Source organism: Oncorhynchus keta, chromosome 36 (assembly GCF_023373465.1).
Source record: "Oncorhynchus keta strain PuntledgeMale-10-30-2019 chromosome 36, Oket_V2, whole genome shotgun sequence".
NCBI classification, from domain to species: Eukaryota; Metazoa; Chordata; class Actinopteri; order Salmoniformes; family Salmonidae; genus Oncorhynchus; species Oncorhynchus keta.
This window is the reverse complement of record NC_068456.1, coordinates 26,560,488-26,632,576: the sequence shown is the minus strand read 5'-3', so window position 1 is coordinate 26,632,576 and position 72,089 is coordinate 26,560,488. Positions and strand designations below refer to the sequence as shown.

At 43.5% G+C, this 72,089-nt stretch overlaps 1 long non-coding RNA gene across 8 annotated transcripts; it reads right to left on the bottom strand.

The window, feature by feature from the left end:
- Positions 1–53,282: 53,282 nt before the first annotated feature.
- LOC127916540 (uncharacterized) lies at positions 53,283–55,745 on the bottom strand. 8 transcript variants are annotated; one of them, XR_008095249.1, is made up of 4 exons: positions 54,687–55,745; positions 54,450–54,499; positions 54,053–54,152; positions 53,283–53,729 (listed from the first exon to the last, which is right to left on the bottom strand). It is a non-coding gene; the product is annotated as an uncharacterized LOC127916540 (long non-coding RNA). The 8 variants fall into 8 exon arrangements; XR_008095245.1 differs by having other exon boundaries at positions 54,737–55,745; XR_008095246.1 differs by lacking the exons at positions 54,053–54,152; positions 54,450–54,499 and adding an exon at positions 54,537–54,586 and having other exon boundaries at positions 53,283–53,829.
- Positions 55,746–72,089: the final 16,344 nt, after the last annotated feature.

Sequence of the window (72,089 nt, the reverse complement as noted above, 5' to 3'; positions counted from 1 at the left end):
TGATTTATGACTGTGGGCGGAGGGCCGTTGAGATATATATTCACAGCTTCTGTGATTGTAGTAATGAAGCCATAAAGGGCACAGCATGAAACTAAGCAGGTTTCCGGACTGCATCAAGCAAATGACATTATCACCCAGCGCTATCTGAATGTAACTAATCCCCTAGAAGATAGAAATCAAGAAATCAACATCGTCAACGGTCACACGTCATATCCATGAGCGCTAAAGCACCCCGTTCTGACAAGCTGATCTTAGAATGCAGATCTCCCAACTGAGAACTGTAATGCAGACCATTTCACCCTCTAAACAGACTAAGCCGAGAATCCATGCAGGAAACCCTCCTCCACATGCATGCAGACACACTTCCTTCAAATGTGATTTCCTCTCCTCATTGATTCACAAATGTAAAGTGCTCTCTCATCTAGGTAATATGTGAAAGTGGGGTGGCATCATCAAAGCTTTCCACATACGCCACTCAAAAAAACTCCCAACTCACTTGACCTGACACCTCGTGCTTTAGAAGGCCTAATTGAGGTTACTGGCATCCGCTTTGGGATCTACACTATATCCTCGATATGCGGCTGTTTCACTTCACAGATAATTACGCCCATAATAATAATGCACATTTTCCTGTTTCTGACTAATAATATTATATGAAAATCAGAGCCGGTTCTAGCCTTTTGGGGGTCCTAAGCAAAACATTTTAGTGGGCCCCCTCTTGACAGCAAAGATTACATTTAAAGTTTTTAAGTTAATTTCCTGCAATTCTACACATTTTGATGAAATTTTAAATACATTTGTTTTGCAGTTCTACACATTATGCAATGGGGTGTAGAGAAAATGTGTACATTTTAAAGCATAATTCAGGCATTAAAGCCCTGAATTATGCCATGTTATTGATATCTGAGTGAGAGTGACTAACAAAATCAATGGGGGCCCCCTAGAGGTTAGGGCCCCTGGGATATCTATGGTATTCTGCCATGATAGCTGGCTAGACTAATTTACCAATCAAAAAAGTGTAAGCTGACATGGCTAATTGAGTGACTGTCAGTGATGACATAACAAGAGAAAAATTGCTGATGTCTTTTTCTCTTCATTCTTCCATATCAATGAGGACCAAGGTTGTGTTGTTGGGCTTTGATTCCATGATATCATCTAGATCAAATCAAATTTGATTTGTCACATGCACTGAATACAACAGATACAACCTGAATACAACCTTACTGTGTAATGCTTACTTACTTACAAGTCCTTAACCAACAATGCAGTTCAAGAAAGTATCAAATCAAAAGTTACATAATAAAATAACAATGAGGCTATAAACAGGGGTTACTGGTACCGAGTCAATGTGCGGGGGTACAGGTTAGTCGAGGTCATTTGTACATGTAGGGAGGGGTAAAGTGACTATGCATAGATAATAAGCAGCAAGTATCAGCAGTGTAAAAACAAATAGGGGGGTGGTAAATGTAAATAGTCCGTGTGGCCATTTGATTAATTGTTTAGCAGTCTTATGGTTTGGGGGTAGAAGCTGTTAAGGAGCTTTTTGGACCTAGACTTGGCGCTCCGGTACTGCTTGCCGTGCAGTAGCAGAGAGAACAGTATATGACTTGGGTGACTGGAGTCTTTGACATGTTTTTGGGCCTTCCTCTGACACCACCTCGTATATCCTGCCATCCAGGACCTATAGGAGCTTGGCACCAGTAATGTACAGGGCCATACGCACTACCCTCAGTAGCACCTTACCGTCTGATGTCGAGCAGTTGCCATACCAGGCGGTGAAGCAACCGGTCAGGATGCTCTTGGTGGTGCAGCTGTAGAACTTTTTGAAGATCTGGGGACCCATGCCAAATCTTTTCAGTCTCTTGAGGGGGAATATGTGTGGTCGTGCCCTCTTCACGACCGTCTTGGTGTATTTGGACGATAATAGTTTGTTGGTGATGTGGACACCAAGGAACTTGAAACTCTCGAACCGCTCCACTATAGCCCCGTCGATGTGAATAGGGGCTTTTGGGGGACCTCCTTTTCCTGTAGTCCGCAATCAGGTCTTTTGTCTTGCTCACATTGAGGGAGAGGTTGTTGTCCTGGTACGACACTGCCAGGTCTCTGACCTCCTTCCAATAGGATGTCTCATCGTTGTCGGTGATCAGGCCTACCACTGTTGTGTCGTCAGCAAACTTAATGATGGTGTTGGATTCGTGTTTGGCCATGCAGTCGTGGGTGAACAGGGAGTACAGGAGGGCACTAAGCACACACCCCTGAGAGGCCCCAGTGTTGAGGATCAGCGTGGCAGACGTGTTGTTGCCTACCCTTATCACCTGGGGGTGGCCCATCAGGAAGTCCAGGATCCTGTTGCAGAGGGAGGTGTTTAGTCACAGGGTCCTCAGTGATGAGCTTTGTTGGCACTGTGGTGTTGAACGCTGAGCTGTAGTCTAGGTTTTCCGGGATGATGGTGTTGATGTGAGCCATGACCAGCCTTTCAAAGCACTTCATGGCTACCGACGTGTTGGTAGTAATTTCGGCAGGTTACCTTCACTTTCTTGGGCACAGGGACTATGGTGGTCTGCTTGAAACATTTAGGTATTACATGGTCAGGAAGGTTGAAAATATCAGTGAAGACACTTGCCAGTTGGTCCGCGCATACTGAGTACATGTCCTGGTAATCTTTCTGGCCCTGCGGCCTTGTGAATGTTGACCTGTTTAAAGGTCTTGCTCACATCGGATATGGAGAGCGTGAACACAGTCATCCGGAACAGCTGGTGCTCTCATGCATGATTCAGTGTTGCTTGCCTCGAAGCGAGCATAAAAGGCATTTAGCTCATCTGGTAGGCTCACGTCACTGGGCAGCTCGCGACTGGGTTTCCCTTTGTAGTCCGTAATAGTTTGCAAGCCCTGCCACATCTGACGAGCGTCAGAGCAGGTGTAGTAGGATTCAATCTTCTTCCCATATTGATGCTTTGCCTGTTTGATGGTTCATCTGAGGGCATAGCGGGATTTCTTGTCAGCGCCCGGATTAGTGTCCCGCTCCTTGAAAGCGGCAGCTCTAGCCTTTCACTCGGTGCGGATGTTGCCTGTAATCCATGGCTTCTGGTTGGGATATGTATGTACGGTCACTATGGGGACATCGTCGTCGATGCACTTATTAATGAAGCCAGTGACTGAGTTGGTATGCTCCTCAATTTTTATTTGTATTTTATTTTTTATTTTTATTTCACCTTTATTTAACCAGGTAGGCTAGTTGAGAACAAGTTCTCATTTGCAACTGCGACCTGGCCAAGATAAAGCATAGCAGTGTGAACAGACAACACAGAGTTACACATGGAGTAAACAATTAAGAAGTCAATAACACAGTAGAAAAAAAGGGGAGTCTATATACAATGTGTGCAAAAGGCATGAGGAGGTAGGCAAATAATTACAATATTGCAGATTAACACTGGAGTGATAAATGATCATGATTGGTGTGCAAAAGAGCAGAAAAGTAAATAAATAAAAACTGTGGGGATGAGGTAGGTGAAAATGGGTGGGCTATTTACCAATAGGTTATGTACAGCTGCAGCGATCGGTTAGCTGCTCAGATAGCTGATGTTTGAAGTTGGTGAGGGAGATAAAAGTCTCCAACTTCATCGATTTTTGCAATTCGTTCCAGTCACAGGCAGCAGAGTACTGGAACGAAAGGCGGCCGAATGAGGTGTTGGCTTTAGGGATGATCAGTGAGATACACCTGCTGGAGCGCGTGCTACGGATGGGTGTAGCCATCGTGACCAGTGAACTGAGATAAGGCAAAGCTTTACCTAGCATGGCCTTGTAGATGACCTGGAGCCAGTGGGTCTGGCGACGAATATGTAGCGAGGGCCAGCCGACTAGAGCATACAAGTCGCAGTGGTGGGTGGTATAAGGTGCTTTAGTGACAAAACGGATGGCACTGTGATAAACTGCATCCAGTTTGCTGAGTAGAGTGTTGGAAGCGATTTTGTAGATGACATCGCCGAAGTCGAGGATCGGTAGGATAGTCAGTTTTACTAGGGTAAGCTTGGCAGCGTGAGTGAAGGAGGCTTTGTTGCGGAATAGAAAGCCGACTCTTGATTTGATTTTCGATTGGAGATGTTTGATATGGGTCTGGAAGGAGAGTTTGCAGTCTAGCCAGACACCTAGCTACTTATAGGTGTCCACATATTCAAGGTCGGAACCATCCAGTGTGGTGATGCTAGTCGGGCATGCGGGTGCAGGCAGCGATCGGTTGAAAAGCATGCATTTGGTTTTACTAGCGTTTAAGAGCAGTTGGAGGCCACGGAAGGAGTGTTGTATGGCATTGAAGCTCGTTTGTAGGTTAGATAGCACAGTGTCCAATGACGGGCCGAAAGTATATAGAATGGTGTCGTCTGCGTAGAGGTGGATCAGGGAATCGCCCGCAGCAAGACCAACATCATTGATATATACAGAGAAAAGAGTCGGCCCGAGAATTGAACCCTGTGGCACCCCCATAGAGACTGCCAGAGGACCGGACAGCATGCCCTCCGATTTAACACACTGAACTCTGTCTGCAAAGTAATTGGTGAACCAGGCAAGGCAGTCATCCGAAAAACCGAGGCTACTGAGTCTGCCGATAAGAATCTGGTGATTGACAGAGTCGAAAGCCTTGGCAAGGTCGATGAAGACGGCTGCACAGTACTGTCTTTTATCGATGGCGGTTATGATGTTGTTTAGTACCTTGAGTGTGGCTGAGGTGCACCCGTAACCGGCTCGGAAACCAGATTGCATAGCGGAGAAGGTACGGTGGGATTCGAGATGGTCAGTGACCTGTTTGTTGACTTGGCTTTCGAAGACCTTAGATAGGCAGGGCAGAATGGATATAGGTCTGTAACAGTTTGGGTCCAGGGTGTCTCCCCCTTTGAAGAGGGGGATGACTGCAGCAGCTTTCCAATCCTTGGGGATCTCAGACGATATGAAAGAGAGGTTGAACAGGCTGGTAATAGGGGTTGCGACAATGGCGGCGGAAAGTTCCAGAAATAGAGGGTCCAGATTGTCAAGCCCAGCTGATTTATACGGGTCCAGGTTTTGCAGCTCTTTCAGAACATCTGTTATCTGGATTTGGGTAAAGGAGAACCTGGAGAGGCTTGGGCGAGGAGCTGCGGGGGGGCCGGAGCTGTTGGCCGAGGTAGGAGTAGCCAGGCGGAAGGCATGGCCAGCCGTTGAGAAATGCTTGTTGAAGTTTTCGATAATCATGGATTTGTCGGTGGTGACCGTGTTCCCTAGGCTCAGTGCAGTGGGCAGCTGGGAGGAGGTGCTCTTGTTCTCCATGGACTTCACAGTGTCCCAGAACTTTTTGGAGTTAGAGCTACAGGATGCAAACTTCTGCCTGAAGAAGCTGGCCTTAGCTTTCCCGACTGACTGCGTGTATTGGTTCCTGACTTCCCTGAACAGTTGCATATCGCGGGGACTGTTCGATGCTATTGCAGTCCGCCACAGGATGTTTTTCTGCTGGTCGAGGGCAGTCAGGTCTGGAGTGAACCAAGGGCTGTATCTGTTCTTAGTTCTGCATTTTGTGAACGGAGCATGCTTATCTAAAATGGTGAGGAAGTTACTCTTAAAGAATGACCAGGTATCCTCAACTGACGGGATGAGGTCAATGTCCTTCCAGGATACCCGGGCCAGGTCGATTAGAAAGGCCTGCTCACAGAAGTGTTTTAGGGAGCGTTTGACAGTGATGAGGGGTGGTCGTTTGACTGCGGCACCGTAGCGGATACAGGCAATGAGGCAGTGGTCGCTGAGATCCTGGTTGAAGACAGCGGAGGTGTATTTGGAGGGCCAGTTGGTCAGGATGACGTCTATGAGTGTGCCCTTGCTTACAGAGTTAGGGTTGTACCTGGTGGGTTCCTTGATGATTTGTGTGAGATTGAGGGCATCGAGCTTAGATTGTAGGACTGCCGGGGTGTTAAGCATATCCCAGTTTAGGTCACCTAACAGAACAAACTCTGAAGCTAGATGGGGGGCAATCAATTCACAAATGTTGTCCAGGGCACAGCTGGGAGCTGAGGGGGGTCGGTAGCAGGCGGCAACAGTGAGAGACTTATTTCTGGAGAGAGTAATTTTCAGAATTAGTAGTTCGAACTGTTTGGGTATGGACCTGGAAAGTATGACATTACTTTGCAGGCTATCTCTGCAGTAGACTGCAACTCCTCCCCCTTTGGCAGTTCTATCTTGACGGAGAATGTTATAGTTGGGTATGGAAATCTCTGAATTTTTGGTGGCCTTCCTGAGCCAGGATTCAGACATGGCAAGGACATCAGGGTTAGCAGAGTGTGCTAAAGCAGTGAGTAAAACAAACTTAGGGAGGAGGCTTCTGATGTTGACATGCATGAAACCAAGGCTTTTTCGATCACAGAAGTCAACAAATGAGGGTGCCTGGGGACATGCAGGGCCTGGGTTTACCTCCACATCACCCGCAGAACAGAGAAGGAGTAGTATGAGGGTGCGGCTAAAGGCTATCAAAACTGGTCGCCTAGAGCGTTGGGGACAGAGAATAAGAGGAGCAGGTTTCTGGGCATGGTAGAATATATTCAGGGCATAATGCGCAGACAGGGGTATGGTGGGGTGCGGGTACGGCAGAGGTAAGCCCAGGCACTGGGTAATGATGAGAGAGGTTTTATCTCTGGAGATGCTGGTTGTAATGGGTGAGGTCACCGCACATGTGGGAGGTGGGACAAAGGAGGTATCAGGGGTATGAGGAGTGGGACTAGGGGCTCCATTGTGAACTAAAACAATGATAACTAACCTGAGCAACAGTATACAGGGCATATTGACATTTGAGAGAGACATACAGCGAGGCATACAGTAATCACAGGTGTTGAATTTGGAAAGCTAGCTAAAACAGTGGGTGAGACAACAGCTAATCAGCTAGCATAACAACAGCAGGTAAAATGGCATTGACAAGGCAACGGGGCCGACAGATAAAACAAACAAGCAGAATGGAGTACCGTGATTAATGGACAGTCCAGCGTGCATCAGCTATGTAGCCAAGTGATCAGAGTCCAGGGGCAGCGGTGGATGGGGCAGGGGGGCTGGACTGGCGAGTGTTATCCAGGTTTTAAAAAACTAACAATGACTAAATAGCTTGTAGCTAGTTAGCTGGTTAGCTTCTGGAGGTTCTTGAGTGTGTTCTAAAAATTAAAAATAATAGCGATTCCGTATCACATTGGGTGAGGCAGGTATAAACAAATTTTAAAAATCGGGAAGAGATAGAAAGTACATATGGGCCACTGCGATGCAGACGGTTAGCAGGCCTGTGCTAACAAGCTAACAGATTAGCAGGCCGGGGTAAACAAGGTAGTAGTTAGCGGACCAGGGCTAAACAAGCTAGCAGTTAGCATGCCGAATTAGCAAGCAAGGAGATAGCGAGGGCTAGAGAGTTAGCCTTTGGAGGACGTCGCGATGGGGTGAGTCTGTTTATTCCTCTTCATGCAGTGACATCGATAGACCGGTCGTGGATCCGGGTATAGAAGCCCAGGAGTATGCTAGGAACACAGGAGCTCTGGCCGGGCTAGCTTCAAGCTACGTGGGTGGAAACGCTAGCCAGGAGTAATCAACCAGGATTGCGGTTTAGCTCGATAGCTAGTTGTGAAGATCCAGCTGAAAAAAATGTTCCGTTTGCGGAGGGAATCCGGGGATAAAGAGATAAATATGCTATTGGATGAATCCTGGAACATTTTCCAGTCTGTGCTAGCAAAACATTCCTGTAGTGTAGCATCCGTGTCATCTGAGCACTTTCGTACTGAGTGAGTCACTGGTACTGAGTGAGTCACTGGTACTTCCTGCTTTAGTTTTCGCTTATAAGAAGGAATCAGAAGAATAGAATTATGGTCAGGTTTGCCAAATCAAATCAAATTTATTTATATAGCCCTTCTTAGATCAGCTGATATCTCAAAGTGCTGTACAGAAACCCAGCCTAAAACCCCAAACAGCAAGCAATGCAGGTGTAGAAGCACGGTGGCTAGAAAAACCTCCATAGGAAGGCCAAAACCTAGAATGAAACCTAGAGAGGAACCAGGCTATGAGGGGTGGTCAGTCCTCTTCTGGCTGTGCCGGGTGGAGATTATAACAGAACATGGCCAAGATGTTCATAGATGACCAGCAGGGTCAAATAATAATAATCACAGTGGTTGTCGAGGGTGCAACAGGTCAGCACCTCAGGAGTAAATGTCAGTTGGCTTTTAATAGCCGATCATTCAGAGTATCTCTACCGCTCCTGCTGTCTCTAGATAGTTGAAAACAGCAGGTCCGGGACCAGTAGCACATCCGGTGAACAAGTCAGGGTTCCATAGCCGCAGGCAGAACAGTTGAAACTGGGGCAGCAGCACGGCCAGGTGGACTGGGAACAGCAAAGAGTCATCATGCCAGGTAGTCCTGAGGCATGGTCCTTGGGCTCAGGTCCTCCGAGAGAGAGAGAAAGAAAGAGGAATTAGAGCGAGCATACTTAAATTCACACAGGACACCGGATAAGACAAGAGAAGTACTCCAGATATAACAGACTGACCCTAGCCACCTGACACATAAACTACTGCAGCATAAATACTGGAGGCTGAGAAAGGAGGGGTCAGGAGACCCTGTGGCCCCATCCGATGATATCCCCAGACAGGGCCAAACAGGCAGGATATAACCCCACCCACTTTGCCAAAGCACAGCCCCCACACCACTAGAGGGATATCTTCAACCACCAACTTACCATCCTGAGACAAGGCCGAGTATAGCCCACAAAGATCTCCGCCATGGCACAACCCAAGGTGGGCGCCAACCCAGACAGGAAGACCACGTCAGTGACTCAACCCACTCAAGTGACACACCCCTCCTAGGGACAGCATGGAAGCGCACCAGTAAGCCAGTGACTCAGCCCCAATTAGCAAAATGGAGAGCTTTGTATGCATCTGTGTGTTGAGTAAAGGTGGTATAGAGTTTTTTTTCCTTCTGGTTGCACATGTGACATGCTGGTAGTAACGAGGTAAAACAGATTTAAGTTTGCCTGCATTAAAGTCACCGGCCACTAGGAGCGCCGCTTCTGGATGAGCATTTTCTTGTTTGCTTGTAGCCTTATACAGCTCATTGAGTGCGGTCGTAGTGCCAGCATCGGTTTGGGATGGTAAATAGACGACTATGGAAAATATAGATGAAAACTCTCTTGGTAGATTGCGTGGTCTACAGCTTATCATGAGGTATTCTACCTCAGGTGAGCAATACCTCGAGACTTCCTTAATAATATCGCCCACCAGCTGTTTTTGACAAATGGACACACAACCCCACCCCTCGTCTTACCAGACGTAGCTGTTATGTCTTGCCGATGCACGGAAAACCACGCCAAATGTATATTATCCATGTCGTTGTTCAGTCACAACTCGTTGAAACATAAAATATTACATTTTTTATGTCCTGTTGGTAGGACAGTCTTGAACTGAGATCATCCAGTTTATTTTCCAGTGATTGCACGTTGGCCAATAGAACGGATGGTAGAGGCGGGTTACCCACTCGCTAACGAATTCTATCAAGCACCCTGATCTCCGCCCGTGTATTTCTGTCTTGTCTTCACGCCTGGTCACGGAGAAGCAGTATATCCTTCGCGTTGGACTCATTAAAGAAAAAATGAGTAATGATGTTATGATATCCAGAAGCCCTTTTGGGTCATAAGAGACGGTAGCAGCAACATTATGTATAAAATAAGTTAAAAACAATGCGAAAAAAACACATAAAATAGCACAATTGGTTAGGACCCCCATAAAACGGCAGCCATCCCCTCAAGCGCCATTATTAAATCTGGAGCAGAGCACCAATCATCTGCACCACATTCATTCCTTTCTACTACCAAGTTGAATGAGTTCCATGTACAGTTGAAGTCGGAAGTTTACATACACTTAAATTGGAGTCAGTATAACTCTTTTTTCAACCACTCCACAAATTTCTTGTTAACAAACTATAGTTTTGGCAAGTCGGTTAGGACATCTACTTTGTGCATGACACAAGTAATTTTTTCAACAATTGTTTACAGACAGATTATTTCACTTATAATTCACTGTATCACAATTCCAGTGGGTCAGAAGTTTACATAAAAATTCCAGAAAATGATGTCATGGCTTTAGAAGCTTCTGATAGGCTAATTGACATCATTTGAGTCAATTTGAGGTGTACCTGTGAATGTATTTCAAGGCCTACCTTCAAAATCATTGCCTCTTTGCTTGACATCATGGGAAAATCAAAAGAAATCAGCCAAGACCTCAGAAACAACATTTGTAGACCTCCACAAGTCTGGTTCATCCTTGGGAGCAATTTCCAAACGCCTGAATGTACCACGTTCATCTGTACAAGCAATAGTACGCAAGTATAATATTGAAGCAACATCTAATGACATCAGTCAGGAAGTTAAAGCTTGGTCGCAAATGGGTCTTCCAAATGGACAGTAAGCCCAAGCTTACTTCCAAAATTGTGGCAAAATAGCTTAAGGACAACAAAGTCAAGGTATTGGAGTGGCCATCACAAAGCCCTGACCTCAATCCCATGGAAGATTTGTGGGCAGAACTGAAAAAGCTTGTGCGAGCAAGGAGGCCTACAAACCTGACTCAGTTACACCAGCTCTGTCAGGAGGAATGGACCACATTCACCCAACTTATTGTGGGAAGCTTGTGGAAGGCTACCCAAAATGTTTGACCCAAGTTAAACAATTTAAAGGCAATGCTACCAAATACTAATTGAGTGTATGTAAACTTCTGATCCACTGGGAATGTGATGAAAGAAGTAAAAGCTGAAATAAATCATTCTCTCTACTAATATTCTGACATTTCACATACTTAAAATAAAGTGGTGATCCTAACTGACCTAAAACAGGGAATCTTTACCAGGATTAAATGTCAGGAATTGTGAAAAACTGAGATTAAATGTAGTTGGCTAAGGTGTATGTAAACTTCAAAGGTTCGACTGTATATCTTGTATCAAAGAGATTTACTGTTTTCTTTCCTGATCAGACAAATTCATAGTAACACATATTCTTCATTAAATTCCTCATTAGATGTATTTGTGATTAAAATATCTCATGCCGTTTTATTTGAGAATATTGAACTTTTATGTAGGAAAGTCGGGTTATTTGTGTAATATTGACCACAACATGCTGCATGGGAGTTGCCATTGCCTGGGCTGATGCTAAAAATTCTACTTCCTGATTCTCTCCAGAACGCTGTAGCAGGAACCAAGTATGAACAAAATAATAAACAGAGCAGCAATATACAACAGCCATGTGATTTATAAGAGCCATATTTATCAAGTTGATATAACCTATTCAACTATAACCAGCCAACACATTACTTTATCGATTCATTCACGTCAGACTTCGAGACGACACACACACACACACACACACACACACACACACACACACACACACACACACACACACACACACACACACACACACACACACACACACACACACACACACACACACACACACACACACACACACACACACACACACACCTCCTTTCTCCCTACTCTCCAATGGATTCCAATAGAGACTTCTCAGAGGAAATAAGAGCAGTGAAGATGGGGGCATTTTTCAACTCATCCACAGGCTGTAAGCGATGACGCTGCGATGTGTCACACATTGATCTGAGTCTGAGCACCGTATGAGGGAGCAGAGGGTATTAAACAGACTAATGGGGCTGACTGGGAGACAAATATGGCCAGACACACAGCTATACATACAGTCCCAGGAAATACCAAGCTACACATCCCTTTTACAGCTCTAATGTATTTAAGTGTTAACTGTGAAATTGAAGCTAAAATGACCTACTTCCTGTTGTGGTTGGTGGTGCATGTTTGTGTGTGGAGAGACAATACAGTAGCCACATAATATGAGGTCATAACATGCTAAGCTAGCAGGTGGTAATGCGTTACAATAAAGCAATTACCTATTTGGAGGAACATGTTGACTGCATGAGGAAGAGTTTAGTTGTGGGAAGGATGTGATGTCTTCCATGCAGTGGTGTAAAGTATTTCAAAGTACTACTTAAGTAGTTTTTTGGGGTATCTGTACTTTACTATTTATGTTTTTGATTGCTTTACTTCTACTTCTACATATGTTATGAAAATATTGTACTTTTTAATCCTTACATTTTTCTTGACACCCAAAAGTACTCGTTACATTTCGATTGCTTTGCAGGAAAATAGTCCAATTAACACATCAACCAAACATCCCTGATCACCCTTGCTGCCTCTGATCTGGTGGACTCACTAAACACACATGCTTCGTTTGTAAATGATGTCTGTGTCACGAATATTACCGAAGGTGACTCCCCTTCTTGTTCGGGTGGCGCTCGGCGGTCGTCTTCGCCGGTCTACTAGCTATCGGCGATCCGTTGTTCTGTGTTCCTTTAGTTTTGTCTAATTGGTATCACCTGTTTCTTGTTTGGTTGTTTGGGTAGGGTTATATATAGTTTGTTCAGCCCGCTTCTGTTTCGTGCTTGTTCGTCTGTTTTGTTGTTTGAGTGTATTTTTGTTTGTATTTGCGTTTCACGCTGTCTGTTTATATTTCTGATCATTTGTTTTCCTACTTTTGTTCATGTTATGTTTCTGGGACATTAAAGCGTGTTTTTTCCCACATCTTTAGCTCTCTGCGCCTGACTCCACACCTTCTCACTCATTTATCGTAACAGTCTGAATGTTGGAAGGTGCCAGTTGCTTTCCGTAAATTAAAAATACAAGACCTTTGGTGCCATCTGGTTTGCTTAATATAAGGAATTTTAATTGATTTGTACTTTTACTTTTGATACTTAAGTATATTTTAAACCAAATACTTTAAACTTTTACTCAAGTCGATTTTACTGGATGACTTACTTTTACTTGAGTCATTTTCTATTAAGGTATCTTTACTTTTACTCAAGTATAACAGTACTTTTTCCACCAGTGCTTCCATGTAATGTAATAGAGTTTCTGTCATATATAAAAAGGAACTAAATGTAAATGCAATATTTTCCAGACAGAATAGAGAAACTTTTATCGCGATACACATACTTGAGGAGATTGCATTTGGCCCCAGTAGATAGATGAAAGACAAAAGTTACTGGTGAATGTATAAATAATTACATCGAGCCTCACTGAGTAACAGCTAGCAGGGTGGTTGGTGTTTTGGAGATGTACACATTGTGATAGTTAAATCACTATAGTTCAGATAAAGATAACGCTTGGGACTATCAAACATTGAGCGAATATTGACTTTGTTCTTATTATTGTTATTTGTAAAACGGCCAGCTTCAGTCAGCTGTTTCTAGCCATCCCTTCTGGTTAGTTCTAGTCGGGCAGCTTCAGTTAGCTGATTCAAGCCATCCCTTCTGGTTAGTTCTAGTCGGGCAGCTTCAGTCAGCTGATTCTAGCCATCCCTTCTGGTTAGTTCTAGTCGGGCAGCTTCAGTCAGCTGATTCTAGCCATCCCTTCTGGTTAGTTCTAGTCGGGCAGCTTCAGTCAGCTGTTTCTAGCCATCCCTTCTGGTTAGTTCTAGTCGGGCAGCTTCAGTTAGCTGATTCAAGCCATCCCTTCTGGTTAGTTCTAGTCGGGCAGCTTCAGTCAGCTGATTCTAGCCATCCCTTCTGGTTAGTTCTAGTCGGGCAGCTTCAGGCAGCTGATTCTAGCCATCCCTTCTGGTTAGTTCTAGTCGGGCAGCTTCAGTCAGCTGATTCTAGCCATCCCTTCTGGTTAGTTCTAGTCGGGCAGCTTCAGGCAGCTGATTCTAGCCATCCCTTCTGGTTAGTTCTAGTCGGGCAGCTTCAGTCAGCTGATTCTAGCCATCCCTTCTGGTTAGTTCTAGTCGGGCAGCTTCAGTCAGCTGATTCTAGCCATCCCTTCTGGTTAGTTCCAGTAGGGCAGCTTCAGTCAGCTGATTCTAGCCATCCCTTCTGGTTAGTTCTAGTCGGGTAGCTTCAGTCAGCTGATTCTAGCCATCCCTTCTGGTTAGTTCTAGTCGGGCAGCTTAGTCTCCCTTTCAGAAGACCCCCACTTTTGTTAGTGTCTTATTGGTAAGGTCACACCAAATACTTATCACCACATCTCGTTCCGCCTATCAGTGGCCTTGATTCCCGGGACTTCAGTGTCAGTTAGTCTATGACCCCAGCACACTGTGTGGCCAGAAACGTGCTTTCCCCATCCTGATGAGTACTTCCACAGTTTACCCTCCTGCTGAAGTTTCCTCCTGTGGACTGAATCCCTGGATGTCTGATATTTAATTGTGCGTGCATCCATTAAACTCCCCTTAGCCTGGACATCCGCCTCATCCTTGTTCTGACTGGACATTGTGTAGTAGTTTCTACCGGTCTTAAGCCAGCACCTAAGGTTTCTTATTACATTCATGGTTCTTCGATTCATTACAACCCTACCCCTATTTTACAGTTATTATTATTGTTGTTATTGCTATTATTTTTATAAAATGTTTCTTCTTCCTCCAGCTCCTGTGGCACATCTGGATGTCACAGGCCACATTGTGGGTTTACTGTCACAGCTCAGTGGGCAAACACCTGTCCCCCCCGAAGCCTCCACAGATCTGACAGTGAGATGTCTGTCGCCCCCATGGCACTGGCTCATCTGGTGATCACCGGGCTCTAGTAATTCCTGCACACGAAGAGCCCAAAGCAATGGATCTCAGAATGTGAGTTGACCAAAGGTCTCTCTCTCTGTCTCTTTCTCTTTCTCTCTCTCTCTCTCCCTTTCTTTCTTTTTCTCAGTGGAAACTATCTGTTCTAAGGAAGTGCAGCTCCACCCATGTCAATGTACCATGACCTCCCACAGAAGTAGTGTTGTTATCCATCCCTCTGTAGTGTACAACCCTTCAGTTAGTCAGCCAGCCAGCCCTTCACACCAGATGCTCTCCACTGTCTGGCTGTGAGCTGTTATTGTCCGTGGCTGTGGACACAGTAAACATTTGATGAAGTGAGACCGGACCAGAGTAAGGCATTTAGACTAACAGGTCCAGAGCGACTCGGCACAGCGGGAGATGTCATCACTGTCGTCATCTTAGGTAAGTTGCTGTAATGACCTGTAGTTGCTATGGTAACTAGAATGTTTTTGCAAAGCTGTTTTATAAGATAAGAATACATAAACCAATGATTTGATTGGAATGATTTTTAACATTTATTTTACCAGGCAAATCAGTTAAAGAACAAATTCTTATTTTCAATGACGTCCTAGGAACAGCAGGTTAACTGCCTGTTCAGGGGCAGAACGACAGATTTGTCTAGCCATCCCTTCTGGTTAGTTCTAGTCGGCTCGGGGGTTTGAACTTGCAACCTTCCGGTTACTAGTCCAACGCTCTAACCACTAGGCTACCCTGCCGCCCCAAACATTGTATGTGTATAGTTCCATGTTGCTACAGCAATGAATTGAAAATCCACCTAAATGCATGGTATAGGTGGAAGGTTATGTCAGTGTGGCCATTTTTGTGTTATGGGTTGTAGTTAGTGTTTGATGAAGGCCAATCTGGTGGCAGGGCTCTGAGGTGAACTCAACGGCTCCCCCTATGGACAACAGCATGTAGATCAGTGTGTATCTCTTGCAGCCGAGACACAGTGACACATGACTTCAATTAAATGGAGTTGGATTGAATGTAGTATATAGTATCATAAACTATTACACACACACACACACACACACACACACACACACACACACACACACACACACACACACACACACACACACACACACACACACACACACACACACACACACACACACACACACACACACACACACACACACACACACACTGTCATTAACGTTGAAGACAAGTGAAGAGGTCATGTGAGATATATTACAACAATCGCATTTTGACCGATGAGATAATGTGTGTGATGTTATGACTTGGACATTTGCTGTGACATGAACGTGAGACGTGAACATGAAAAGATATCCAGTATTTAACAGGTATCACATTTCCATCAGGCTAGGGGGAACTTCTTTCAGTCAAATAGAAGTGTGTGTCGACACGCTGACGCTGAAGAACAGAAGCTGAAGACAGGATTCAGGAATAACTCTCATTGACAGGGTTTCCCCAACTCGGTCCTGCCCCTCCACAATGTGGAGTGACATTGATTTCCATCCACCGCTGCTGCTTCCAGTAGACTGATTCTCTGCCTCCATTGTACAAAATTCCCTAAATGGATCATTCATAATCAGTCTCGATAAAGTAGCCATGAGTGAACTGTACTGTACAGTGTAGTGGAGGGATTGAATGTTAAATGCCTTGCTTTCAGCACCAAGTGTAAATGGCCTCTCTGAATGTATTTTTCACCCCAGCATATACCATGTTCAGTACAAGTACACACATGGTGATTTATGGGCCTCTTTCAGCTAAATAATTTACAGTGATATGGGTCTCTGGGCTTTTAATGGTTGTTGTATGGGACTGCATGCTTTTAAAATGTTCCACAGGCCTAGGGTGGAGATACATAGCAGCTAGGGCCTCTGGACTGATTAATAAACTGCTCAATATTTCACAACAAACCCAGTCCATGAAAGAGTACACATGCCAGTACAGAAGAGCCCTGAGAGAGAGAACATGTGTGTGTGTGTGTGTGTGTGTGTGTGCGCGCGCATCCATCTTAAATGTGTGTGTCTGCACGTGTGTACACTTTCATTCGTGCAGATCTCCAAAGGTAACCAGCTTCACCTTAAGTGGCGTGTGCGGAAAAAATATATATGTTTTAATATTTGATGCATGATTTACCTTCAGTGTTCACGAGGAAAACCCATTCAAAATATAAAAGGAGCTGTTTTCACCAAATGTTTGTTTTTGTCAGTCTAAATGCCAGTTCAAAGAGAAACACGGTCCGTACTCGGCACTCCACTCTGTGGTCAGTAAACATGCAGCTATTATATTATATATTTACCAAGACCTTTAAACTTCATTTCACAGATACCACCAATCAAAAGGCATTGTTGTGCTGTGAGATATTATTCTGGGCTAATATTTAACATCTCTGGCCGGCCGTCAGATATAGAATACAGCCTTTAGAACAGTAGGTATCAGATATACTGCCGATTAATCAAAGCACTGTTGACTGTGTGGAACACCTGTTGATATGACCAGAGACGATAAGAAATGTCCCACTCATTCATCTGATGAATGCAACTCCACTTACCACATCTTATTCTCATCCCACGGTTGATTGCATTGAGTTCTATGACTGAATGTCATTAGTTATCATGGTATTTGTTCTCTGTAGACAGCTGAAAGCAGTAAGGGTTGCTTCTGCGTGCTTAGCCCAGTTCTCTTATCAAAGAGGTTCAATCAAACGCTTCGACAGGTTGAGTGCCTGCATGCTTTTAGCCAGATTGTTGGGGACGATAAATAATATTTCCTTGTTCTCGTTACCTTCACGGGATAATAGATGTGACAGCTGAAAGCGAACGTGGGGTTGACAAGGAAGTTCGATGGCAGGATGCAAAATGGGCTTTGGAATCTGTGAACTTCAAAGCTGTAATCGTTAATTCTAGCCCTGTGCTCTGTCATAGCTATAGAACCTCATGGTAAAGTGCTGTACTGCCAGTGTGTTGTCAACGTGAGGCTTTCACATTTAGATTTGTTACATTTGAGGAAAGAGGCAGTATCACACACCACAATGACGCTGATAGGGTATTGCACTTCTTTTCAGGCATTTCTTCAACTTCCTAGATGGGTTAGCTAACAATGTCACGAAAACAATGTGCACGCTTCAATAGGGCAGAAGTCTGTGAGTTGCTGTGATTCTGGGTGGCCAGACAGCTAGCAACAATGACACGAAGCTGCCATGTGGGGAATCTTAAGTGAATCCTTTCAGCTAGTTTCATCTTGTTCTTGATACCATGTCTTGTTTTGAGGTGTTTTGACTGATTTCATGTCATTGCTAATATGGTTAAAATTCGCTAGCTAGATAGCCAACAACTGTAAGGATGTATTTCAGAGACAACAAGTGCTCATTGTGCAAATGTATTTATGTGTTCAATAAACATTGGCGACTAAATATAGTTTACATGTTGCTAACAATCTAACTCCGTCTGTTTTGCACTATAGTTGCGCACAAATTGGTTTTGTGGCTGAACAACTAACCAGTCTCTAGACAAGTTAGTAAGTCACCATCCAAATGTTATTGAGACTTTCATGGCCTTCACCACTAAGCTAACCCCTTCTGTTTTGCCCTATAGTTGCTGAACAACCAGCCTGTCTATGGACACTTACAATTCAACACCAATGCCTAATTCTGGGCATGTCTTTTTGAAGAGCTATCCGTTGTAACATTGATAGCAGTGACTACCAGGCAGGATACAGGCCAGTTTAAGTGGGGTCTCTTGATCAAAGGAGAAATCCGGAGGTCTTTGGCTTCCCTGATAGATATATGAACAATGATCAGTGTCTCATGGTGTTATGTCCATCATCATCCTAATATTGAGCAGCAATATAAGGTATATGGTTGTGACGCAAAGCCATTGCAGTGCATCTCTGTCTCTCATGTGAGCAGAATAATAATACAAATAGGAGGTCCAGATGAAAGCACATCATGTGACCAATAATCTCATTTGTTTTCTGCCTCGCAGTCGGTCTCCCTGACACGTCCTCTGGTTTTGTGTTCCCGTACTTTATACATTTTACATGCGAAACCTGTTCACACATTCTACTCTTCTCACACCACTAGCATGTGCCTGTCATATAACATAATAATATAATAATAATAACATACCCATCTTGTTTAAATAAGCACACAGTGGAAGGTTCTCTGACACACCAGTCATTTGTCTTTGCTTCGATTAAGTTGGAGAGATCTGTTTTTGTGTGTCATGTTTTTTAAAATATCCATGTTCACAACCACTCCTTGTTCTTCACATATCAACTCTTGTCTAAACACATATTTCTTCACAGTTCTCTTATTCTATGTGGTGTGTTGATCATGATAACTCCAACAGTGGTCGAACCTAACTACTATAGATCCAATTTCCATACATTGGAAGCTTTTCGCTGTTGAATTAGTCTCTTCGGAGGAAAGCCTGGTTTCTCTCCACAGCAGTGTGCAGTTTGCATATCACATGCTTAGCGGTGGTTCCCGGGGCTATATTTATGGAGGCTAACTGTATCCCCTTTCATTGAAACTCAAGCCAATGAGGAGATTTTTTTTCTTCTCATAAGAGACTGCCATTTACAAGCAGTCTTAATGGGGTGCTGGACCAGGGACCACTAACAGACAACTTGTTAATAACACACATCTACTACAAACCAGTTTGTCTTTATATGACACAAACCACCACACACTACTGGGCTAGAACAGGAGTTTCTGATAGCTACAGGGGTTACCTGCTGTATGCCTGGAAAGGTCAAATAAAAATACTTAACCCTATGGGTAATATACTTAGAGCTGGTGTGAGGTAGAGAGGAGGAAAATGATGAACAGGTAAAGCCTTGTATGCTTGATATTTTAGACAGTTGTTGGCAGTGGGTTCTATCCCTGTATATTGTATCCTGTATGAAACTCAGTCTATAGCCTACCTACAGTAAGAAGGGTGCACCTAATCAGCCAAACTAGTTCAGACCTTAGTCATGACTTACAGGGCTCCTATATCTATATATACCTATTACCTACTGTACACATGAAACATACCACTAAACTCAAACTTGAAATTTCAACCAACATCTTTGGAGTTGAAGCCATTGGCTTGAAACCATCCAAATAAATCTTTCTTCATTGTTTACCTAATGTCAAACATCCTACATGGTAAGAATTGACCTTCAGTCTGCATAGTTATGGTTCTGCTTGTATGAAGTGACAGAGCCAGTTGATGTATGACCTAAATCAAGTGCAAATCTAAGTGGGACAAAACACTGCTGCTATTATCTCTCCTTTGTAATATGTAAAACCCTCTGCTTTAATCTGAAGCCAATCTCATGTGTCCTCTGTCACCGGGCATGTCACCATAAAACACAGCCTCTGACAGCTAAATTACACCTCCCATGATAACCTTTCCCTGCCCTCTTATTAGAGGTGGCAGCCAACGGCTGTAGTACATGGTTAATGGTATGCAAACCAATGTAACGGGATCGACTGTCCACCATGTGAGTATGTCTGAAAATAAGATATCACAGAGAGGATTGACATTTCACTTTTTCTGTTGTTTCATCTCAGGTTCATTCACATACGGTATGTTGTCAAAAAACAAATATTGTAGTGCCACTGATTTCACTAATTTGTCAGTGTGTGTGTGTAAAACACTCCTTCACGTTATAAACACGTTCCTTCATACGTTACGAACACATTATATCATTTATTTTATTTTTGTTTATTTATTTTTATTTAACTTGGCAAGCCAGTTAAGAACAAATTCTTATTTACAATGACGGCCTACTCCGGCCAAACCCGGACAACGCTGGGCCAATTGTTTTACCACCCTATGGGACTCCAAATCACAGCCGGATGTGATACAGCCTGGATTTGAACCAGGGACAGTAGTGATACCTCTTGCACTGAGATGCAGTGCCTTAGACCGCAGCACCACTCTGGAGCCGATATGTTACGAACGCCTCACTCTATACATTACAAACACGTGACATCATACATTACGAACAAATGACTTCATACGTTACAAACACGCTACTTTGTACGTTACAAACACGCTACTTCGTACGTTACAAACACGCTACTTCGTACGTTACAAACACGTTACTTCATACGTTACAAACACGTTACTTCATATGTTACAAACACGTTACTTCATATGTTACAAACACGTTACTTCATATGTTACAAACACATTACTTCATACGTTACAAACACGCTACTTCTTATGTTACAAACACGCTACTTCGTATGTTACAAACACGCTACTTCGTACGTTACAACCACGCTACTTCGTATGTTACAAACACGCTACTTCATACGTTACAAACACGTTACTCTGTACGTTACAAACATGTTACTTCATACATTACAAACACGTTACTCTGTACGTTACAAACACGTTACTCCGTACGTTACAAACACGTTACTTCATACGTTACAAACATGTAACTTCGTATGTTACAAACATGTTACTCCGTACGTTACAAACATGTTACTTCATACGTTACAAACATGTTACTCTGTACGTTACAAACATGTTACTCCGTACGTTACAAACATGTTACTCCGTACGTTACAAACATGTTACTCTGTACGTTACAAACATGTTACTTCATAAGTTACAAACGCGTTACTCTGTACGTTACAAACACGTTACTCTGTACGTTACAAACACGTTACTTTGTACGTTACAAACATGTTACTCTGTACGTTACAAACATGTTACTTCGTACGTTACGAACGCGTTACTCCGTACGTTACAAATGCGTTACTCCGTACGTTACAAATGCGTTACTCCGTACGTTACGAATGCGTTACTCCTTACGTTACGAAACGCATTACGAATGCGTTACTCTGTACGTTACGAAATTCTTTACTCCATATGTTACGAACGCGTTAGAAACGCGTTTCTCCTTACGTTACGAACGCGTTACTCTGTAAGTTACGAAACGCGTTACTCCGTACGTTACGAACGCGTTACTCTGTACGTTACAAACACGTTACTTCATACGTTACAAACATGTTACTCTGTACGTTCCAAACATGTTACTCCGTACGTTACAAACACGTTACTTCATACGTTACAAACACGTTACTTCATACGTTACAAACACGTTACTCTGTACGTTACAAACACGTTTACTTCATACGTTACAAACATGTTACTCTGTACGTTACAAACACGTTACTTCATACGTTACAAACATGTTACTTCATACGTTACAAACATGTTACTTCATACGTTACAAACATGTTACTCTGTACGTTACAAACATGTTACTTCATACGTTACAAACACGTTACTTCATACGTTACAAACATGTTACTCTGTACGTTACAAACATGTTACTTCATACGTTACAAACACGTTACTTCATACGTTACAAACATGTTACTTCATACGTTACAAACATGTTACTCTGTACGTTACAAACACGTTACTCTGTACGTTACAAACATGTTACTTTATACGTTACAAACACGTTACTCTGTACGTTACAAACACGTTACTTCATACATTACAAACACGTTACTCTGTACGTTACAAACACGTTTACTTCATACGTTACAAACATGTTACTCTGTACGTTACAAACATGTTACTCCGTACGTTACAAATATGTTACTCTGTACGTTACAAACATGTTACTTCATAAGTTACAAACATGTTACTCTGTTACTTACTCGTACGTTACAAAACGTTACTCTGTACGTTACAAACACGTTACTCTGTACGTTACAAACACGTTACTTTGTACGTTACAAACATGTTACTCTGTACGTTACAAACATGTTACTTCATACGTTACAAATATGTTATACATTACAAACATGTTACTTCACGCTTACAAACACGTTACTTCATACGTTACAAACATCCGTACGTTACAAACATGTTACTCGTTACAAACATGTTACCTGTACGTTACAAACATGTTACGTTACAAACACATTACCGTATGTTACTTCAATTACAAACACATTACTCTGCGTTACTCCGTTACGTTACGTTAACGTTACAAACACGTTACTTCATACATTACAAACACGTTACTCTGTACGTTACAAACACGTTTACTTCATACGTTACAAACATGTTACTCTGTACGTTACAAACATGTTACTCCGTACGTTACAAACATGTTACTCTGTACGTTACAAACATGTTACTTCATAAGTTACAAACGCGTTACTCTGTACGTTACAAAAACGTTACTCTGTACGTTACAAACACGTTACTCTGTACGTTACAAACACGTTACTTCGTACGTTACAAACATGTTACTCTGTACGTTACAAACATGTTACTTCGTACGCTACGAACGCGTTTCTCCTTACGTTACGAACGCGTTACTCTGTAAGTTACGAAACGCGTTACTCCGTACGTTACGAACGCGTTACTCTGTACGTTACAAACACGTTACTTCATACGTTACAAACATGTTACTCTGTACGTTACAAACATGTTACTCCGTACGTTACAAACACGTTACTTCATACGTTACAAACACGTTACTTCATACGTTACAAACATGTTACTCCGTACGTTACAAACATGTTACTTCATACGTTACAAACATGTTACTCTGTACGTTACTCCGTACGTACAAACATGTTACTCCGTTACGTTACAAACATGTTACTCCGTCATACGTTACAAACATGTTACTCTGTTACGTTACAAACATGTTACTTCATAAGTTACAAACATGTTACTCTGTACGTTACAAACATGTTACTCTGTACGTTACAAACACGTTACTTTGTTACAAACACGTTACGTTACAAACATGTTACTCTGTACGTTACAAACATGTTACTTCGTTACGTTACTTTGAACGCGTTAACATCTCCGTACGTGTTACAAATGCGTTATTCCGTACGTTACAAATGCGTTACTCCGTACGTTACGAATGCGTTACTCCTTACGTTACGAAACGCATTACGAATGCGTTACTCTGTACGTTACGAAATTCTTTACTCCATATGTTACGAACGCGTTAGAAACGCGTTTCTCCTTACGTTACGAACGCGTTACTCTGTAAGTTACGAAACGCGTTACTCCGTACGTTACGAACGCGTTACTCTGTACGTTACAAACACGTTACTTCATACGTTACAAACATGTTACTCTGTACGTTCCAAACATGTTACTCCGTACGTTACAAACACGTTACTTCATACGTTACAAACACGTTACTTCATACGTTACAAACACGTTACTCTGTACGTTACAAACACGTTTACTTCATACGTTACAAACATGTTACTCTGTACGTTACAAACACGTTACTTCATACGTTACAAACATGTTACTTCATACGTTACAAACATGTTACTTCATACGTTACAAACATGTTACTCTGTACGTTACAAACATGTTACTTCATACGTTACAAACACGTTACTTCATACGTTACAAACATGTTACTCTGTACGTTACAAACATGTTACTTCATACGTTACAAACACGTTACTTCATACGTTACAAACATGTTACTTCATACGTTACAAACATGTTACTCTGTACGTTACAAACACGTTACTCTGTACGTTACAAGCATGTTACTTTATACGTTACAAACACGTTACTCTGTACGTTACAAACACGTTACTCTGTACGTTACAAACACGTTACTCCGTACGTTACAAACACGTTACTTCATATGTTACTTCGTATGTTACAAACATGTTACTTCATACGTTACAAACATGTTACTTCGTATGTTACAAACATGTTACTTCATACGTTACAAACATGTTACTCTGTACGTTACAAACACGTTACTCCGTACGTTACAAACATGTTACTTACGTTATACTTCGTATGTTACAAACATGTTACTTCATACGTTACAAACATGTTACTTCGTATGTTACAAACACGTTACTCTGTACGCTACAAACACGTTACTTCGTACATTACGAATGCGTTACTCCGTACGTTACAAACATGTTACTTCATACGTTACAAACATGTTACTCTGTACGTTACAAACACGTTACTCTGTATGTTACAAACACGTTACTCTGTATGTTACAAACATGTTACTTCATACGTTACAAACACGTTACTCTGTACGTTACAAACACGTTACTCTGTACGTTACAAACACGTTACTCTGTACGTTACAAACACGTTACTCTGTACGTTACAAACATGTTACTCTGTACGTTACGAACGCGTTACTCCGTACGTTACAAACATGTTACTCTGTACGTTACGAACGCGTTACTCTGTACATTACAAACATGTTACTCTGTACGTTACGGACGTGTTACTCCGTACGTTACAAATGTGTTGCTCCGTACGTTACGAATGCGTTACTCCGTACGTTACGAATGTGTTACTCCTTACTTTACGAACGCGTTACGAATGCGTTACTCTGTACGTTACGAAATTCTTTACTCCATATGTTACGAACGCGTTAGAAAAGCGTTTCTCCTTACGTTAAGAACGCGTTACTCTGTAAGTTACGAAACTCTTTACTCCGTATGTTACGAATGCGTTACTCCTTACGTTACGAACGCGTTACTCTGTAAGTTACGAAACGCTTTACTCCGTACGTGTTCCTTGTAAGACCTTTAGCTCCACAAAGCCCTGTGAGGCTGTCTGCAGGCTGAAACAACATGTGGCTGTAACACAGAGTGGAGTCTCTCCTCTCATGTGATTGCCTTCTGTTTCATAAAAGGGATTAAAAGGATTTATTGAAAATCAGATCTCAGGTTATGGGCCCTGGTTGACAGTGACAGAAAAATCTAGAATTTACTGTCTGCTTTTACAGCCGGATTTCAGGATTAAGTGTTGCGGGACATGACGGCAAGTTAGCAGTTATAAACCTGTCCCCCATATAAATTACCTAATCAGGAGATCCCAGCGGTTTTATAAATTGAAGCACTCATTCGTCTTCAAGGGCCTATGTGTGCATATAAACCCACAACGACCAGCATATACCTCACAGTGGAAAGGGGTCTCGTCGTTGTTTACAGAGTAAGAGGGAAATGGGTGACTTTTTGCATGCTCAATCAACTGTGAAATGTCCATTTAATCATCGGTAGAAACTCCCTTGGTTTATTTGTGCGGCTGTGAGGATTTACAGTACCCAACATCTCCTGTATTAATCATGACTTCATCACTCACGCCCACAGACTGACAGGCTGCATAAACCACCTCACTGTATTGTAGTACTGCCTTGTGGATGGAGGGTGTGCGTGCGTGCGTGCTACTGCAGTAGCTAGGGAAAAATCAGAACTTTTATTCACTCACCCCTCACTCTGTCCAGTAGGAATATTGAGTTATAGTGACACAGATTTAATTCTACTGCTCTGAGGGCTTGATGGGTTGTGAAATAGACTTTCGTCTAAAGGGAGGAGACAAAAAAAAGTCACTTACATGGACCTTTGCCTTTAAAAAACTCTAAGATTGATCCTATTTTTAAAAGGAAACAAAGACCAGAATAAACATTAAACGTACAAATGCCACAACAAAGATTCCATTCAATTGAATCATCAAATAATTTATAAATAATTTATAAATCCCTTTTTACATCAGCAGACTGAACTGTTCTGTAAATGACCAGAGCTTGTGTGAGAGGGTATACTGTATCCTCAAATAAATCAATGTCAAAATAGTGTGACAAAAAGGAAATGATTTGACTCCTGACTTTTGCAAACTTTTCACGCACGAATATCCCAGCTGTCCCACAACAACAACATTTCTGCGTGGTATGCACCTTGCAGATATGGTACTGAGTGGTATGCACCTTGCAGATATGGTACAGAGTGGTATGCACCTTGCAGATATGGTACTGAGTGGTATGCACCTTGCAGATATGGTACTGAGTGGTATGCACCTTGCAGATATGGTACAGAGTGGTATGCACCTTGCAGATATGGTACTGAGTGGTATGCACCTTGCAGATATGGTACAGAGTGGTACGCACCTTGCATATATGGTACTGAGTGGTATACACCTTGCAGATATGGCACTGGGTGGTATGCACCTTGCAGATATGGTACTGAGTGGTATGCACCTTGCAGATATGGTACTGAGTGGTATACACCTTGCAGATATGGTACTGAGTGGTATGCACCTTGCAGATATGGTACTGAGTGGTATGCACCTTGCATATATGGTACTGAGTGGTATGCACCTTGCATATATGGTACTGAGTGGTATGCACCTTGCAGATATGGTACTGAGTGGTATACACCTTGCAGATATGGTACTGAGTGGTATGTACCTTGCAGATATGGTACTGAGTGGTATGCACCTTGCAGATATGGTACTGAGTGGTATACACCTTGCAGATATGGTACTGAGTGGTATGCACCTTGCAGATATGGTACTGAGTGGTATGCACCTTGCATATATGGTACTGAGTGGTATGCACCTTGCATATATGGTACTGAGTGCTATGCACCTTGCAGATATGGCACTGAGTGGTATGCACCTTGCAGATATGGTACTGAGTGGTATGCACCTTGCAGATATGGTACTGAGTGGTATACACCTTGCAGATATGGCACTGAGTGGTATGCACCTTGCAGATATGGTACTGATTGGTGTGCACCTTGCAGATATGGTACTGAGTGGTATGTACCTTGCAGATATGGTACTGAGTGGTATGCACCTTGCAGATATGGTACTGAGTGGTATGCACCTTGCAGATATGGTACAGAGTGGTAGGTACCTTGCAGATATGGTACAGAGTGGTATGCACCTTGCAGATATGGTACGGAGTGGTATGCACCTTGCAGATATGGTACTGAGTGGTATGCACCTTGCAGATATGGTACTGCGTGGTATGCACCTTGCAGATATGGTACAGAGTGGTATGCACATTGCAGATATGGTACTGAGTGGTATGCACCTTGCAGATATGGTACAGAGTGGTATGCACCTTGCAGATATGGTACTGAGTGGTATGTACCTTGCAGATATGGTACATGGTGGTATGCACCTTGCATATATGGTACTGAGTGGTATGCACCTTGCAGATATGGTACTGAGTGGTATGCACCTTGCAGATATGGTACTGAGTGGTATGCACCTTGCAGATATGGTACTGAGTGGTGTGCACCTTGCAGATATGGTACTGAGTGGTGTGCACCTTGCAGATATGGTACTGAGTGGTATGCACCTTGCAGATATGGTACTGAGTGGTATGCACCTTGCAGATATGGTACAGAGTGGTAGGTACCTTGCAGATATGGTACAGAGTGGTATGCACCTTACAGATATGGTACAGAGTGGTATGCACCTTGCAGATATGGTACGGAGTGGTATGCACCTTGCAGATATGGTACTGAGTGGTATGCACCTTGCAGATATGGTACAGAGTGGTATGCACATCGCAGATATGGTACTGAGTGGTATGCACCTTGCAGATATGGTACAGAGTGGTATGCACCTTGCGGATATGGTACAGAGTGGTATGCACCTTGCGGATATGGTACTGAGTGGTATGTACCTTGCAGATATGGTACATGGTGGTATGCACCTTGCATATATGGTACTGAGTGGTATGCACCTTGCAGATATGGTACTGAGTGGTATGTACCTTGCAGATATGGTACAGAGTGGTATGCACCTTGCAGATATGGTACTGAGTGGTATGCACCTTGCAGATATGGTACTGAGTGGTGTGCACCTTGCAGATATGGTACTGAGTGGTATGTACCTTGCCGATATGGTACTGAGTGGTATGTACCTTGCAGATATGGTACAGAGTGGTATGCACCTTGCAGATATGGTACTGAGTGGTATGCACCTTGCAGATATGGTACTGAGTGGTATGCACCTTGCAGATATGGTACAGAGTGGTATGCACCTTGCAGATATGGTACTGAGTGGTATGCACCTTGCAGATATGGTACAGAGTGGTACGCACCTTGCATATATGGTACTGAGTGGTATACACCTTGCAGATATGGCACTGGGTGGTATGCACCTTGCAGATATGGTACTGAGTGGTATGCACCTTGCAGATATGGTACTGAGTGGTATACACCTTGCAGATATGGTACTGAGTGGTATGCACCTTGCAGATATGGTACTGAGTGGTATGCACCTTGCATATATGGTACTGAGTGGGTATGCACCTTGCATATATGGTACTGAGTGGTATGCACCTTGCAGATATGGTACTGAGTGGTATGCACCTTGCAGATATGGTACTGAGTGGTATGTACCTTGCAGATATGGTACTGAGTGGTATGCACCTTGCAGATATGGTACTGAGTGGTATGCACCTTGCAGATATGGTACTGAGTGGTATGCACCTTGCAGATATGGTACTGAGTGGTATGCACCTTGCATATATGGTACTGAGTGCATATATGGTACCTTGCACCTAGATATGGTACTGAGTGGTATGCACCTTGCAGATATGGTACTGAGTGGTATACACCTTGCAGATATGGCACTGAGTGGTATGCACCTTGCAGATATGGTACTGAGTGGTATGCACCTTGCAGATATGGTACTGAGTGGTATGTACCTTGCAGATATGGTACTGAGTGGTATGCACCTTGCAGATATGGTACTGAGTGGTATGCACCTTGCAGATATGGTACAGAGTGGTAGGTACCTTGCAGATATGGTACAGAGTGGTATGCACCTTGCAGATATGGTACGGAGTGGTATGCACCTTGCAGATATGGTACTGAGTGGTATGCACCTTGCAGATATGGTACTGCGTGGTATGCACCTTGCAGATATGGTACAGAGTGGTATGCACATTGCAGATATGGTACTGAGTGGTATGTACCTTGCAGATATGGTACTGAGTGGTATGTACCTTGCAGATATGGTACAGAGTGGTATGCACCTTGCAGATATGGTACTGAGTGGTATGCACCTTGCAGATATGGTACTGAGTGGTATGCACCTTGCAGATATGGTACAGAGTGGTATGCACCTTGCAGATATGGTACTGAGTGGTATGCACCTTGCAGATATGGTACAGAGTGGTACGCACCTTGCATATATGGTACTGAGTGGTATACACCTTGCAGATATGGTACTGAGTGGTATGCACCTTGCAGATATGGTACTGAGTGGTATGCACCTTGCAGATATGGTACTGAGTGGTATGCACCTTGCATATATGGTACTGAGTGGTATGCACCTTGCATATATGGTACTGAGTGGTATGCACCTTGCAGATATGGTACTGAGTGGTATACACCTTGCAGATATGGTACTGAGTGGTATGTACCTTGCAGATATGGTACTGAGTGGTATGCACCTTGCAGATATGGTACTGAGTGGTATACACCTTGCAGATATGGTACTGAGTGGTATGCACCTTGCAGATATGGTACTGAGTGGTATGCACCTTGCATATATGGTACTGAGTGGTATGCACCTTGCATATATGGTACTGAGTGCTATGCACCTTGCAGATATGGCACTGAGTGGTATGCACCTTGCAGATATGGTACTGAGTGGTATGCACCTTGCAGATATGGTACTGAGTGGTATACACCTTGCAGATATGGCACTGAGTGGTATGCACCTTGCAGATATGGTACTGAGTGGTGTGCACCTTGCAGATATGGTACTGAGTGGTATGTACCTTGCAGATATGGTACTGAGTGGTATGCACCTTGCAGATATGGTACTGAGTGGTATGCACCTTGCAGATATGGTACAGAGTGGTAGGTACCTTGCAGATATGGTACAGAGTGGTATGCACCTTGCAGATATGGTATGGAGTGGTATGCACCTTGCAGATATGGTACTGAGTGGTATGCACCTTGCAGATATGGTACTGCGTGGTATGCACCTTGCAGATATGGTACAGAGTGGTATGCACATTGCAGATATGGTACTGAGTGGTATGCACCTTGCAGATATGGTACAGAGTGGTATGCACCTTGCAGATATGGTACTGAGTGGTATGTACCTTGCAGATATGGTACATGGTGGTATGCACCTTGCATATATGGTACTGAGTGGTATGCACCTTGCAGATATGGTACTGAGTGGTATGCACCTTGCAGATATGGCACTGAGTGGTATGCACCTTGCAGATATGGTACTGAGTGGTGTGCACCTTGCAGATATGGTACTGAGTGGTATGTACCTTGCAGATATGGTACTGAGTGGTATGCACCTTGCAGATATGGTACTGAGTGGTATGCACCTTGCAGATATGGTACAGAGTGGTAGGTACCTTGCAGATATGGTACAGAGTGGTATGCACCTTACAGATATGGTACAGAGTGGTATGCACCTTGCAGATATGGTACGGAGTGGTATGCACCTTGCAGATATGGTACTGAGTGGTATGCACCTTGCAGATATGGTACAGAGTGGTATGCACATCGCAGATATGGTACTGAGTGGTATGCACCTTGCAGATATGGTACAGAGTGGTATGCACCTTGCGGATATGGTACAGAGTGGTATGCACCTTGCGGATATGGTACTGAGTGGTATGTACCTTGCAGATATGGTACATGGTGGTATGCACCTTGCATATATGGTACTGAGTGGTATGCACCTTGCAGATATGGTACTGAGTGGTATGTACCTTGCAGATATGGTACAGAGTGGTATGCACCTTGCAGATATGGTACTGAGTGGTATGCACCTTGCAGATATGGTACTGAGTGGTGTGCACCTTGCAGATATGGTACTGAGTGGTATGTACCTTGCCGATATGGTACTGAGTGGTATGTACCTTGCAGATATGGTACAGAGTGGTATGCACCTTGCAGATATGGTACTGAGTGGTATGCACCTTGCAGATATGGTACAGAGTGGTATGCACCTTGCAGATATGGTACTGAGTGGTATGCACCTTGCAGATATGGTACAGAGTGGTATGCACCTTGCAGATATGGTACTGCAGCATCCCTACTTTCAATGTCCCCCACTTCAGTACCTAGTTTAGCATATATATTAGTATGCAAAACACTTTACCATCAACAGTGAATCCTTGATAAAAGAGTGAAGTGTAACTATCACTGTGGATGACGAGCACGTTAAACAAGACGAATGGGTCAGGTGCCCATTTACATTCTCATCCATTTTTATGACAGCCATGAAGTGAACTTGATGTATCACTAACAAGATAAATGTCAGACATAAAGCCTTGGCAGCTCTGACTTTAAACAGTCTTTCATTGGATGTCACTCTCTTTTACTTTTTACAATGACACACTGTCAGTCTGTCTGTCTGTATTCACAGTCTTGCACTTAAACACTTAAAAGTATTCACGCACACGCGTGTACATACGTACGCAAACACAGACACACTGGACGCAGGTCTCTCTCCAGCTCTCTCAATAGGTATACCACTTGCGTTAGTTGAATGTCACCACGGAAACATTCCTACAGATGAATCAGTCTCTGACAGACAGTCAGGTAGACAGACACTTTTACCCACCTAGATGTCAGATAAAACATTTTCACATCCGTGTGCATGTTGGGACTGAGTGTATGGATACTCGTGCAGGCCTCAGTAGCACCGTAGTAGCGCTGTGATAATTTACCAATGGCCATTTGGTCACAGGTGAGCGAGGGGTGTTACACAGTCTGAATGGTGTAGTACCTGTTCCAGGTAAATTACTATTTAATTTGACGGTATATTGAAATATTGTCCTTTTGGTTGAATGTCTGGGTATCCCATTTTTTTCTCAACTATTGCTTTCGACCCCATCTCAAATCTAATGACAAAACCTTTAAATCGGTACATTTAGATTTTTACATCAACAAATAACCTTAATTTTTTATCAAAATGAAAAGAAACCAATAAATATTTACTCAATAGAATTGTATTTTTCAAATAATCTTTCTCCAGCACGTTTGCATATTGTTCAATACAATAGTCTGTCCTGTTACTTTTTGTTCCACTGCTCTAGAATCACCCTACCTTGACATCAGTTTGCTTACTGGGCCTGACTCGGCTGTGGTTAGTTAGATGATTGACTCAAAGGTTTATTTAAAAACGATATATATTTCATCTTTATTTAACCAGGTAGGCCAGTTGAGAACAAGTTCTCATTTACAACTGAAGCAAAGCAATGCCACAAAAACAACACAGAGTTACACATGAGATAGACAAACATACAGTCAATAACACAATTACATATACCGTTTAGCATGACCCATGCACAGTCAGACAAACACATTATCAATGTGTGTGTGTGTGTGTGTGAGAGCTTTGTTTAAGAGGCGGTGAAGTCATCTTTTGTCAGGCTGCCAAGCGAGGCGGGTAGGGGGGGACAAGAAGTAGAACAAAGGGCCTTTGTTTAGGCATCCAGGATGAGGCCTGTAATTAACACCGTGATGGCCGCCGCCGGCCGTGAGACGAGAGGGAGAGAGAATGAAAATGAAAGGGGAGGGAGGGAGGGAGGGACCCGGAGGGAGGGACCCATCATGGAAACCCATACTTCTGTTTTGTGGGCTGGGCTTACCTACAGTGCTGTAGTGGAGCGGGTTGAGAATTTCAGGTTCCTCGGCTGGGCTTACCTACAGTGCTGTAGTGGAGGGGGTGAAGAGCTTCAGGTTCCTCGGCTGGGCTTACCTACAGTGCTGTAGTGGAGGGGGTGAAGAGCTTCAGGTTCCTCAGCTGGGCTTACCTACAGTGCTGTAGTGGAGGGGGTGAAGAGCTTCAGGTTCCTCGGCTGGGCTTACCTACAGTGCCGTAGTGGAGAGGGTTGAGAGCTTCAGGTTCCTCGGCTGGGCTTACCTACAGCGCTGTAGTGGAGGGAGTGAAGAACTTCAGGTTCCTCAGCTGGGCTTACCTACAGTGCTGTAGTGGAGAGGGTGAAGAGCTTCAGGTTCCTCGGCTGGGCTTACCTACAGTGCTGTAGTGGAGCGGGTTGAGAGTTTCAGGTTCCTCGGCTGGGCTTACCTACAGTGCTGTAGTGGAGCGGGTTGAGAGTTTCAGGTTCCTCGGCTGGGCTTACCTACAGTGCTGTAGTGGAGAGGGTGAAGAGCTTCAGGTTCCTCGGCTGGGCTTACCTACAGTGCTGTAGTGGAGCGGGTTGAGAGTTTCAGGTTCCTCGGCTGGGCTTACCTACAGTGCTGTAGTGGAGCGGGTTGAGAGTTTCAGGTTCCTCGGCTGGGCTTACCTACAGTGCTGTAGTGGAGCGGGTTGAGAGTTTCAGGTTCCTCGGCTGGGCTTACCTACAGTGCTGTAGTGGAGCGGGTTGAGAGTTTCAGGTTCCTCGGCTGGGCTTACCTACAGTGCTGTAGTGGAGCGGGTTGAGAGTTTCAGGTTCCTCGGCTGGGCTTACCTACAGTGCTGTAGTGGAGCGGGTTGAGAGCTTCAAGTTCCTCAGTGTCCACATCGCTAAGGAATTAACATGGTCCACACACACCCACACAGTTGTGAAGAGGGCACGACAGCGCCTATTCCCCCTCAGGAGGCTGAAAAGATTTGATGTGGACCCTCAGCTCCTCAAAAAGTTCTACAGCTGCACCATTGAGAGCATCTTGACTGTCTGCATCACCGCTTGGTACGGCAACTGCAAGGCACCCAACTGCAAGGCGCTACAGAGGGTGATGAGTTTGACCTATTACATCACTGGGACCGAACTCCCTGCCATCCAGGACCTCTATACCAGGCGGTGTCAGAGGAAGGCCCAATAATTTTCAAACACTCCAGACACCCTAGCCATAGAGAGTTCTCTCTGCTACCACACAGCAAGCGGTACCAGTGCACCAAGTGTGGAATCAACAGGACCCTGAACAGCATCTACGCCCAAGCCATAAGACTACTAAACAAGACTGCTAAATAGGTCATCAAATGGCTATCTGGACTACCGGCATTGATCCTTTTTGAACTAACTCTCTTGCACTGACTCTATGCAGACATACTGGACTCTACCCACAAACTCACACATACTTACACTGACACCGGATACCCCGACACACACACACACAGTCTTGCGCAGCTAACCCTGTGGGGACATACAATTCAGTCCCATTCAAAATCCTATTTTCCCTAACCGTAATACTAACCTTAACCTGTACCCTAACCCTAATCTTAACCCTAAATCTAACCTTAACCCAAAAACCTAACCATAACCCTAACCGGCGCTCCTAACCCTAACCATAAACCTAATTCTAAACCTAACATTAAAATTATTACCTTACCCTAAACCCCCTACAAATAGCATTTGACCTTAAGTAAGCATTTCACTGTTGCTATTCACCTGTTTTTCTATGAAGCATGTGACAAATAACATTTGATTGTATTTGATTTAGACTAGGCTGAGCTAGCCTACTGAGGGCTGGGCTGTTATAGGTTGGACCTTAGTAGTTGAGTTCTCCCAGTCCTCCCCAGTTCCCCTGTATGATGAATTACTTGCTGCCAGGCTGTGTGGAAGACTGGTAATTAGCTGCAGGCTGATTAAAGACAAGTAAACCAGTGGTGATAAGCTCTGTTTCTCTGTTTCTCCCCAGCTACGCCGGGAATGTGGAAGCTCTTACTGCCAGTGTTGCAAGAAACAGACCAGTGTTGAGTGTGATGGATGTCGTCTCCAACAGGCGTTTTCAGGGCCTAATTTTAAACTATTTGGCGTTTGACATATTGGCATTGTGCTCTCTCTGTCTCCCTCTGTTCATGTTCTGTGGGTTGGCGCCGCTGTCCAAGAGAATTCAGGGGGGCTGTTGTTTGGTGAATAAAGTTTTGTTTGGCTAGCGAGTTTTTTCTGCTCCCTCTTGGTCTTTTCCCCTTTTTTATGATTGTTTATGTTCCAAGTTTGCGTTTTAGACGCTAACGAAAGGGGGCATTGGCAGAGCCAAACTACAGATATTGTGCTTTCCAACTCTTAGACAGGAGGACTGCGTCTCCAGGAGTTTTGGCCAGGGAGCGGAGAGCATTACTCTGGGTTTACCTTAAGCTGTAAAATATACAAAGAGTTAGCCAAGGCATGACAACGTCTCCTCCCTAGCTCTCCTTCAGAGGGCCAGACAGCCAAGATGAACCACACAGCCATCCATAGACTTGTCTCAAAAGTTTTCACGCGTGGGATAGAACTCTGCTAACTAAAACTGATGGAGCAGAGGATGAAGGATCAGGTTTTCGACATTGGTACAGAGAATTTCCATGCGATGCTGAAATTCATGATGAGAAAAACTGTTGTTGATATGAATAAAGCACACAGACCGTGAATAACATATAAAAGGAAAAACTATTCTTACTACTATTGGAAAGATTTGTTAGATAAGCCCCCTTCAAGGAAATTATAAAATAGCATTTCCTTTTCTTTACTCCCCTGTTGAAAGAATATATACAATATATTTACTCCTAATAATGAATGCAATGACTGTTGGGCAAACAAGTCTCTAGCAAGTCATTTTTCCAATGTGTGTAAGTTGTAGAAGTTAGTAATATGGATTCAATCATGTATTGTAACCTAATTCGGGCTTAGTGAAAAATGTGCTAGAGATGAGACTCCTGTGTGTGCGTGTGTGACACTGTGTGTGTGTGTGTGTGTGTGTGTGTGTGTGTGTGTGTGTGTGTGACACACTGTGTGTGTGTGTGTGTGTGACACACTATGTGTATGTGACACTGTGGTTGTATGACAATGTGTGTGTGTGACACTGTGTGTGTGACACTGTGTGTGTGTGACACTGTGTGTATGTGACACTATGTGTGTGACACTGTGTGTGTGTGACACTATGTGTATGTGACACTGTGTGTATGTGACACTGTCTATGTGTGACAATGTGTGTGTGTGACACTCTGTGGGTGACACTCTGTGGGTGACACTCTGTGTGTGACACTCTGTGTGTGTGACACTGTGTGTGTGTGACACTGTGTGTGTGTGACACTGTATGTGTGACACTGTCTGTGTGTGACACTGTGTGTGACACTGTGTGTGTATGTGACACTGTGTGTGTATGTGACACTGTGTATGTGTGACACTGTGTGTGTGTGTGAGACACTGTGTGTGTGATACTGTGTGTCCATCCCTTTCCCTGGGCCATGTGAGGGGTGTGATGAACCCCCCACCCAGACACCCACCCTTCTCCTATCACCCCTTCCTGTAACTACAGTAGGCTAACATAGGTCTACTGTGTGTGTATGTGTGTGTACGTGTCGGTCCCAGTTTGTGTGCATACTGCTGTGTATGCAGTCATGTTAATCATGTTACAATTGAGTTGCAGTCCATTCGTACCCCCAGGTGACTTGTTTAGGTCCAGAGTTATGGTCCTGACCTATAAGAGGACATGGCAGTGGACACAAGTTGGTTCTCCATCTCCTCCTTCTATTTTCCCTGTGAAGATATTTAGCAAGCGGGCGACAACTGTGTAAGAAATAGAACGAGGAAACAGTGGTCTACAGAAGTATAAAAGCATGAACAGAAAGTAGATATAGGGGAGAGGGTTGCAGAGTGTTAACGTTGGCCTGGCTGGCTGGTAGCCCATTAGGCGTGATAGACATTTCACTTACCAAAGTCAAATATAACAGTGTAGTATTTATTCATATAAGGGAGCAAGGGGAATCAAACTCACCATCTGGTTAAAACAACAGTAAAATCTACTACTCATGACTTGGTCTAAGGAATTTCACATTAATATTTTTCAGTGCTCGAAATGTCCATCTGCACTGTGCAGCAAAAACTTTTTTCTTCAAGACAAATGTGCTGTTTAATCCTTTTCTTCTGATCTCATTTTGGAACATGAAAAAAAAATTGTAGACCTCCACAAGTCTGGTTCATCCTTGGGAGCAAATTCCAAACACCTGAACTTACCATGTTCATCTGTACAAACAATAGTACACAAGTATAAACACCATGGGACCAAGATTCACCCAACTTATTGTGGGAAGCTTGTGTAAGGCTACCTAAACGTTAACCCAAGTTAAACAATTTAAAGGAAATGCTACCAAATACTAATTGAGTGTATGTAACCTTCTGACCCACTGGATATGTGATGAAGGAAATAAAAGCTGAAATAAATCATTCACCATACTGTTATACTGACATTTCACATTCTTAAAATAAAGTGTTGATCCTAACTGACCTAAAACAGGTAATTTTTACTAGGATTAAATGTGAGGAATTGTGAAAAACTGAGTTTCAATGTATTTGGCTAAGGTGTATGTAAACTTTTGACTTCAACTGTATGTTTGCATAGCCAAAGCAAGTGAAATAGATAATAAACAAAAGTGAAATAAACAATAAAAAATGAACAGTTAACATTATACTCACAAAAGTTCCAAAAGAATAGAAACGTTTCAAATGTCATTATGTCTATATACGGTGTTGTAATGATATGCAAATAGTTCAAGTACAAAAGGGAAAATAAATAAACATACATTTAGGTTGTATTTACAATGGTGTTTGTTCTTCACTGGTTGCCCTTGTGGCAACAGGTCACAAATCTTTCTGCTGTGATGACACACTATGATATTTCACCCAATAGATATGGGAGTTTATCAAAATGTCAAAAATAATGTATAAAAAAAATGTTTTTTTGTGGGTCTGTGTCATCTGAGGGAAATATGTGTCTCTCATTTGGCAGGAGGTTAGGAAGTGCATCTCAGTTTCCACCTCATTTTGTGGGCCGTGTGCACATATCCTGTCTTCTCTTGAGAGCCAGGTCTGCCTTCGGCTGCTTTTCTCAATAGCAAAGCTATGCTCACTGAGTCTGTCCATAGTCAAAGCTTTCCTTAATTTTGGGTCAGTCACAGTGGTCAGGTATTCTGCCACTGTGTACTCTCTGTTTAGGGACAAATAGCATTCTAGTTTGCACTGTTGTTTTGTAAATTCTTTCCAATATGTCAAGTAATTATCTTTTAGTTTTCTCATGATTTCGTTGGGTCTAATTGTGTTGCTGTCCTGGGGCTCTGTAGGGTCTCTTTGTGAACAGAGCCCCAGGACCAGCTTGTTTATGGGGCTTTTCTCCAGGTTAATTTCTCCGTAGGTGATGGCTGTTATGGAAAGTTTGGGAATCACTTCCTGTTAGCTGGTTGTAGAATGTAATGTCTCTTTTCTGGATTTTGAAAGTTAACGGGTATCGGCCTAATTCCTAACATTGCAGAATTCGGCATGCAGTGTCTCAATTTGGTATTTGTCCCATTTTGTGAATTCTTGGTTGGTGAGTGGACCCCAGACCTCACAACCATAAACGGCAATGGGTTCTGAAACTTATTCAAGTGTTTTTAGCCAGATCCTAATTGGTATGTCGAATTTGATGTTTCTTTTGATGGCATAGAAGGCCCTTTTTTTCACCTTTATTTAACGAGGTAGGCTAGTTGAGAACAAGAACTCCTTCTTGCCTTGTCTCTCAGATTGTTCGCAGCTTTGTGGAAGTTACCTAAGGTGCTGATGTTTAAGCTGAGGTGCAGTGGCAAGAAAAAGTATCAACCAATTGGAAATACCTGGATTTCTGCACAAGTCGGTCATAAAACCTTATCTGATCTTCATCTTGGTCACAACAATAGACAAACACAGTCTGCTTAAACTAATAACACTCAAACAATGATACGTTTTCATGTCTTTATTGAACACACTGTGTAAACACTCACAGTGCAGGCTGGAAAAGGTATGTGAACCCTTGGATTTAATAACTGGTTGACCCTCCTTTGGCAGCAATATCCTCAACCAAACGTTTTCTGTAGTTGCGGATCAGATCTGCACAACGGTCAGGAGGATTTCTTTTCAGTTCCTCTTTACAAAACTGTTTCAGTTCAGCAGTATTCTTGGAATGTCTGGTGTGAACTGCTCTCTTGAGGTCATGCCACACCATCTCAAGCGGGTTGAGGTCAGGACCGACTGGGCCACTCCAGAAGGCATATTTTCTTCTGTTGAAGCCATTCTGTTATTGATTTACTTCTGTGTTTTGGGTCGTTGTCCTGTTGCATCACCCAACTTCTGTTGAGCTTCAATTGGCAGATAGATAGTGTAACATTCTTATGAAAAATGTCTTGATAAACTTGGAAATTAATTTTTTCATCGATGATAGCAAGCTGTCCAGGCCCTGAAGCAGGAGGAGCAGCCCCAACCCATGATGCTCCCTCCACCGTACTTTACAGTTGGGATGAGGTTTTGATGTTGGTTGGTGTGCTGTGCCTTTTTTTCTCCACACATAGTGTTGTGTTCCTTCCAAACAACTCAACTGTAGTTTCATCTGTCCACAGAATATTTTGTCAGTAGCACTGTGGAATATCCAGGTGCACTTTTGGAAACTTCAGACGTGCAGCAATGTTTTATTTTTTTATTTTTTTTATTTATTATTTCACCTTTATTTAACCAGGTAGGCTAGTTGAGAACAAGTTCTCATTTGCAACTGCGACCTGGCCAAGATAAAGCATAGCAGTGTGAACAGACAACACAGAGTTACACATGGAGTAAACAATTAACAAGTCAATAACACAGTAGGAAAAAAAAGGGGCAGTCTATATACAATGTGTCTCAACCTTGTCTCAGGATGGTATGTTGGTGGTTGAAGATATCCCTCTAGTGGTGTGGGGGCTGTGCTTTGGCAAAGTGGGTGGGGTTATATCCTTCCTGTTTGGCCCTGTCCGGGGGTGTCCTCGGATGGGGCCACAGTGTCTCCTGACCCCTCCTGTGTCAGCCTCCAGTATTTATGCTGCAGTAGTTTGTGTCGGGGGGCTAGGGTAAGTTTGTTATATCTGGAGTAATTCTCCTGTCCTATTCGGTGTCCTGTGTGAATCTAAGTGTGCGTTCTCTAATTCTCTCCTTCTTTCTTTCTCTCTCTCGGAGGACCTGAGCCCTAGGACCATGTCCCAGGACTACCTGACATGATGGCTCCTTGCTGTCCCCAGTCCACCTGGCCATGCTGCTGCTCCAGTTTCAACTGACCTGAGCCCTAGGACCATGCCCCAGGACTACCTGACATGATGACTCCTTGCTGTCCCCAGTCCACCTGGCCATGCTGCTGCTCCAGTTTCAACTGTTCTGCCTTACTATTATTTGACCATGCTGGTCATTTATGAACATTTGAACATCTTGGCCATGTTCTGTTATAATCTCCACCCGGCACAGCCAGAAGAGGACTGGTCACCCCACATATGCTCTCTCTAATTCTCTCTTTCTTTCTCTCTCTCGGAGGACCTGAGCCCAAGGACCGTGCCCCAGGATGACCTGACATGATGACTCCTTGCTGTCCCCAGTCCACCTGACTGTGCTGCTGCTCCAGTTTCAACTGTTCTGCCTTGTTATTATTCGACCATGCTGGTCATTTATGAACATTTGAACATCTTGGCCATGTTCTGTTATAATCTCCACCCGGCACAGCCAGAAGAGGACTGGCCACCCCACATAGCCTGGTTCCTCTCTAGGTTTCTTCCTAGGTTTTGGCCTTTCTAGGGAGTTTTTCCTAGCCACCGTGCTTCTACACCTGCATTGCTTGCTGTTTGGGGTTTTAGGCTGGGTTTCTGTACAGCACTTTGAGATATCAGCTGATGTACGAAGGGCTATATAAATAAAATTTGATTGATTGATTGATTGTGTGCAAAAGGCATGAGGAGGTAGGCGAATAATTACAATTTTGCAGATTAACACTGGAGTGATAAATGATCAGATGGGCATGTACAGGTAGAGATATTGGTGTGCAAAAGAGCAGAAAAGTAAATAAATAAAAACAGTATAAAAACAGTATGGGAATGAGGTAGGTGAAAATGGGTGGGCTATTTACCAATAGACTATGTACAGCTGCAGCGATCGGTTAGCTTCTCAGATAGCTGATGTTTGAAGTTGGTGAGGGAGATAAAAGTCTCCAACTTCAGCAATTTTTGCAGTTCGTTCCAGTCACAGGCAGCAGAGTACTGGAACGAAAGGCGGCCAAATGAGGTGTTGGCTTTAGGGATGATCAGTGAGATACACCTGCTGGAGCGCGTGCTACGGATGGGTGTTGCCATCGTGACCAGTGAACTGAGATAAGGCGGAGCTTTACCTAGCATGGACTTGTAGATGACCTGGAGCCAGTGGGTCTGGCGACGAATATGTAGCGAGGGCCAGCCGACTAGAGCATACAAGTCGCAGTGGTGGGTGGTATAAGGTGCTTTAGTGACAAAACGGATGGCACTGTGATAGACTGCATCCAGTTTGCTGAGTAGAGTGTTGGCAGTAATTTTGTAGATGACATCGCCGAAGTCGAGGATCAGTAGGATAGTCAGTTTTACTAGGGTAAGCTTGGCGGCGTGAGTGAAGGAGGCTTTGTTGTGGAATAGAAAGCCGACTCTTGATTTGATTTTCGATTGGAGATGTTTGATATGAGTCTGGAAGGAGAGTTTGCAGTCTAGCCAGACACCTAGGTACTTATAGATGTCCACATATTCAAGGTCGGAACCATCCAGGGTGGTGATGCTAGTCGGGCATGCGGGTGCAGGCAGCGATCGGTTGAAAAGCATGCATTTGGTTTTACTAGCGTTTAAGAGCAGTTGGAGGCCACGGAAGGAGTGCTGTATGGCATTGAAGCTCGTTTGGAGGTTAGATAGCACAGTGTCCAATGACGGGCCGAAAGTATATGGAATGGTGTCGTCTACGTAGAGGTGGATCAGGGAATCGCCCGCAGCAAGAGCAACATCATTGATATATACAGAGAAAAGAGTCGGCCCAAGAATTGAACACTGTGGCACCCCCATAGAGACTGCTAGAGGACCGGACAGCATGCCCTCCGATTTGACACACTGAACTCTGTCTGCAAAGTAATTGGTGAACCAGGCAAGGCAGTCATCCGAAAAACCGAGGCTACTGAGTCTGCCGATAAGAATATGGTGATTGACAGAGTCGAAAGCCTTGGCAAGGTCAATGAAGACGGCTGCACAGTACTGTCTTTTATCGATGGCGGTTATGATATCGTTTAGTACCTTGAGCGTGGCTGAGGTGCACCCGTGACCGGCTCGGAAACCAGATTGCACAGCGGAGAAGGTATGGTGGGATTCGAGATGGTCAGTGACCTGTTTGTTGACTTGGCTTTCGAAGACCTTAGATAGGCAGGGCAGGATGGATATAGGTCTATAACAGTTTGGGTCCAGGGTGTCTCCCCCTTTGAAGAGGGGGATGACTGCGGCAGCTTTCCAATCCTTGGGGATCTCAGACGATATGAAAGAGAGGTTGAACAGGCTGGTCTGGATTTGGGTAAAGGAGAACCTGGAGAGGCTTGGGCGAGGATCTGCGGGGGGGGGCGGAGCTGTTGGCCGAGGTTGGAGTAGCCAGGCGGAAGGCATGGCCAGCCATTGAGAAATGCTTATTGAAGTTTTCGATGATCATGGATTTATCGGTGGAGACAGTGTTACCTAGCCTCAGTGCAGTGGGCAGCTGGGAGGAGGTGCTCTTGTTCTCCATGGACTTCACAGTGTCCCAGAACTTTTTGGAGTTGGAGCTACAGGATGCAAACTTCTGCCTGAAGAAGCTGGCCTTAGCTTTCCTGACTGACTGTGTGTATTGGTTCCTGACTTCCCTGAACAGTTGCATATCACGGGGACTATTCGGTGCTATTGCAGTCCGCCACAGGATGTTTTTGTGCTGGTCGAGGGCAGTCAGGTCTGGAGTGAACCAAGGGCTGTATCTGTTCTTGGTTCTGCATTTTTTTGAACGGAGCATGCTTATCTAAAATGGTGAGGAAGTTACTTTTAAAGAATGACCAGGCATCCTCAACTAACGGGATGAGGTCAATGTCCTTCCAGGATACCCGGGCCAGGTCGATTAGAAAGGCCTGCTCACAGAAGTGTTTTAGGGAGCGTTTGACAGTGATGAGGGGTGGTCGTTTGACTGCGGCTCCGTGGCGGATACAGGCAATGAGGCAGTGATCGCTGCGGAGGTGTATTTGGAGGGCCAGTTGGTCAGGATGACGTCTATGAGTGTGCCCTTGTTTACAGAGTTAGGGTTGTACCTGGTGGGTTCCTTGATGATTTGAGTGAGATTGAGGGCATCTAGCTTAGATTGTAGGACTGCCGGGGTGTTAAGCATATCCCAGTTTAGGTCACCTAACAGAACAAACTCTGAAGCTAGATGGGGGGCAATCAATTCACAAATGGTGTCCAGGGCACAGCTGGGAGCTGAGGGTGGTCGGTAGCAGGCGGCAACAGTGAGAGACTTATTTCTGGAGAGAGTAATTTTCAAAATTAGTAGTTCGAACTGTTTGGGTATGGACCTGGAAAGTATGACATTACTTTGCAGGCTATCTCTGCAGTAGACTGCAACTCCTCCCCCTTTGGCGGTTCTATCTTGACGGAAGATGTTATAGTTGGGTATGGAAATCTCTGAATTTTTGGTGGCCTTCCTGAGCCAGGATTCAGACACGGCAAGGACATCAGGGTTAGCAGAGTGTGCTACAGCATTGAGTAAAACAAACTTAGGGAGGAGGCTTCTGATGTTGACATGCATGAAACCAAGGCTTTTTCGATCACAGAAGTCAACAAATGAGGGTGCCTGGGGACATGCAGGGCCTGGGTTTACCTCCACATCACCCGCGGAGCAGAGAAGGAGTAGTATGAGGGTGCGGCTAAAGGCTATCAAAACTGGTCACCTAGAGCGTTGGGGGCAGAGAATAAGAGGAGCAGGTTTCTGGGCATGGTAGAATATATTCAGGGCATAATGCGCAGACAGGGGTATGGTGGGGTGCGGGTACAGCGGAGGTAAGCCCAGGCACTGGGTGATGATGAGAGAGGTTGTATCTCTGGACGTGCTGGTTGTAATGGGTGAGGGCACCGCATGTGTGGGAGGTGGGACAAAGGAGGTAACAGGGGTATGAAGAGTGGAACTAGGGGCTCCATTGTGAACTAAAACAATGATAATTAACCTGAACAACAGTATACAAGGCATATTGACATTTGAGAGAGACATACAGCGAGGCATACAGTAATCACAGGTGTTGAATTGGGAAAGGTAGCTAAAACAGTAGGCGAGGCTAATCAGCTAGCACAACAAACAGCAGGTAAAATGGTGTTGACTAGGCAACGGGGCCGACAGATAAAACAAACAAGCAGAATGGAGTACCGTGATTAATGGACAGTCCAGCGTGCGTCAGCTATGTAGCCAAGAGATCAGTGTCCAGGGGGCAGCGGTGGATGGGCAGGGAAGCTGGACTGGCGAGTGTTATCCAGGTAAAAAAAAAACTAACAATGACTAAATAGCTTGTAGCTAGTTAGCTGGTTAGCGTCTGGAGGTTCTTGAGTGTGTTCTAAGAAATTGAAAATAATAGCGATTCCGTATCACATTGGGTGAGGCAGGTTTCCGGAAGGTATAAACAAATTAAAAATCAAAAAGAGATAGAAAGTAGAGTGTTTGGGACGCGGTGATTCAGACGGTTAGCAGGCCTGTGCTAACAAGCTAACAGTTCGTAGGCCCGGGCTAGACAAGGTAGCAGTTAGCGGACCGGAGCTAGACAAGCTAGCAGGCCGAATTAGCAAGCAGGGAGATAGCGAGGGCTAGAGAGTTAGCCTTTGGGGGACGTCGCGATGGGGTGAGTCTGTTTATTCCTCTTCATGCGGTGACATCGACAGACCGGTCGTGGGCCCGGATATTGTAGCCCAGGAGTATGCTACAGGTGCTCTGGCCGGGCTAGCTTCAGGCTAAGTGGGTGGGAACGCTAGCCAGGGGTAATCATCCGGGGTTGCAGTTTAGCTAGATAGCTAGTTGTGAAGATCCAGCTGAAAAATGTTCCGTTTGCGGTGGGAATCCGGGGATGAAAAATAAATAGGTCCGTTGTGCTCTGGTTAGAGTCGCGTTGTTCGAACTGGCGAGAGCTTTCCGGGCTAAAGGTTAGCTGATGACCCGTTAGCTGAAGACCGCTAGCATAGCTGGTGGTTAGCTGGCTAGCTTCAGTTGAGGGGTTCCGGTTCCGAAGTAAATATAAATACTTTAGGAAAAATAGCTACATTGGGTGAGGCGGGTTGCAGGAGAGTATTTGGAAGCTTAGGTTTAGCAAAATGTTTTTAAAGAGGTATGCGAAGAAAAATATGTTTAAAAAAATTCAAAGAAGCGATATATACAGGGACGGGACGACAGGACGACTTACTGCTACGCCATCTTGGATATTGGACAGCAGTGGCTTCTTCCATGACGTCCTCCCATGAACACCATCTTGTTTAGTGTTTTACATATTGTAGACTCGTCAACAGAGATGTTAGCATGTTCCAGAGATTTCTGTAAGTCTTTAGCTGATACTGTAGGATTCTTCTTAACCTCATTGAGAATTCTGCTCTGTACTCTTGCAGTCATTTTTGAGGCCTGCCACTCCTAGGGAGAGTAGCAACAGTGCTGAACTTTCTCCATTTATAGACAAGTTATCTTACCATGGACATATGAACATCAAGGCTTTTATATATACTTTTGTAACCCTTTCCAGGTTTATGTTAGTGAACAATTCTTAATCTTAGGTCTTCTGAGATCTATTTTGTTCGAGGCATAGTTCACATCAGGCAATGCTTCATATGAATAGCAAATTCAAATTTTGTGAGTGTTTTTTATAGGGCAGGGCAGCTCTTACCAACGTCCAACCGTCTCATTGATTGGACTCCAGGTTAGCTGACTCCTGACTTCAATTAGCGTTTGGAGAAGTCATCAGCCTTGGGGTTCACATACTTTTTCCAACCTATACTGTGAATGTTTAAATGGTGTATTCAATATAGACAAGAAAAATACAATAATTTGTGTTTAAGCACACTATGTTTATCTATTGTTGTGACTTAGATGAAGATCAGATCAAATTTGATGACCAATTTATGCAGAAATCCAAGTCATTCCAAAGGGTTCACATACTTTTTCTTGCCAATGTATGTATAGTTTCTAGTGTTCTTTAGGGCAATTTGTATTTGTGGTCTTGGCAACTGGATTTTTTTTGGAACACCATTATTTTTGTCTTACTGAGATTTACTGTCAGGGCCCAAGTCTGACAGAATCTGTGCAGAAGATCTAGGTGCTGCTGTAGATCCTCCTTGGTTGGTGACAGAAGCACCAGATCATCAGCAAACAATAGACATTTGACTTCAGATTCTAGTGGGGTGAGGCCGGGTGCTCTAGACTGTTCTAGTGCCCTCGCCAATTCGTTGACATATATGTTGAAGAGGGTGGGGCTTAAGCTGCATCCCTGTCTCATCCCCCGGCCCTGTGGAAAGAAATGTGTTTTTTTTGCCAATTTTAACGATACACTTGTTGTTTGTGTACATGGCTTTTATAATGTCGTATGTTTTTTCCCCCAACACCACTTGATTGAGAACCATATCTGGCCAACACATAGAAACACAAATCATACAAATAAAGGACATAGAATGCCCACTGAAATCACACCCTGACCAAACCAAAAATAGACATAAAAAAGGCTCTCTAAGGTCAGGGTGTGACAATGAGAAGACTTTGCCTTTGTTTTGGTTTGTTTGTTTGTCAATTAGGGTGTGCAGGGTGAATACGTGGTCTGTCGTACAGTCATTTGGTAAATAGGCAATTTGACATTTGCTCAGTACATTGTTTTCCCTGAGGAAATGTATGAGTCTGCTGTTAATGATGATGCAGAGGATTTTCCCGAGGTTGCTGTTGACGCATATCCGCCGGTAGTTATTGGTGTCAAATTTGTCTCCACTTTTGTTGATTGGGGTGATCAGTCCTTGGTTCCAAATATTGAGGATGATGTTAAAGAGGTCAAGTATAGCCAATTGGAATGTGTGGTCTGTATATTGTATCATTTCATTTTGGATACCATCAACCCCAAAGTCCTTTTTGGGTTGGAGGGTTTGTATTTTGTCCTGTAGTTCATGCAATGTAATTGAAGAATCCAGTGGGTTCTGGTAGTAGATTTGTATTTGATCATGTATATGTTTTTGCTGCTTGTTCATTGTTATAGCGCCAAAAAGATTGGAGAAGGGGTTTATCCATACATCTCTGTTTTGGATAAATCAAATCAAAGTTTATTTGTCACGTGCGCAGAATACAACAGGTGTAGACCTCACAGTGAAACACTTACTTACAAGCCTTAACCAAAAATTCAATTTTTTAGTAAAAAGTAGGTATTAGGTAAACAATAGATAAGTAAAGAAATCCCAAATAAAAAGAAAACAGTAAAATGATAGTGAAATTAACAGTAGTGAGGCTATATACAGGTGGTACCGGTACAGAGTCAATGTGCAGGCGGCACCGGTTAGTCGGGCTAATTGAGGTAATATGTACGTGAATGTATAGTTAAAGTGACTATGATTAGATGATAAACAGAGAGTAGCAGCAGCGTAAAAGAGGGGTTGGCGGGAGGGGGGTGGAGTGGCGTGACACAATGCAAATAGTCTGGGTAGCCATTTGATTACCTGTTCAGGGGTCTTATGGCTTGGGGGTAAAAGCTGTTGAGAAGCCTTCTGGTCCTAGACTTGGCTCTCCGGTACCGCTTGCCATGCGGTAGCAGAGAGAACAGTCTATGACTGGGGTGGTTGTGGTCTTTGACAATGTTTTGGGCCTTCCTCTGACACTGCCTGGTGTAGAGGTCCTGGATGGCTGGCAGCTTAGCCCTAGTGATGTACTGGGCCGTACACACTACTCTCTGTAGTGCCTTGCATTCGGAGGCCGAGCAGTTGCCACACCAGGCAGTGATGCAACCAGTTGGGATGCTCTCGATGTTGCAGCTCAAGAACCTTTTGAGGATCTGAGGACCTATGCCAAATCTTTTCAGTCTCCTGAGTGGGAATTGTTTTTTGTCGTGCCCTCTTCACGACTGTCTTGGTGTGTTTGGACCATGTTAGTTTGTTGGTGATGTGGACACCAAGGAACTTGAAGCTCTCAACCTGCTCCATCCACTACAGCCCCGTCGATGAGAATGGGGGCGTGCTCGGTCCTCGTTTTCCTGTAGTCCATGATCATCTCCTTTGTCTTGATTACGTTGTGGGATAGGTTGTTATTCTGGCACCACCCGGCCAGGTCTCTGACCTCCTCCCTATAGGCTGTCTCGTCGTTGTCGGTGATCAGGCCTACCACTGTTGTGTCACCGGGCAAACTTAATGATGGTGTTGAAGTCGTGCCTGGCCATGCAGTCATTGGTGAACAGGGAGTACAGGAGGGGACTGAGCACGCACCCCTGAGGGGCTCCAGTGTTGAGGATCAGTGTGGCGGATGTGTTGCTACCTACCCTCACCACCTGGGGGCGGCCCATCAGGAAGTCCAGGATCCAGTTGCAGAGGGATGTGTTTAGTCCCAAGATCCTTAGCTTAGTGATGAGCTTTGAGGGCTCTATGCTGTTGAACACTGAGCTGTAGTCAATGAATAGCATTCTTATGTAGGTGTTCCTTTTGTCCAGGTGGGAAATGGCAGTGTGGAGTGTAATAGAGATTGCATCATCTGTGGATCTGTTTGCACGGTATGCAAATTGGAGTGGGTCTATGGTTTCTGGGATAATGGTATTAATGTGAGCCATTACTAGCCTTTCAAAGCATTTCATGGCTACGGACGTGAGTGCTACAGGTCTGTCATCATTTAGGCAGGTTACCTTTGTTCTTGGGCACAGACACTATGGTGGTCTGCTTGAAGTGTGTTGGTATTACAGACTCCATCAGGGACATGTTTAAAATGTCAGTGAAGACACCTGCCAGTTAGTCAGCACATGCCCGGAGCACACGTCCTGGTAATCTGTCTGGATTGAATGTTAAGGTCTTACTCATGTCGGCTACGGAGAGCGTGATTACACAGTCGTCCGGAACATCTGATGCTCTCATGCATGCCTCAGTGTTGCTTGCCTCGAAGCCAGCATAGAAGTGATTTAGCTCATCTGGTAGGCTTGTGTCACCGGGCAGCTCTCGGCTGTGCTTCCCTTTGTAGTCTGTAATAGTTTGCAGGGCCTGCCACATCTGACGAGCGTCGGGGCCGGTGTAGTACGATTCGATCTTAGTCCTGTATTGGCGCTTTGCCTGTTTGATGGTTCGTCTGGAGGCATAGCAGGATTTCTTATAAGCTTTCGGGTTAGAGTCCCGCACCTTGAAAGCGGCAGCTCTAACCTTCAGCTCAGTGCGAATGTTGCCTGTAATCCATGGCTTCTGGTTGGGGTATGTATGTACAGTCACTGTGGGGATGACGTCCTCGATGCACTTATTGATAAAGCCAGTGACTGATGTGGTGTACTCCTCAATGCCATCGGAAGAGTCCCGGAACATACTCCAGTCTGTGCTAGCAAAACCGTCCTGTAGTTTAGCATCTGCTTCATCTAACCATCTTTTTATTGATCTAGTCACTGGTGCTTCCTGCTTTCATTTTTGCTTGTAAGAAGGAATCAGGAGGATAGAATTATGGTCAGATTTGCCAAATGGAGGGCAAGGGAGAGCTTTGTACGCGTCTCTGTGTGTGGAGTAAAGATCTAGAATTTTTTCCCCTCTGGTTGCGTATTTAACATTCTGATAGAAATGAGGTAGAACTAATTTAAGTTTCCCTGCATTAAATTCCCCAGCCTCTAGGAGCGCTGCCTAATGGGTGATCGGTTTCCTGTTTGCTTATTTCCTTATACAGCTGACTCGGTGCAGTCTTAGTGCAAGCGTCCGTCTGTGGTGGTAAATAAACAGCCACGAAAAAAGTAGATGAAAAGAGACTTCCTTAGATTTCGTGCACCAGCTGTTGTTTACACGTATACACAGTCCTCCCATCTCGTCTTACTGGAGTGTGCTGTTCTCTCTAGCCAGTGCAGCATATTTCCTGCTAGCTGAATGTTTTCCATGTCGTCATTCAGCCACGATTCGGTGAAACATAAGATGTTATAGTTTTTGATGTCCCGTTGGTAGGATATTCGTGATTGTACCTCGTCTAATTTATTGTCCAATGATTGTACAATTGGCAATTAATATTGACGGTAAGGGCAGATTTCCCACTCGCCGACAGTGGATCCTTATGAGGCACCTTGCCCTGTGTCTTCTATACCTGCATCTCTATCTCTTGCCAATGACGGGGATTTCGGCCTTGTCGGGTGTCTGAAGTACATCCTGTGCATCCTGCTTGTTGAAGACAATATCTTTGTCGAATCCGAGGTGAGTGATCTCTGTCCTGATATCCAGAAGCTCTTTTTTGCTGTAAGATACGGTGGCAGAAACATTATGTACAAAACAAGTTACAAATAACGCGAAAAAACACATAATAGCACAAATAGTTAGTCGCCCGTTAAACGGATGCCATTTCTCCCGGCACCATCTCAATCTCATCTCTTCCTGTTGTTGTTTGTTTAGAGTTTTCCAATGGTTAGATTTTATGGATTCTTCAATAACATTGAGCTAATTTCTGACGTGCTGTTCCTTCTTTTTCCGTAGTGTATTTCTGTATTGTTTTAGTGATTCACCATAGTGAAGGCGTAGGCTGAGGTTTTCTCTGTTTTTTGGTTGGATAGGTTTCTCAATTTCTTTCTTAGGTTTTTGCATCCTTCATCAAACCATTTGTCATTGTTGTTAATTGTTTTAGGTTGTCTGCTTGAATTAAAAAAATTTGATGTCAAATATACTGTTTAGGGTTTCTGCTGCGAAGTTTACACCTTCACTATGACAGTGAAACATTTTGTCCAGGAAATTGTCTAGAAGGGATTGAATTTATTGTTGCCTAATTGTTTTTTGGTAGATTTCTACACTATTTTCCTTCCATCGATAGCATTTCTTAATATTATTCAGTTCATTTGGCTTTGATGCCTCATGATTGAGCATAGCTCTGTTTAAGTAGACTGTGATTTTTCTGTGATCTAATAGGGATGTCAGTGGACTGACTGTGAACGCTCTGAGAGACTCTGGGTTGAGGTCAGTAATAAAGTAGTCTACAGTACTACTGCCAAGAGATGAGCTATAGGTGTAACTACCATAGGAGTCCCCTCGAAGCCTACCATTATGTACATACCCAGCGTGCGACAGAGCTGCAGGAGTTGTGACCTGTTTTTGTTGGTTATGTTATCGTTGTTGTGTCTAGGGGTGCGTATAGGGGAGGGAATGCTGTCGCCTCCAGGTAGGTGTTTGTCCCCCTATGTGTTGAGTGTGTCGGGTTAGTACATGTCCATGAGCCTGGAAATTGTTGATCTCCCCCTCTAGGATGGAGAAGCTGTCATTGTTAAAATATACATGAGGACATTTTTCTCTGTTGAGAAATTCCTCATTAAATTATAGCCAGATGAAAAATGTTCCTGTTTTGACTAATTTAATAGAGTGGGTTAGGTCTGCTCTATAACAAATTAGCATACCCCATGAGTCTCTTCCCTGTTTCACACCTGGCATTTTGGTGGATGGGACTACCAGCTCTCTGTAACAAAGAGGGCAAACAGTGGGTCCGTCACCTTTATACCATGTTTGTTGTAGGATGACAAAGTCTGTATTTCCAATTTCTTTGATAAATTATGGGTTCCTGTTCTTTAGGCCAAAAGGCAGATGACATCTGACCTCGTATATTCCAGGATGAGATAGTAAAAGCTTTGTGTTCCATAGCGTCTAATGTTGTTTTTGTGTTGTTGAGGCCCGGACCATCACAGTAGGTGTGAGCAGAGCATGTTGAGCATCTGATACATGGGGCTTGGGCGGGTGTAATAGTGGGAGATGGGCCTGTTGCTCTGCGCACGGCCTGGGCTTGTGTCCTGGGGCGGGGGTATGGAGTAGGCAGAAGGGGCATTGGTCTGATATGGGGGGGGGCTATATAGGGTTTGGACAGGGTTTGCTTGGGGAGGTCTTAGCTGGTTGGGGTGTGGCTGGTGATGCTGTGGTCTGGGTGTAGGTCCTCTTGGTGTGGGTTCTCTCTGTGCAGGTCCTTCGGGAGGGGGTCTTGCAGGTCTGGGAGGGTGTCTCGCTGGTCACGGCGGGGTGTCCGTTACACTGTTGCTCCTGTGTGAGGTGGTGGGGCTGCGTTTGAGGTTGACGTCCTTCAGGGTCCTGGCAAAAGCTGGGATTGCTGCCTTGTAGAGGTTGGACTTGGTCGTAAAGGCTGTTCAAGTCCAGGGTGGAGTGGTGGGCCAGGTATACATTAGGTTTTGAGGCACAATCTTGTGAAATGCTTGCCTTCACCCGCTGTATGGTGGCAGGGTGAACGTATTTTTGTGGTTGTAGGGTGGAGATAACCACTTGTGCGTTGGGGGAAGTGGAAGAAGCTTTTTCAATCGCTCCCTTGAGTGCTGTTGCCACCCTTTCCTGCTGGGCCCTCAGGTCTTTGTGCCTTGTGAATTATGATGTGGCTGGGGACCCTTGTCTGTCCTCTGAAAACAGCTCCAGGGCATGCCTAGTGTTTGGGTTTATCTTATTGAATGTATTTGCCATTTGAGTCCATGAGGAGCACAATCTCTGGCTTTTGTGTGTCCTCAGTGGATGTGTGGAGGGTTGTCAGGAAGGCTATCGGGGGAGCTGACAGGAGGGCTATTAGGAGTGGGTGGGGTCTGTTGGGTTGGGGGGGTCATGTGCTGTCTGTCCCATTGTGGTGTTGAGGTTGTGGTCCAGGTCTGAGGTGGGAAGTTCTGTTGGTTTGTCTGAGGGAGTGTCCTACTCTCTGTCACACCTCAGCTTTCTGACCTCATCTTTCAGGGCCATATGTGCCTCTTTAAGTTCTCTCACTTCAGTCCGTAGAGGAGCCAGCTCTCTCAGACAGCCGTCCGTCCACCATGTCTCTCTCCATCTCTGTGAATTTATCCCTCTCAAATGATGGAGGAGCAGTGCAGTTGTGGGACCTGGGTGTGTTCAGCGCTGGGGGGGGGTGACTGTTCTCGTCTGCATGACAGTTTGAAGAGGTGTGATCAGACTCACTCCAGATGGAGGAGTCATCACAGAGTGAGAGCTTTTCCATGTTGTTCTCTCTCTTTGATCCCATAAAAGTCCTGCTGGAACTGCTTGATGATTCCCTGCATCATTACTGTATCAAACTTGTATATGCTGACAGAGGTTGTTTCAATACCCTCAATGTCTAGTATTCTGAGTTTCCACCCTGGGCCAATACCCCCTCTCTTGACATAGGGGTAGTGTGCTCTTATAGCACTGTGCCATTCCAGGGGATGGTCTGTGTGGGAAATTAAGTTGATTACATCCCCCTCTTTGTAGCAGTCAGCAAATAGTGTCTCTGGATTGTCCTCGAGGACCTAATCCTTGCAGGGTTATTTTTAATATCCATGTGGTACTGTATTGTAATGACCTCTGGACAGGGTTATTTTTAATATCCATGTGGTACTGTATTGTAATGACCTCTGGACAGGGTTATTTTTAATATCCATGTGGTACTGTATTGTAATGACCTCTGGACAGGGTTATTTTTAATATCCATGTGGTACTGTATTGTAATGATCTCTGGACAGGGTTATTTTTAATATCCATGTGGTACTGTATTGTAATGACCTGGACAGGGTTATTTTTAATATCCATGTGGTACTGTATTGTAATGATCTCTGGACAGGGTTATTTTTAATATCCATGTGGTACTGTATTGTAATGATCCCTGGACAGGGTTATTTTTAATATCCATGGACAGGGTTATTTTTAATATCCATGTGGTACTGTATTGTAATGATCTCTGGACAGGGTTATTTTTAATATCCATGTGGTACTGTATTGTAATGACCTTTGGACAGGGTTATTTTTAATATCCATGTGGTACTGTATTGTAATGATCTCTGGACAGGGTTATTTTTAATATCCATGTGGTACTGTATTGTAATGACCTCTGGACAAGGTTGTTTTTAATATCCATGTGGTACTGTATTGTAATGATCTCTGGACAGGGTTATTTTTAATATCCATGTGGTACTGTATTGTAATGACCTCTGGACAAGGTTGTGTTTAATATCCATGTGGTACTGTATCGTAATGACCTCTGGACAGGGTTATTTTTAATATCCAGGGGTACTGTATTGTAATGACCACTGGACAGGGTTATTTTTAATATCCAGGGGTACTGTATTGTAATGACCTCTGGACAGGGTTATTTTTCTTATCCAGGGGTACTGTATTGTAATGACCTCTGGACAGGGTTATTTTTAATATCCATGTGGTACTGTATTGTAATGATCTCTGGACAGGGTTATTTTTAATATCCATGTAATGACCTCTGGACAGGGTTATTTCTAATATCCATGTGGTACTGTATTGTAATGATCTCTGGACAGGGTTATTTTTAATATCCATGTGGTACTGTATTGTAGTGATCTCTGGACAGGGTTATTTTTAATATCCATGTGGTACTGTATTGTAATGACCTCTGGACAGGGTTATTTTTAATATCCATGTGGTACTGTATTGTAATGACCTCTGGACAGGGTTATTTTTAATATCCATGTGGTACTGTATTGTAATGACCTCTGGACAGGGTTATTTTTAATATCCATGTGGTACTGTATTGTAATGATCTCTGGACAGGGTTATTTTTAATATCCATGTGGTACTGTATTGTAATGACCTCTGGACAGGGTTATTTTTAATATCCATGTGGTACTGTATTGTAATGACCTCTGGACAGGGTTATTTTTAATATCCATGTGGTACTGTATTGTAATGATCTCTGGACAGGGAAAAGCCATTGGGGCTTCAAAGGCCTCTGCGTTTGGGTGGAGGGGGGCTGTGAAACTCTCCTGCCGTGGTTAGGCTCAAGAGTTTTCACACCTCTGACTTCATACTTCAGTGCAAATTGAAGGTGCCACCAGGTCTGTGCTGTCCTAGCAGCTTGGTATCTTAGTTTACTTATTTACTTAGCTTTATATATTAAAATGACCTAGTGATCATTCTCTTTCACTTTTTGCCTTCAGAAGTAGCTTCATAATGAATATTACTCACTCAGTTTGTGTTGGATGGTATTTCCTGGTTCCTCTGTGTTTTTTTGCAGGTTTTGGTTTGTTAGAAGTGTTTTCTTGTTTGTCCTTGGACGTAATTGTCCATTCAGGTCATTTTGTCCAAAATCAAGGTTTTGGGTAGGCCATCTCCAAAAGGAATCCCTATTGTTAACTCTCTAGGGTGATGACAACTGGGGTATTAAATCCATATCGAATGACTATTAGTTGGTTGAAAATACACTTGCACTTAAGAGTTTAGATGGTTCTTGAATTAATCAGGTCTTTGCATATAAATACTTAGTGATATGGTTAGATGATGAACTGTCTTTTAAAATTCATGTTGATGAACTTTGTAAACGGCTTCCTCTATAGAAACAGGACATGCTTGTCCTCTACAAATAGAAGACACATTGTGCAAGCTACTTTTATGTCTGTTATAGATCATGGGGATATTATCTACATGCATGCTACGGCATCAACACTTAAATCGCTGGATGCTACTTATCATTGTGCACTTAGGTTTATTACGGGTGCTAGCTACAGAACTCACCACTGTGTTTTATATCATAATGTGGGTTGGACTTCGCTGTCCGTGAGATGAGAACAACATGCTCTCGTGTTTGTCTATAAAGCACTTCTGAATAAGCTACCTTCTTAGTTATCATCACTCATCAATATTATAATTAGAATTCCTAAAACCAGGTCTCAAACATGGATTACACTTGAGGCCCATGCGGTTTCCACAGAGTTGGGTATGGCTGCCTTTTCCTGTTACGCTCCTTGCCTGTGGAATAGCCTGCAGACTAAACTTGAGACTCTTGTCCCTCTGTTGCTCATTTTGAATATTTATTGGAGCATTTTTATGTTTGTATTGTTTGTAACTGTTTCAGGTAATGCAAGTTCTTGTGCTGTTAGGGGAATAACCTGTGTGTAAATTAAATATGTTGCTGTATTTTTTATTTTATTTTTTATTTTGTGTTATCTGTGATGGTTTTGTTTGTCTTGTGTAGTTTCTTAACATGTATACGTAGGGCCCAGCTGTAAAAGAAACCTTGGTCTCAGTCTGTGTCCCTTGTTGAAATAAAGGTATAATAATAATTATAGATTGTTGTTATTATATAATGATATGCTTTCCCATTCATTTAAATGAAACTGAAACAGTAAATGACTCCACCAAGGCAACAGACATAAGGTTCAAGATGTATATTGTCACATTTTCAATGTACCACATCAAAATAAATAAAAATAATAAACCCCAATGAGTCATGCACAACCCATGTCCAAATGACTTGCAAGCTTGGTTAAACTCGTTGGCACGCGTCTCGAAGCACCCCACTGTTGTAGTTACTTACTACTCATAGATATTTCCTCAGCGAAGTACAGCAGGTCCATGCAGATGTCCTTACAATATCCACAGCAAGCGCAGTCAAATACCTCCGCGATGCGACGGTAGCTTCAGTCTCTAGTAAGTCTTTCTTTACAAAATAATAATAAGTTTCTTATAAAATCAAATCAGTATTTCCCTTCAAAACTCGGTAGGTATGTTTTTTTGTTGTTGTTTTTAAAAATGTTGTTTTGAAGGTTTCTCCATCCTTTTTTCAACGTCTCCCTTTTTTTTCAACGTCTCCCCCTCTTTTTTCAACGTCTCTTTACCAGGCCTCCTGTTAAGCACGTCAACTCTCCCATTGGCCACAGCTTAACCTCTTCAACCTATGGGGGCGCTATGTCATTATTGGATAAAAAAAAACGTGCCCGTTTTAAGCGCAATATTTTGTCACGAAAAGATGCTCGACTATGCATATAATTGCCAGCTTTGGAAAGAAAACACTGACGTTTTCAAAACTGCAAAGATATTATCTGTGAGTGCCCCAGAACTGATCTTACAGGCGAAACCAAGATGAAACTTCAAACAGGAAATGAGCAGGATTTTTGACGCTCTGTTTTACTATCGTCTCCTTATATGGCTGTGAATGTGCCGTGAACGAGCTTATGCGCTCTGCCGTTCGTCCAAGATGTCTGCAGCATTGTGACGTGTTTGTAGGCATGTCATTGGAAGATTGACCATAAGAGACTACATTTACCTGGTGTCCCGCCCGGTGTCCTGTGTCGAAATTATTGCGTAATCTGTAGGTCCATGCGCATTCCATTTCTTCAGAAGAGAAAGTCAACTGCCACGAAGGATTTATCGTCGATAGATATGTGAAAAACACCTTGAGGATTGATTCTAAACATTGGTTTGCCATGTTTCTGTCGATATTATGGAGTTAATTTGGAAAAAAGTTCGCGTTTTAATGACTTAATTATTATTATTTTTTTTTATTAATTTTTTTCTTACCCAAACGTGATGAACAAAACGGAGCGATTAGTCGACAAATAATATTTTTTGTAAAAACGGAACATTTGCTATCAGACTGAGAGTCTCCTCATTGAAAACATCTTAAGTTCTTCAAAGGTAAATGATTTTATTTGAATCCTTTTCTGGTTTTTGTGAAAATGTTGCATGCTGAAAGACAGGCATAATCCTATGCTAGGCTATCAATACTGTTACACAAATGCTTGTTTTACAGTGGTTGAGAAGCATATTTTGAAAATCTGAGATGACAGTGTTGTTAACAAAAGGCTAAGCTTGAGAGCAAATAGATTAATGTTGCTGCCTCTATCATCGCCAAGCCTATCTCCAAACTTTTTAACCTGTCTCTCCTTTCTGGGGAGGTTTCCATTCTTGTCGGCCAGCTAAGGAATATTGGTGTCTCTGATGGGTCTTTGGCCTGGTTTGCTAACTACCTCACTCAAAGAGTGCAGTGTATAAAGTCAGAAAATCTGATTTCTCAGCCACTGCCTGTCACCAAGGGAGTAACCCAAGGCTCAATCCTAGGCCCCACGCTCTTCTCAATTTTTTGTTTTTTTCACATTTTTTTTATTTCACCTTTATTTAACCAGGTAGGCTAGTTGAGAACAAGTTCTCATTTGCAACTGAGGATTTACATCAGAAACATAGCTCTGGCTATAGGAAGCTCTCTCATCCATTTATATGCAGATGATACAGTCTTATACTCAGCTGGCCCCTCTCCAGATTTTGTGTTAAATGCTCTACAACAAATCTTTCTTTGTGTCCACCTGTAACCTTGTTCTGAACACCTCCAAAACAAAGGTAATGTAGTTTGGTAAGAAGAATGCCCCACTCTCCACAGGTGTGATTACTTGCTCTGAGGGTTAAGAGCTTGAGGTAGTCACCTCATACAAGTACTTGGGAGTATGGCTAGACAGTACACTGTCCTCTCTCAGCACATATCAAAGCTGCAGGCTAAAGTTAAATCTAGACTTGGTTTCCTCTATCGTAATCGCACCTCTTTCACCCCAGCTGCCAAACTAACCCTGATTCAGATGACCATCCTACCTATGCTAGATTATGGAGATGTAATTTATAGATCGACAGGTAAGGGTGCTCTCGCTAGATGTTCTTTACCATTCGGCCATCAGATTTGCCACCATGGAACACATCACTGCACTCTATACTCCTCTGTAAACTGGTCATCTCTGTATACCTGTCGCAAGAACCACTGGTTGATGCGTATTTATAAAACCCTCTTAGGCCTCACTCCACCCTATCTGAGATATCTACTGCAGCCCTCATCCTCCACATACAACACCCGTTCTGCCAGTCACATTCTGTTAAATGTCCCCAAAGCTCACATATTCCTGGGTCGCTCGTCTTTTCAGTTCGCTGCAGCTAGTGACTGGAACGAGCTTCAACAAACACTCAAACTAGACAGTTTTATCTCAATCTCTTCAATCATGGACATTCTTACTGACAGTTGTGGTTGCTTTGCATGATGCTTTGCATGATGTCTTTACCTTCTTGCCCTTTGTGCTGTTGTCTGTGCTCAATAATGTTTGTATCATGTTTTGTGCTGCTACCATGGTGTGTTGTTACCATGTGGTTGTCATGTTGTGTTGCTTCCATGCTGTGTTGTCATGAGTTGCTGCCTTGCTATGTTGTTGTCTTTATGTCTCTCTTTATGTTGTCTCTCTCCGCCCCCGCAGGAGGTCTTTTGCCATTTGGTAGGCCGTCATTGTAAATAAGAATTTGTTCTTAACTGACTTGCCTAGTTAAATAAATGTAAAAAATTAAGAATCCGAACCCCTCCTCTTTCTTTCTTTTCCCCATTTCTACCACCTTTCCTTCCTCTCTCTCTCTCATTCTCTCTGTTCTGGACAGTGTTCCAGCACCATCTGTCTCTTCCTCCCTCCATTGTTTCTCTCCCACTCAGCCCTGACTTCAGAAGATAAGATATGTGTGTTTCTTCAGGGATGATTCATATGAGATGAGGACAGGTCTTCAATTAGCATAGCCATCTCTCTTTTCCTCTGCCGTCCTCCGGCACCAAACAACAGATGGTGGTCTGTTTGTACGTGACACCACCACAACCACAATCTAAACTTGGAGAGAGGGGGAGAGAAAAAGAGAGAGTGAGAGGGACAGAGAGAGAGTGCAAGTCACCGGGGCTGCAAATTAGCGAGGGCCACACAACTGTCAGGTGCTGGGTGCTGCCGGCCCCAGCTGACAGTTGTAGCCTATTACCGGAACATTGATGTTTTCACACAGTGACAAAAAGGAATCCCACCCCCTCTTCCTCCTCCTCCTCCTCCTCCTCCTCCTCCTCCTCCTCCACCATTACAGACGACCTGTCAAGTTATAACAAATCACTGGCACTCTGCTAAGGCTGAGCGTGAGAGGGGAGCGTCAGGGGAGATGAATGACCTGAAGGCCTTTGAAGTGCTTTGGCAGTTCAGATGGCTCGGCGGCGCTGACAGAGAAATATACACAACAGCGTTACCAATAATGAGAACATTAAGCATTCCTGCCTCCTGACAGGCTGACAGAACAGCCCAGCCTGCCATCAATCATCTTCACAGCCATAACCTTGACAATTAGTCTCCTCTCTCTGCTCTCTATGGCTGCTACACTCGCTCTCTCTGTTCTGACTACAATACCCATGCAGCAGAGCATCCAGGGAGGAAAGGGAAGAGGAAGGGAGACTAAGATGGGGGTGAGGATGACAGTAGAGTGAGAGAGAGAAAGAGGGAAGGGATGGAAGGGTCGAGAGATTCCCTCTCCCTCTATTTGTACTCTATTGAGACACCATGTGAAGTAAAACAGGTGATTTCTTTCCTTCTTTCATTCTGCTGCATATTTCCTTTGCCCTTTGCAGGCGGGGGATCCATGTGTTGTAGGAATAAGCTATGAAACATAAAGTCATTAGTGTGAGTGGATGTCTGTACTCTGAATTTCAGAGAGGTGTTGATATTTGTATAATCTATATCTCTAAACTTGGGCAGTAATGAAATCCTTCAGGCGTCGTAGAGACAGATAATATTTCCATTTGAGACGAGCCCCTCGCATTGGAGCTCGTGTGACTCTGTGAGGGAGCGGCTTTATTAGACAGTTTACATCAAAGAGTTCCACGAACACGAGGGCTAACAAGCCTGCATGTATGACAGCATTAGCTAAATAGCCCTTCTTAATTAGACACTAAGTATCATGTTTTCAATGTCGCGAGAAATGTGATCGCTTTTTATTGAGTGTGTCACATCAGGACACATAATAATAATTATCTTTCTCCTTGGAGGATTTTAAGTCAGTTATCCCAAAGGTATGGCTATACTGATAATATATTTTGAAATCATTGGTCTCAAGCCCAATAATAATTGGGATAATAAAGTATATGTTTCATCTAACTCTGGCTCCTGAGTGGCGCAGCGGTCTAAGGCACTGCATCTCAGTGCAAGAGGTGTCACCACAGTCCCTGGTTCGAATTCAGGCTGTATTATATCCGGCCGTGATTGGGAGTCCCATAGGGCGGCGCACAATTGGCCAAGCGTCGTCCGGGTTTGGCCAGGGTAGGACATTATTGTAAATAAGAATTTGTTCTTAACTGACTTGCCTAGTTAAATAAAGTTGAAGTAATTTTTTTATATAATAATTTAAATGACACAATGAAAGCCTGATACAAGTCATTTAGTCAGCCCGCCAATAAGAGTTTCAAACGTTGATATATTTGAATTAGGATCAGCAGGAAAGTACTTTTCTCCTGCTCTGCTCTTTCCTGGTACAGTATTTCTCTTGTGTTCTCCCCATTAGCCATCCCCATGTAAATTATCGCAGACAAGCTGACCCACAAAATGTTGATGTTCTCAAGTTTCCAACGCTCAGCTGACCGGCTGTGCTGCCACTCGGGGCAAAGATTTTGTTACAGCAACTTCGCAAGGACTAATGATTTATGTGGAATGAAAACATTTCCCCTTTGACTTGCACATTTGCGAGAAAGGTATGTCAAGGATGTGAGGCAAAGGGGTACGGGAACCTTTCAAGGGAGTATTTTTTTTACCTGCTTATTGGAAGAGCAATAAATATCAGGGCTACAGAGCCTTCTCATGGTTACAAAGCCTATCTGCAACTGAGCTGGGTAATTAACATGAAGATGATGTATGACTTTCATTATCCTCTGGGACTGACGAGAGAGACGAAATGAGGACAGAGATAATTGCCGTGCAAAGCAGTTTGGCATTAGAGAGAAAGAGAGAGAGACATACCAATTAGGATCTGGATAAAAATACTTGAATCAGTTGTAGAACCCATTGCCCTTAATGGTTGTGAGGTCTGGAGTCCACTCACCAACCAATAATTCACAAAATGGGACAAATAGCAAATTGAGACTCTGCATGCAGAATTCTCCACAAATATCCTGTGTACAACGTAAAACACCAAATAATGTATTCGGCTGATACATGCTAATTATCAAAATCCAGAAAAGAGATTTTAAATTCTACAACCACCTAAAAGGAAGTGATTCCCAAACCTTCCATAACAGAGCCATCATGCTCCCCAGAGAGATGAACCTGGAGAAGAGTCCCCTAAGCAAGCTGGTCCTGGGGCTCTGTTCACAAACACAAACAGACCCCACAGAGCCCTAGGACAGCAGCACAATTAGACCCAACCAAATAATGAGAAAACTAAAAGATAATTACTTGACACATTGGAAAGAATTTACAAAAAAACAGTGCAAACTAGAATGCTATTTGTCCCTAAACAGAGAGTACACAGTGGCAGAATACCTGACCACTGTGACTGACCCAAACTTAAAGTACGCTTTGACTATGGACAGACTCAGTGAGCATAGCCTTGCTATTGAGAAAGGCTGTCGTAGGCAGACATGGCTCTCAAGAGAAGACAGGATATGTGCACACTGCCCACAAAATTAGGTGGAAACTGAGCTGCACTTCCTAACCTCCTGACAAATCTATTACCATATTTGAGACACATATTTCCCTTAGATTACAGAAATACACAAACAATTTCAAAAAACAAACCCAATCTTGATAAACTCCCATATCTACTGGGTGAAATACCACAGTGTACCATCACAGCAGCAAGGTTTGTGTCCTGTTGCCACAAGAAAAGGTAACCAGTGAAGAACAAACACAATTGTAAATACAACCCATATTTATGTTAATTTATTCTCCCTTTTGTACTTTAACTATTTGCACAAAATATGGCATTTGTAATGTCTTTATTATTTTATAACTTTTGTGAGTTTAATGTTTACTGTTCATTTTTATTGTTTACTTCACTTTTGTTTATTATCTAGTTCACTTGCTTTGGCAATGTTAACACATGTTTCCCATGTCAATAAAGCCCTTACATTGAATTGAATATAGGGAGAGAAAGAATACATGCCCTGCCCAGACCCGGTCTCTCTCTGTGTTGGTCTCTCTTTCTGTGTTGGTCTCTCTCTCTGTGTTGGTCTCGCTCTGTGTTGATCTCTCTCTCTGTGTTGGTCTCTCTCTGTGTTGGTCTCTCTTTCTGTGTTGGTCTCTCTGTGTGTTGGTCTCTCTCTGTGTGTTGGTCTCACTCTCTGTGTTGGTCTCACTCTCTGTGTTGGTCTCACTCTCTGTGTTGGTCTCTCTTTCTGTGTTGGTCTCTCTCTGTGTTGGTCTCGCTCTGTGTTGATCTCTCTCTCTGTGTTGGTCTCTCTCTGTGTTGGTCTCTCTTTCTGTGTTGGTCTCTCTCTGTGTTGGTCTCTCTCTCTCTGTGTTGGTCTCTCTGTGTGTTGGTCTCACTCTCTGTGTTGGTCTCACTCTGTGTTGGTCTCTCTCAATTCAATGTTCTCTCTCTCACTTCCCCCCCTCTCTATTTCCCTCCCACTCACCCCTCTCTCTCATACCCTCTCTCTCTCCCCGACTTCTCTCTGCCCCAGCCAAAAAAAGTGCCTGTTGCGGTGATCTGTGAAGCGGCTGTGAGGCTGTGATCTCTCCCTCTCTCCCCTCTCCTCTCCGCCAGCCTGCAGGAGTTCAGTATGTGTCCATAAATCACCTACTGCTTACAGCTCAGACTGCCCTGAGTCATCAACATGCCACGAGCTGAGTGACAGATTCCATCCTGACTACATTAGGACTCTCAGTTCAAACATACTTGTTTTATCTCTCTCTTTTTCTCTCTCCCACCCCCACCTCTCTCTCTCTCTCTCTCTCTCTCTCTCTCTCTCTGTTTGTTGGTCTCTCTCTCTCTCTCTCCCCCCACAGCCGCTTCACAGATCACCGCAACAGGCACTTTTTTTGGCTGGGGCAGAGAGAGAAGTCGGGGAGAAAGGGAGGGTATGAGAGAGAGGGGTGAGTGGGAGGGAAATAGAGAGGGGGGAGTGAGGGAGAGAACATTGAATTGAGAGAGACCAACAGAGAGAGAGAGACCATCACAGAGAGAGAGAGACCATCACAGAGAGAGAGTCCAACACAGAGAGAGTCCAACACAGAGAGAGACCAACACAAAGAGAGACCAACACAGAAAGAGAGACCAACACACAGAGAGAGACCACTCTCTCTCTCTCTCTCTCTCTCTCTCTCTCTCTCTCTCTCTCTCTCTCTCTCTCTCTCTCTCTCCTGGCTCACTCTCTCTCTCTCTCTCTCTCTCTCTCTCTCTCTCTCTCTCTCTCTCTCCTGTCTCACTCTCCCTATCTCCTGCTCTCTCTCTCTCTCTCGCTCTCTCACTTCTACTCTCTCTTTCTCTCTCTCTCCTATATCTCACACCCCCAGCTATTTCTCTTTCTCTCTTTCTGCTTCTTTCAAAATCTTGCACTAGTGAAAATCAAAGTCAGAAAGTTAGGAGAGAGAAAACTGTTGGGAAAGACTGAGAGAGAGCAGACAGAGGAGAGTGGAAGAGAGAGAAAGATAAGTTATTTCAGGACCAAGCAGCGTTTTCTCAGGAGTGCCAACATTTTCCGTTACCTTTGTTATTATAAGTTAGCTCTGAAGACCTCACGATACAAAAAGTTGGCACAGTATCAGCAGTATTTATCATTTATCATTTAAAGCTACAGTCTGGGATTGGTACATCCATTTTGGGACTTTAATTATTTACCTATAGGCTATAGCTATTGATTCTTGAAGAATATAATAATTGAACTTATAAATACCTCATGAGTTTTGTTGTTTTGGTAATCACAGACTATAGCTGTAATCCCCCATGTTCCAGTTGTATTCATCCTAAACTCATAGATTTGTATTGTTTATGCATGACAGTAGGTAGTGAACAAACCGCCACAGTGGAATCCCTTGTTGCAGGATATAGAACGGTTTGTCAGGCACACCATGGAACAGAACAGGCCTCAGCGACGCCTCCTGTTTGTTTCTCAAGGTGAGAATTGTTTTTGTTCTCGCAATTCTCACAACATCTCCTCCCGGTCCTCCCTTCGCCTCGCAGCTCCGATGGCTGATTTACTCACACAGATCCAGATTGAAGACTGAGGCAAGAAGGGAGGTGTGTGTGTTTTCTTACGCGTGTGTATGCATGTGCGCGAGCGTGTGTATCTGCTTTGAACAATGAGGAGAAGTCTCATAGGGTTCCAGACAGACAGAGGATGTTTCAAACTCTACATCTGGTCCTTTCAGGGGTGAGAGTCTTGGTGACACGTCTTACACGCATGCACACACGCACACGCACACGCACACACACACACACACACACACACACACACACACACACACACACACACACACACACACACACACACACACACACACACACACACACACACACACACACACACACACACACACACACACACACACACACACACACACACACACACACACACACACACACAGAGATTTGTGGTGGTGATCTGAGGCTTTAGGAAGCATTGTGGAGTTCAACCAGTGGAGGAGCCCTACACAGTCCTGACCAGAGCCCATTTACCTGGTCATTCTCCATGTAACTGACTAACATTCCACAGGACCATACACCAACTGCTGTTTCCATTGGAACTGAATCTCAACGGTTAGGTCTTCACTGATCTGACAGAACTGGATGGGTGAAAGCAAACTGTCAAAGGCCCTTCAGAATGTGGTATAGCTTTCACATAGCCAATTTTTCCGAGTATAGTAAGTACCCACCATACTGATTTTATTTCCCCTGTGTTTTCAGATCAGTGCAGATCAACAAAAGGGGATGAGGAGAGTAGATAAGGAGAGGAAGCCATGTAAAACTATTGAGATGAACCCCATGCAGCACCAGGCTACATTAGTTGAGATTGTGTTGTATTCGTCATCAAAAATCATAACCTTTCTCACCAATAACCTTTGCTATGATTAGTTTAGGTAGGTGACCAATGTGATGAAGTTTATAATCATAAGATCTTTCTTTGTAATCTGATCCATATGTTACTGTTAGATTAACATACAAACCTAATTTGATTATTCCCACAGCACCTCAGAGCCAGTAACTTTTAATGATCATAACTGTGGTTTTAACGCAGAGAAGAAAATGACTTCCAAACTACATTATAACAATACCTCTTGGGGGTTTCACCACTAATTCACAACAGTTTGTATTCCTCAATTCATATACTCTACCTACTTGACTACATTTGTAACAGTATTTCAAGTAAGATAATTGTTTTATTGTCCCATAAAAAGGAAGGTGTTTCTTGAATAATATCAACTGTATTCAACAACATTTTGTTTTACTGTAATTGGCAAAAACAGGAAAGAACAGGAACAAATTAATTACAGTTGAAATGCAACATGAATCGAGCCCAAGCTGTTACGTAACGATGCAAATTAAACTGTATGTACCTTTCTCTCCTCAAACTTTGTTGTTTGAATTTTTCATAAACTCGATGCCATGGTGCTGAAATAAAACGTGTGGACTAGGGAATCAAAGCTGACAGGAACCAATAAATCACGCTAAATCACGAATCGATAACAAATAAGGTTTAAATTATGACTAATGTCCTGGCGGTCCTAAACTAACAGCAGACCCTACATTTCCTGACAGCGCAAAATAAACAGACACATTTATTTTTCACGGACGCTAATACATTGCCCTGAGAAACTCAAAGAACAGTCCATCTGCTTCAAATAATTTTTAATTTCCTTTTCTGTACCGTTCCCATTAAGTATTCCGCCTAGATATTTGCCAAATTCTTTGATTTACCTTCTCCCATCTGCATCCAATTAAATCTCTCCCTGAACAGGGCTGGTGTGGGTCTCTGCTGAGCCAAGTACCCCCACCAGTACCTTAAGCAAACTTAATCCTTGCTTTATTATCTGAGAGGGGCCCTGACTCGTTGGCTGTGCTCTGTGTGGGTGTCTGTGCTGCATGGTGGACTTGGACAGTTAGATCTAGCTCTGGGTTTGTTGAGTTCTGGCTCTGTTTAGCAACACCTGCACCTCTCTCTCCTCTCTCTCTCTCTCTCCTCTCTATTTCCTCTCCCTCTCTCTCTTCAGTCTGATCTATTATCTGTTTAAATGGCCCAGCAGATGTTCACAGGCCAGCTGGGGAATCCAGGGCCATCCTATATGATTGCTTGGCTGGCAAGGCCTGCAGCACTATAAAAAGGGATTAGAGGACAACAATGTGTTTGGGTTAATTCATCACTAAAATCATATTTGGGTAAACAATCTCCCAGGGTGCCATCTGTGTTAGCAGGCTGAAACATACCACAGAGCAGACTAGACCAGACTATGCCACACTAGACCAGACTAGGCCAGAGTAGACCACACTAGACCAGACTAGTACAGACTATGCATTTACATTCATTTACATTTAAGTCATTTAGCAGACTATCCAGAGCGACTTACAAATTGGTGCATACACCTTATGACAACCAGTGGAACAGCCACTTGCATCTAAATCTTGTTGGGGGACACCCTACTTACCCTATCCTAGGTATTCCAAGGTGGTGATTGACTCCGCTGTCCTGGCGTCGTGAGGGAGTTTGTTCCACCATTGGGGGGCCAGAGCAGCGAACAGTTTTGACTGGGCTGAGCGGGAACTGTACTTCCTCAGTGGTAGGGAGGCGAGCAGGCCACACTAGACCAGACTATACCACACTAGGCCAGACTAGGCCACACTAGGCCAGACTAGGCCACACTAGACCAGACCAAACTAGACTAGACTAGATCAGACTAGGCTAGATTAGACTAGATCAGACCAGACTAGACCACACTAGACTAGACCAGACCAGACCACACTAGACTAGACCAGACTTGACTAGACTAGACTAGACTAGACCAGACTTGACTAGACTTGACTAGACTAGACTAGACTAGACTAGACAAGACTATTCTAGACTAGACCAGATCAGACTAGACCACACTAGACCAGACTAGACTAGACCACATTAGACTAGACCAGACTTGACTAGACTAGACCAGACCAGACCAGACTAGATCAGACCAGACTAGACTAGACCACACTAGACTAGACCAGACTAGACCAGACTTGACTAGACTAGACCAGACTATTCTAGACTAGACCACATTAGACTAGACCAGACCAGACTAGACCAGACTAGACTAGACTAGACCAGACTATTCTAGACTAGACCACATTAGACCAGACCAGACCAGACTAGACTAGATCAGACCAGACTAGACCACACTAGACCAGATCAGACCTGACAACACTAGACTAGACCAGACCAAACCAGCCCAGACCATGCCAGACCAAACTAGACTAGACCAGACCAGATCTGGCATTATCTGGTTTAGCCTGGCTGGTTCTTATTATACAGCTAGATACGGCTGATGTTTTCATTAATATATAATAATAATAATATATACAGGCATTACCGCTCTTCACTCACTGAATGTGTTATATAGACAAATCGCTAAGGTAAATATATCTGACAAAAAAAAGGAAGTGATTCAGCAAGTGATAACTAAACAGGAAATAGATCAATCTTTAAACAAACTGTAATTTTGGACATGGGGTTAGGATGTGTATGAATCTGTGCATGAGGGAGTTACTGTAGATCAGTTGATGCCCGATGCACTGTGCTTCAGGTCAGCTTGTCGATGTAATCACCACAGTCCTGAGGTGTGAATTGTGCCTTGAACCCTAAGCATACTTCAGTCTCATATTCACACAATGTCTGTCTGTCTGTCTGCCCCTCACACCTCGTTTTCATCCTGGCATAGCCCTCAGGTCATCTCTGATCAAAATAGGCCATGGATCGCTCTCTTTCTCTCTCTCTCTCTCTCTCTTTCTCTCTCTCTCTCTCTCTCTCTCTCTCTGTCTCTGTCTCTGTCTCTCCATCTCTCTGACGTGTTGTGACAGACGGAACAACAGGATCTGACAGCTAACCAACGCCTCTCGGCCCCCGGGGAGAAACAACGTCTATGTTTAACACGTGAAAACAACATTGTCAAGTTCACAGACACATTGAGGACACCAGACTTTGATAATGAGAAGAGTTGTAAAAAAGTTGATAGTATGGATCAGATTTTTTGACCGTTGAGATTGAAGGGCAAGGGCCTACACATTCAATAGGTGGAATGTTTTGTGGGGGTAGAAAGAACAAATGAATTGATTTACAGCCATTCCACTACCCAGAGCTGCTTGAGAGGACAAGCTTGACAATTGTGGAGGGATTAAATTACACTTTCGGTAAAAGAGCAATCATTTACGTTCTCCCATGCCAACTATTCATACCTGCGCGGCCTCAGCGCAGCGCCTGTTCTGTGGGTCTTAAAGGCCGAGCACGACATGTTGTCACTGGCGTTTTCATAAATCCTACACTGAGGAATGCAGCACTAAAGACCCTTCCCAGCTAGCACATAACGTTCTGAGAACCATATGTTTCTTAGAGCTTGGTGAGAGTGTGGTTGTCCTATGATTATTTTGCATACAACCTTCCCACAACTTTCTGAGAATGGTGCAGGATGTTTCCTTTGCTTTGGAACATTGTCAGCATATTTAAAGAACTTGATACAAAAAATCTTGGTAATTTATTCACTTCAACAGAATATTTTCTAAAAGGTCAAGAGATTACATTTAATTTAAATTTTGGTGATGTTCTAGGAACTTTCTCCTGCTGGTTTGACATTGGGAATGTTCTTAAATGGCTCAGAGAATGTTAAGAAACAACGTTCTTCTGTGGGAATTTCAGTAATTCAGCATAACGTTTCCTAAAGGTTTCCTAATAGTTCTATTTAAATCATGTTCTCAAATTGGTCTGAAAATGTTACGAAGATAAACGTAAAGAACACAAGAAAACTTTTGTAAAGTTCAGCAAATCTTCTAAAATGTCTATTTAAAACATACATTCCACTCTCAGAACGTGAATAAGATATTATGTAAAAAACAAGAAAACTTTAGTAATGTTCAGAGAACAGTCTAAGAATGTTGTTTAAAAATATACAGTTGAAGTCGGAAGTTTACATACACTTAGGTTGGAGTCATTAAAACTTGTTTTTCAACAACTTCACAAATTTCTTGTTGACAAACTATAGTTTTGCCAAGTCGGTTAGGACATCTACTTTGCGCATGACACATGTAATTTTTCCAACAATTGTTTATAGACAGATTATTTCACTTATAATTCACTGTATCACATTTCCAGTGGGTCAGAGGTTTACATACACTAAATTGACTGTGCCTTTAAACAGCTTGGAAAATTCCAGAAAATTATGTCATGGCTTTAGAAGCTTCTGATAGGCTAATTTACATAATTTGAGTCAATTGGAGGTGTACCTGTGAATGTATTTCAAGGCCTACCTTCAAAATGTGTGCCTCTTTGCTTGACATCATGGGAAAATCAAAAGAAGTCAGCCAAGTCCTCATAAAGGAATTTACATTTACATTTAAGTCATTTAGCAGACGCTCTTATCCAGAGCGACTTACAAATTGGAATGTGTAGACCTCCACAAGTCTTGTTCATCCTTGGGAGCAATTTCCAAACTGACCTAAGACAGGGACTTTTTACTCAGATGAAATGTCAGGAATTGTGAAAAACTGAGTTTAAATGTATTTGGCTAAGGTGTATGTAAACTTTCAATTTCAACTGTATATCAATGAACTGGCGAGTGCACTAGAACAGTCTGGAGCACCCAGCCTCACTCTTCTAGAATCTGAAGTCAAATGTCTACTGTTTGCTGATGATCTGGTGCTTCTGTCACCAACCAAGGAGGGCATACAGCAGCACCTAGATCTTCTGCACAGATTCTGTCAGACCTGGGCCCTGACAGTAAATCTCAGTAAGACAAAAAATAATGGTGTTCCAAAAAAGGTCTGGTTGCCAGGACCACGAATAAAAATTCAATTTAGACACCGTTGCCCTAGAGCACACAAAAACTATACATACCTCGGCCTAAATATTAGCGACACAGGTAACTTCAACAAAGCTGTGAACGATCTGAGAGAAGGCAACTTGGGCCTTCTATGCCATCAAAAGGAACATAAAATTGACAATACCAGATCTGGCTAAAAATACTTGAATCGGTTATAGAACTCATTGCCCTTTATGGTTGTGAGGTCTGGGATCCGCACACCAACCAAGAATTCCCAAAATGGGACAAACACCAAATTGAGACTCTGCATGCAGAATTCTGCAAAAATATCCTCAGTGTACAACGTGAAACAACAAAGAATGCATGCAGAGCAGAATTAGGCCGATACCCACTAATTTTCAAAATCCTGAAAAGAGCCGTTAAATTCTACAACCACCCAAAAGGAATTGATTCCCAAACCTTGCCTAACAAAGACATCACCTACAGAGAGATGAACCTGGAGAAGAGTCCCCTAAGCAAGTTGGTCCTGGGGCTCTGTTCACAAACACAAACAGACCCCACAGACCCCCAGGACAGCAACAAAATTAGACCCAAGTAAATCATGAGAAAACAAAAAAACTATTACTTGACACATTGGAAAGTTTTTACAAAAAATCTGACCAAACTAGAATGCTATTTGGCCCTAAACACAGAGTACACAGTGGCAGAATACCTGACCACTGTGACTGAACCAACACTAAGGAAATGTTAATGACTATGTACAGACTCTGAGCATAGCCTTGCTATTGAGAAAGGCAGTCGAAGGCAGACCTGGCTCTCAAGAGAAGACCGGCTGTGTGCACACTTCCCACATAATGAGGTGGAAACTGAGCTGATCTTCCTAACCTCCTGCCAAATGTATGACAATATTTGAGATATATTTTCCTCAGATTACACACACCCACAAAGAATTTGAAAAAAAAAAGCATTTTGATAACTCCCATATCTGTTTGGTGAAATACTACAGTGCTCAATATCAGTGCTCAACCACAGCAGAAAGATGTGTGACATGTTGCCAGAAGAAAAGGGCAACCAGTGAAGAACAAACACCATTTTAAATACAACCTATTTTCCTTTTTGTACTTGAACGATTTGCACATCATTACAACACTGTATAAAGACATAATATGACATTTGAAATGTCTTTATTCTTTTGGAACTTTTGTGAGTGTAATTTCACTTTTGTTTATTATCTATTCCACTTGCTTTGGCAATGTAAACATA